Raw genomic sequence first — 72,089 nt, forward strand, 5'->3', positions numbered from 1 at the left:
ATAACTTCAATTGCTAAACATTTGGGCTATACAGTATATCATTAAGGATGATGCAGTGTATCACTAAGGACAATGGTAACAAGTTTTATTTCATTGTTAGTCAAACTGGAGTGAACCACTTACTACCAAATTGACACTATACAGTCAAGGATAAAACGAAACAATGTTTTTCCTTGAAGTCATTGACGATGTACCCCAACAATAACAACCTGTTCTTGAGGAGGTACCCCTAAACCCTGAATTTTATTTTCAATTTTTGAAATACATTGCGGCATTTTAGTCAAGATTTTGAACTGGATAAATTCAAATCAAAGAAATATTTTGGAAGGTCTTATCTTATTTGATTTTTTTTTAGTTTTATTCATAAATGAATATTAATTTATTGTATTTTTTATTTATTATATATTTATTAATATAGATATAACAAAAAAAATATAATAAAAAGCATGGCGTTCTGGAACGGGCCGTTCTGAATTCAAAACGGCCCGTTCTAAAAGCAGAACGGCTCGTTCTAAAAGTAGCACGGCCCATTCTAAAAGAAGAACGGCCCATTCTGGTGTCAGGTTTTTTTTTCCAGAATTTTGGCGTCCATGTGCGCATCCACGTGGCATCCACGTAGATGCCACGTGACTAACAGTTAACTCCGTCTAAATCATTTGGACGGAAGTCCCAAATTGCACTAATTAAGTTATTGGGAACCAAATTGAGACCAAAAATTAAAGTGGGACTAAATTGAAACAAAAAAACATTGTAAGGGACCAAAAAAGGTATTTAACCATCTTTTTATGAACAATTTCTTTGGAGGAATACTTTACTTCTCACCATTCCAATCAATTTAATGATTATTTTAACAACCCTAAATATACAATTAAGCTTAAAATAATTATTACATTAATTTATAGACATATGCTTCTTGCAAGAACAACAAATAACCATATTTTGAAGAAATAGGAAGTATCTTGATGGCAAAGGAAGGAGAAGTGAATGATGAACTACTCCTTATCTTCACCAAAGCTTGGACCTCTTCAATGGAGAATGAAACCGAATGGATGAACACTTGAAATGGAGGAGATTCTCGGATTAGAATAGCCTAGACTAAGGAAGGAAGTACCCTAGCTTAAGGCTCAAAGGATTGCTCACTTCAAAAGGTAGGAACTAGGTAAGTTTCCTAGGGTTTTTGAAGGCAATGTCTCGGTGACTTTTGGAAGAAACTTGGCAGAAGATTTGCTCTCAAATTTCATATATCAAAAGTGAGTACAATGTGTGAGGAGGGAGTCTTTTATATTTCCAGAACTAGGTTACACTTGGCGCCACATGTGAGGCCTCCACATTGGCGCCAAGATTTGAATTCAAATTTTGAATTTGAATTCAAATCTTATCACACATGTGTATGACCGGTCCCTTGAGTGCTAGGTGTATTTAGGTTTGATTTAGTGTGCATTTAGGGTTGAATTTGAGTCACACATGTTCAACCAAGGTGGCGCCATCCATGTGACTCAAAATGCAACTTAAATGCATACTAAATTAAACCTAGTTTTTCCTAATTCACTTAAACTAGAAATCCTCCTTAAGTCCTAATCTAATGACCTAAATATAATGGTCAATGAAATACAATGAATAGGAAAAATTACAAGAAAGAGAATGAACCCAATATTGGGTATCAAAAGCCCAAAAGCTCATGAAGCCCAATTACAAGCCCAAAGTTCACAAACCCTAAACTATGGTCAAAATACAAGACCAAAAACAAAGTAACTTCCTATTCTATGAATGTGCAATAAAACATGGTGTCAAGCAAGTAAAGCCCAAGTGAGAAGCACCCTCTAGGCCCACCAAGCCCATTGGGCCCACTAAGCTCTGAAATAGACAAGTCTTCAAGTAATCTCCTGGCCATAGCTAGGCATGGCAATCTAACTCGTCCCCGTGGGTACCCGCCCGAACCCGCCCCGATTTGAACGGGGAAAACCCGTGTTTATCGAGTTCGGGTTCGGGTTTTCCCCGATTGATAAAATCGGGGGCGGGGGCGGGGGCGGGGATGTTAATACCCACCCCGCCCCCGCCCCCATACCCGCCCCTGCCCCGCTTAATAATATAATTAAAAAATTATTTTTATATATATAAATTGTGGAAGAATGTATGTAAAGGATTTTGATGATGCCAAAGAAATTGTAGAAAACAAGAGGTCAAGTTAAAGCAAGGTGATCAAGAAACAAAAATCTCAAAGTATTTTAGATAAGTCTTGTCAACCTAGCTTTATATGTAAAAAGAAATCTTTAGAAATATTGCATAAGATTCTTGGCCATTTAAAATAAAGAATTTCAAGAAAACTCAAATTTAATCTTTTATATTAATAAGGTTTTGAAAATAAAGGTTTTCTATATTTTAAGTTTTAATAAGGTAATTATTGTTTTTAAGAGTCTGGTAATCGATTACCAGTACATGTAATCGATTAACAGAAGATGAAACTCATATTCAAAATTTACTTATTAAAACGTGCTTTGGTAATCGATTACCCATTCCCTGTAATCGATTACCAGAAGATAAAAATTTCGAAATTTGAATTTAAATTTTACAACGTTCGGAGCATTTTAAAATTAAATCGTTGTAATCGATTACCAAGTCTTGTAATCGATTACTAGAGCCTATTTTCTGGAAAAATATTAGAAAGTCACAACTCTTCATGAAAAGTCATGACCTATGAAACAATCATCTATAAATACCAATAATTTTTCAGAAAAAGGTTACGAACTCAATTGTGAAAAATTATCTTTACAATCACTTGGCCAAAATCATTTGCAAATATTATCTAAAGAGTTCTACTAGATCAACAAAGTGTAAAATCCACTCTTCAAAGAGAGTTGTTCTACTTCATTCATCTCATCTATTGATTTGTAAAGGAGAAAGTGTTGTTCTCCTTGGTTGTCTGTGATTCTCAACACGAGGAAAGGGAATTCCTAGGTGTTGGAGAATTTGAGTCTTGTAAAAGTTACAAGCATAGTGAAAAATCTCAAGTGGGAGACTTGAGGACTGGATGTAGGCAAGGTTGGCCGAACCAATATAAAATCAAGTTTGCAATTCTCTTTCCTATACTTTTAATTTTGTTGTGAAGTTTTTGCATCATTACATACAATTTGTTTATGATATTGATTTTATAAGAAAGAAATTAGAAAAACTTATAAAGAGAAGAAAAATTAGATAACTTAATTCACCCCCCCTCTTAAGTTACACGAGGCTACTTGACTAACATAAACCAAAATAAAAAATATTTATATGTAAAAATTTATATTATTTTTCTTTTCTTTTATTTTTTTTAAAATTATTCATATTTATTTAAAAAAAAAAGAAAAAAAAAAGGAGCGGGGGCGGGGAAACTCGAACCCCGCCGGGGACAGGAATGGGGACCTAGATTTTACTTCCGATCCCCGGCAGGTATCGGGAGCGAGAGCAGGTTTAAATTTACAGGGGCGGGGACAGGGACAGGAAACGTAAAACCCGCCCCGCCTTGCCCCGTTGCCATGCCTAGCCATAACTCTAATGATTGGACCCTTGATCCATGCTCTCCCATCATATTTGAGGAGCCATCTCCACGTGAATCAAAACCATAGTTAAGAATGCATATAGAGTATATTTTCTTTGTTTAGTTGTCGGCAAAATGCTTATTTATGTTTGTTGCCATAAATCCACACTCAGTCATTTCCGTTCTCCATTCTTTCTTTTCTCAACAAGACTCCTTTTTTTTAACTGAATGGCAGCGCAAGTTTCCGACCACCTAGAACCGTGGCACACGCTCGCCGGAAAAGTCGTGATGGTCACCGGCGCATCCTCCGGCCTCGGCTGCGACTTCTGTCTCGACCTTGCCCGCGCCGGCTGCAAGCTCATCGCGGCGGCCCGCCGGGTCGACCGCCTGGAATCCCTCTGCCGCGAAATTAACGGGATGGTTCAGGCGGCCGACGACGGTGACCGGAGCCGCCGCGCCGTCGCCGTGGAACTGGACGTCGCCGAGGATGGCCACGTCATTGACAAGTGCGTGCAGAAGGCGTGGGACGCGTTTGGACACATTGATGCGCTGATCAACAACGCTGGTATCCGAGGTAATTGGAATTCTTTTTTTTTTTTTTTTTTTTTGCTTTTGCTTTTGTTTTATGTCTATCGAATTGAAACAGACATGTCTCCATTTGGCATTTGACGAGCACCGCCCAACTCTTCAATGAGTAAATTTCAGAGTTTTTTTAAAAAAGAAAAATTTTCATAAAAATAAATATAAGGAAGAGAGAATTCAAGAATTTCTTTTTAAAACAAATCTTGGTAAAATCATAAATAAGGAAGGAAATTGTTCTTATTTTTCAAATCAGAATCTTAAAATCGAAACTAACCAAAAGATTTGTTTGTTGTAGACTATGATGCTTTTTAGTATTTTTTTTAGACTTAAATATGTTTTTAGTCCCTTAAATTTAAGGTAAATATGTTTATAGTTTTTCAAATTTAAAATTATTATTTTTAGTCCCAGTAATTTTAAAAAAAATTATTTTATTTCTTATATTCAAATTTTGTTAAAAAATTTACCAAATATTATTATATAAAATTTATCTATTAATGTCCCTATTAGTAAAAATATCATATTAAATTTGCTTGATATTGCATAACAGTCTTAATTAATTACTTTCAGATATGTTATTGGTGATCGAAGAACTAAAACAAGATTTTTGAAAATTACATAAACTAAAAATGACAATTTTAAATTTGAGGGATCAAAAATATATTTAAACATTTTTTTATTAAATCTTGATACCAAGCATAAAAAATTAAATGAAATATGAATTAAATAAAAATTATTTTAAAGAAGATATTATTAGATAGAATAAAATTATTTAAAATTTACATATATTTTTTTCCATGGAAATTTACATATATTCCCTCATACATATGAAATAAAACCAATTATTTTGCGCAAGAATATTTTTAAGTATTTTTTTATTGAAATAATTTTTAGGAATTTTTTAACTCCTTATTTATTTTAATTTTTATTTGCAATATTTATTTATAAATAAAATTTAAAAATAAATTATCGATGACTAAAAATTGTGTCAAAATATAAATTATTCATCATAAATCTAAAATATAATTTATATGTTTAAAAATATTTATTTATATAAATTTTAAATATAATTTATATAAATTTATATGTTTAACTCCATGGATAACTCTTTCTAATATGTTTGTTTGATTTTAAAATCAATGGTTGTCTCAACAAACCAATTCAAGATCTTTTTGTGTGTTTTATTCTTACTTACACATTTTTTTAGAAAACTTCCTAGTAACTCACCTCGACTAAATTTCTTTTAGTTAAACAAGCTTGACTACGTAGTTGTTAAGTTATGAATTACCAAAATATAGATATATTTTATTGATATAGATAGTACTAATTAATTTCTTTAAATCATCCTCAACTATACAAATCTTTTGATCTCTCTTATATTTAGTGTGTTAAGATTGATACACACTTAACTTATGCATTACACATGCTAAAATACTACTTTAACAAAAATTCACATTTAACAAATAAAAAATGTAAGAATCAATTTGCAAGACTCGACAATGATTTTGAGAAATTGACGGCATCTGTGAACCATTGTATTCTAATTCTATAAAAAAAATTGTTATTTTGATATTTGCCATGGATTTAAATTTGAATTATTTTTGTTCATGAGTAAATTTACAATTTAGTAGTGTATAAGTTGAGATCTTTTAAAATATACGTGTATCTAATTAAAACTTTCAAATAATAAAAATGTTTTTTTACATAAATAATAAAAATAAGTTATGTGATATTCATTATAAGAACTATCAACAATTTTTTAAAAATGGTGTACAAAAAATCATATGTAGGATATTTTTTATCTCTTAAAAAAAGTCTTGCTATTGAAAAGTATATAATTTCAAAGATTTATTTTATAAGGTGATTTTATGTGACCTTTTATAGAATTTATTTATACCACATTCTTCTGTTAATTTTGATTTAATTTAATTTTCTCTTTTTATTTTTTTTCCCTTTCTTCTATCTCTTGTTCTATTGCTCTTTTTTCTTTATCCTTTTTTTTTCTCCCTTTATTCTCTCTCTACTCTTTGGATTTGACTCCATTAAAGTGAAAATATTTCACTTTAGATAATAAAATATAATAATAACTATTGATTTTATGATAGATATTATAATTAATTTTAAATTTTATTATACATGTATTTGATTTTATCAAAATTTTCCATTGTTAATTTTTTAATCAATGATTATTATTACATTTTATCTTCTAAAATGCACCATTCATTTTAGAAGAGTCTAATCCCTAATCCTTTTCTTGTTTTTCTAATATCTATATCATTTTTGTCTTCTTTCGCCTATATTTCTTCTCTTCTTGATATTATTGTAAATCTTATCAATATTTATATTTTGAAATTATTAAATATTTAATTATTTTCAAATTATTAAATATTTTTATTTATTGTTAAAATTATTTTTTAATTATTGAATATATAAAACTTAATAATGACTTAATTTTAACACTAAATTGTCAAAATTTTACACATGTATCTAAAAATAAATTTATCATATGATGAAAATTAATTGTCTTGTACTAAATTAAATATTTAAAATTTTAAAAATCTGAATTAATTTATCAAAAAAAAATTTAAAATGAGGGAAATTTAAATTAAAGTAATTCAAATTTCAAATTTATTTATTTAAATTTAACATTCTTTGTCCAAACACAATCTAAGAGAAATTTTTAAATTATTTACAAAATTAACATGTGAAATGTATCGAAGAAAGAAAAAAAGTATAAAACTTTTTAATGTAATCAATATAGTGAAGAAAGTGAAAGTTTCATTCTAAGTTACACGCAATGTCATTTTGTAAACAATTTAAATTATTTTTATATTTCCAACAAAATTTATGAATAAATGCAACTTTGTGTAAATATTTTGAAAGTTATACACGAATGAATACCTTAAATTTAACAATGTTGTGAATACCTTAAATTTAACAATGTTTTCAATGTTTTAGTTGTGCACTTAAAATTGAAGTTTGTTGCAAATTCAACATGCTCCTTATCCTAATTATGTGACTGTTTTTTCATTCTCCAATACAAGTATGGTTTCATATTTATTTGTTAAGGAGAAATTAAAGGATTAGCTTTTAAAGAAATTGTATTAGTTTAACTTTTCTTTGTCAAAATTTTATCATTTTTCATTATATTTTTCCATTAACTCTTATAACTTTAAAATGTTTGCCAAAAATCTATAGTATTTTATTTCGTAACTTAATAAATTTATAAAATCCTTTTAATTTTATGAATTTTCAGAGTATAAATTCGTTGACATTTTAACAATAAAATTAATATAAAAGTATTTTAAACTTTTTTTACAAATAATCATTATATTTTAATATAATCTTTTAAAATTTATGAGGTTATTATTATTTATTTTTTTAAAACTAGACTTATAAAATTTCAATTCAATACAATTGTTTAATAATTTGAATGTTAAAGGACTAGAAACGTGGCACACCCTTCTTTTGAATTTATAATACTTAAACCTGAAAATTTGTGGAAAGAGTCCGACCTGCATGAGCATAATCACCATAAAAATCTTACATATTAAATTAAGGGTGTAAGCGAGTATGAGTAACCATAAATTTGAATCGACCCAAATCAACCCAATATATAAGTTCGGATTCGATTTTTCAGTGTTCGAATTAGACTCAACTCAACTCAATCAAAATTCGATAATATATAGGTTGGGTAACGAGTTTTGTGTTTTCAACCCGTTACCAACCCAACATAATCCAGTCATATATAATAATAATAATAATAATAATAATAATAATAATAATAATAATAATAATAACAACAACGTTTGAATGATCATTTGTTTATAATAATACTCATTGTCACTATTACTTAGTAACAAGTTTTGTGTTTTAGTTTGATAGCATTGTAATAATATAATATATTTATTTTAAATTTTATTTTGTATTAATTAATGTTGATTAATTGAGTTGATAATAATGTAATAAATTAATAAATTTATTTTAGAATTTAATTTGCATCATTGTTTGCTTTATAGGTTGATAAAATAGAATTTGCAATAATGTATCAAATGATTTACATCTATTTTGAAATATTTAAATTTTTATAAATAAATAAATAAATATAATTATATTGATCCGATTAATCCAATTCAACCCGTTAAATTTTGATCGGGTCGGGTAACGAGTTTATCCAAACCCGATCTAACCCAACCCGCTTACATCCCTAATATAAATCTATTTTACATATACACATAATTTTAGTATCAATTTTGAATAAAATTTAATGACATATATTATGAATAGGACCGATCCAAACTAGAGGTGAACAAAACTTTTGCTTTAGATCCCTTAAAAAAAATATTTTACATTATATTCATATAATTCTTTCAAGATCCATAATTTAAAAATCACTTTTTTGTATTTTTAAAAATTCATTCTAAAATGTCTATTTCTAAAAATTATACAAATTTAATTATTTTTTTTTTGCAAGGTCTATCTCTAAAACATTATTATTTTTTTAAAATAAAAAATATTATTATTAATTTTAAAAAAGTCTCACTTTAATATTTATTTTTAGGCTTAACAATGTGTTGGACGAATCTTAATTGTGTATATTATACCTTATAGTTACAATTTTAAATAGTTATTAAAATATAATTATTAATAAATAAATGTAGTTACACCCAGTGACGGATCTAGAAATTTTAGGTAGTGGGGGCAATACTTACTCATATATTTTTAGTATTAAAAATTTCACATATAACTTTTAAAAGTATAAATATATATCATAATTATTTTTACAATTTTTTATATCTATAATTATGATTAAGGATGGAAATAAATCAGGTAAGACTAGATTATATTATAATTTAATAGATTTGAACCTAACTTTCTTTAAAATTGCATGTCTTTAATATGACTTATTTATCTGTCATAGATATTTTTTAAATATGTTAAATTTTATAATAAAAAAAAAACAAGTTTAGTTTATTTATGATATAAAATGTTTTTAATATTTGATATAAATTTTTAGATGATAATTTATTTTAAAATATATTTTATAATAAAAATTCAAAATAGAATACAAATCTTCCAACCTTTCCTATTTTGATTTTTTTAATCAACATATACAATCTTACAATCTTTATTATTTTGATCTTTTTAATCAACGTATACAATAAATAGAAAGTACAAAAGGTAAACATGCATAGTACAAATTTTATTTTATCAAAAAATAATTTTTTTAATATATTACTTTATATAAGTGAAAATTAATATATATATATATATAATTAAACTTTTTTAAAAAAAATAATTCATTATTAATGGGTATTCTTTATCACATATGAGAACTAATCTCCTTCAAAAATTTAAAAAATATTAAATAAATGAACACCTCCTTCAAATCTATATTTTATACCTATGATAATTTATATATATATATATATATATATATTATTAGAATATAAATTTTATTTTTTAAAATATATTATTTTTTAAATAAAAAAAATATGTATAAAATGGTAGTGGGGGCAAGTGCCCCCACTATCTCCTATGTAGATCCGTCCCTGGTTACACCTATTATATTATTATAGAGTGTTACTATAAAAAAAAAAAAAAAAATTAAGTGAATTTAAGAATTGTTTTGCACGTACACTTGAATGTGCCATACCATATTATTACCTTTATGGGTTGCTATGGTCATTCTTGATTAAACTAATGGTTTTCAGAATGACAATTGAATTTGAATGCTATAAGGGTTTGTGACGTTTCATGCTTCTTGTGGCGAATAGGAAGTGTCAAAACAAGTTTGGAATTGTCTGAGGAGGAATGGAACCATACGTTCAGAACAAACCTAACAGGGACCTGGTTGGTTTCAAAATATGTATCCAAACGCATGCGTGATGCACAGAGGAAAGGATCAATCATCAATATTTCTTCCGTTGTTGGTTTGAAACGTGGTCAATTGCCAGGAGGTGTTGCATATTCATCATCCAAAGCAGGCCTCAATATGCTCACAAAGGTAAACTATCACTACTTGGCATCTTATTTATCTCAATTAATTAAGCCTTGTGTTCTGAAAACAAGCCATATAATTTTTTTTAGTCTTTATAGTTTAAAATATTTTTTTTAATTTATACACTTATCTTTTCCAAGACACTGAACCAGTCAATTCAACTGGTGTACATAAGGATTATCATAATTTCTTAATATGATTTGGGCTTATGGCTTTGTTCTCTAGTTTTATATGCTTCTATGATATTCACAAAATTACATGTTTAGTACAATTCACTGATAATTGTTCACAATGAATACACAAAGACATATATATTGATATCATTTATTTTTGTGAACTGGTGTAATGCTATTTGACAGGTCATGGCACTGGAATTGGGGGTACACAAAATTAGAGTGAATTCCATATCACCGGGAATTTTCAAATCTGAAATCACTGAAAAGTTAATGCAAAAACCTTGGTTGAATAATGTGACAATGAAAACAGTACCTTTGAGAACATTGGGCACTTCTGATCCAGCATTAACATCACTAGCTCGTTATTTAATTCATGATTCTTCTGCATATGTGTCTGGCAACATATTTATTGTAGATGCTGGAGCCACTTTACCTGGTGTGCCCATTTATTCATCCCTATAAACAAATTAAGGATAAGTTCAGCACTAGCCAAAGTCAGATGTTTGGATTAAATTTAAATACATTTTTTCATAAATAAAATATGACAGTGTAATCAATATTATTATTATTGTGTATGTAAAAATTAAAGTGAAATTATTTCAACTCACTACAATAAGTGTTATATATAATGACATATAAAAAGTGTCACTATAGATACAATATATATAAGTATATATCTATTTGACATATAGTTACATACAATTTTAATGTTGATTTTGAATGAGACTTAACAACATATTTTATGTGTTAGTATAATCTATATTCACATTTTTTAATAATATACTAACATATATTATATTTATTGTGTAAGTAAAAATAATTTTTAATGACATATATCACTATAAGATGTGTATCACAATTCTCTTGTAGTGACTTGATTAATGGTGTCACAAGTATTAAGTATATAGTTGATTTATATACTTAGAGAAAATTTTATATATCACTTCCAAAAGTCCTTTTGACTTGAACAAATTATCTTATGCAAAAGATACTTGTGATTTAAAAAACAAAAATATAATCAATGTTTAATATAGCATTTGTATTATTACAAACATTAAAACTCCTTGGTCAATATTTTCTTTCATTTGAGTTTGGATGATTCTTTTAAGACTTGTTGGCCATCATAAATTTAAAAAAATAATAAAAATAATTACAAAATAATTATTTTAAGAAATATTTATTCGAATAAATTATTACAAAAAAGCAATAACGTAAAACACATGGGATATGGGGTGTTATTTATGAGGATAAAAAGTTAAAAAAAAAAAACAAAACAAAAAAAAAACCACATTGGGGGAGGAAGGCACCAATTGGTGTGCATGCAACCTAAAACAATAGCTATAGGTGCCTCCCAATGTGTGCCATTTATTGTTTGAAAAATTAAAAGAAAACGTTGGAGATTGACCTTTTTTCCGATACAACATAAAAGATTTTTAGTAATATTTAAAAAATATTATTTAATTATGTATAAATATTATTAATTTCTTTTTTCAACATATTGTCAAATGATATATTTTTTATCATTCTAATGATATCGTTAAGTTTTATTAACTTTATAAAATAATAATTAATTTTAATTTAGATGTTGTTATCAATAATTATACTTTATGCTTCTTAAAATTTTAAGAATATTTTAAGAGAAGGTAGAAGACATTCTTAATTAATCGTCACTAATTATATATCAAATATCAAAGTTCATTTATTTTAAGCATAACTATATGATTATATATACTCTTTATAGATCATTCCATTTATTCGGTGTGAGATTAAAATTATGAAAAATAATTAGAGATGAGAGAAATATAATTTTTTTTACTCAATATTGAGAAGTAATTTGACTTGTGTCACAACCGAGATCGCGACGGGACGGCGAAAAATAAAATTGAAAATTGAGGGAGTCGCCACCAATGTTATTTTTTACGGAAAAACATTGAAAAAACCATAAACTAGAAAATAGTCTATGAAAACCAAATTTTTGACTTCGGGAGTCGATTACGTGTAAGGAAGGTATTAGCACCTCACAACGTTCGTCCTAAGATGATTACCTTTTAATTAATTAAACTAATTATTCATAATTTATAAAATATTTATCTCACTAAAATGATCAAATATATTTTATTTAACTAATTTCAATTATGCATTAAAAAAGGTTAAAATTATTATTGTTACATAAAAGGAGGATAATATATTTTTTATTTTTTTTGGCTCGACAAGATTTAGTTCTTGCTCCTACGTATCTTCATGTGTAATGAAGAATCAGAGTCACGTAGTTCTTTGTAGAAAATATTTGTGTGTTGATTTTTTTAATTAAATTTTATTTTTTGTTAAATATAGGATTCTTGAACTGTCTTAGCTCATTCACCCTAAAAATATAAAATTGACTAAGGTGTACACCAAAGTCAATTAAATAAAATTTTAATTATAATTATTGCTATAAACATTATTATCTTAAAATATTTTTGGTTCGACATTTATGTTTTTTGGAGAAAAAATTTAAAGATATCAAGTCGTTAGAACTTGTATTTTAAATTCAAAGGTTAAAAAGATGTAACATCTAATTAACCATTCCTCCAATAAAAATTTTATACAAATACTTCAAATATTTATATTGAATATTACAATACTATATTTTGATTTTTGACCATATTTTGAATTAATTGTTTTCTTTTTAAATATAAAATAATAATGATAATAAGTTGTCACAACTTACATCCTTAAGTTTTAGGATTAAAGGAATGTCACATTCAAATAATCTTTTTTTATATATATAATTTATACTAATATTAATAATAGAATATTACAGTAATTATTATTATTATTGTTGTGATTTTTATAAATATCTAGCACCTTTATAGAAAATAACTTAATCAAATAAAATTAATTAGACTAATTTTGTTAAAACGAGAAATAGATATCATCATCTAAGATTAAGGAGATACCACATAGAAATAATCTCCCTTTTTAAAGAAGATAGATATTATAAAAAAAATAAATCATTATTACTATTATTATTATTATTATTATTATTATTATTATTATTATTATTATTATTATTATTATTATTATTATTATAATAGTAACTATTTCTATTATTACTATTATTATTTCAAACACTGTATTATCATTTTCAGCCGTAGTGATACTAAAATATTAATTAAATGTCAAACCCAAATTTTTATATCATTTTGATCCAGCTAAAAAAAATTCGAAAAAACTAAACTCCTTAACAATGGTATATGCTGGAGGCCTCATTGCTAGTTGACTATTAAAATGCATTTGGTTGAATGACGTTGGCATCAGGATTTCCACCATCAACCGAAATTTGTTTGCAAATAAAAAATCTCATTAGGCACCTTACATTAGAGCCGTCAAAATGGGCCGTGGCCCATGGGCCAACTCGGCCCACCTTGAAAACGAGCCGGGCTGGGCCAAAATAAATAGCAGTTTTATGTTAAGTGGGTAAATTCAAACCCGGGCCACTTTTACCCGGCTCATTTGGGCTGAACCCGTAGTGGGCCGGGCAGCCCACCAGCCCACTTATTTTTTTTTTATTGAAACCGAACAGCCAGGAGCCAGCCCAGTCCAATAGACAAGTTTCACTGCTTCAATTAAAAAACAGTCAAAAAATTAAAACCCTATTCTAACAAGCAAACGGGAGTACGGGACCACGTCCACGCTGCAGTGCTTCACGAAGGCTGTGTTTCAACTTTCACTGCTTCAGTTCGGGACTACGCACAGTGCTTCACAAAGACTTGTTTCACACTTTCACTGTTTCAATTTGACTAAGGCTTCACACGAAGGTGCTCCTCTATATAAATGTTAATCTTTATTGATCTTTCTAGCATTTCAGTGGCCCCTTCATATCATTTTCAAACCGACAAAATTATTATATCTTTTTGGTTCCAACAAGCTAGAGATATGTGGATCGAAATTTGAACACCTATAATTCATTCATGTTTATTAATTAAAAAATATATTTTTTAATATGCCATACCAATTTTATATGATGAGTTATGATTTATGACTATTAATAATGTTAATTTTATGATTATTATGTTACTTTAAATTTTAAATTTTGTTTTTTTTTTTGTGGGTTGGTGGGCTGGCCCATTTGACCCACTAATCCGTGGTGGGCTGGGCCGGGCCATAAAAATTATGAAAAAATAAAAAGTGAGCCGGATTGGGTTAGCCTGTTTTTAACGTGGGCCAAAGTGGGCCGGCCCATGGGCCGGGCTGCCCGTGTTGATAGCTCTACCTTACATCCACTTACACACGTCAAATCCATGTGGGAAATCACTGCCAATGCAAAGAGAAATATCTCGAAGCAATCCAATCACAGTCCACTCAAAAGGTAAAAGAAAGAAAGGAGAAAAAAAACACAAAAAAAGAATCCGAAGCACTCAATTTAAAAATCCAAACAAACTACTATGTACTAACAAACAAACAATAAGCGCACGAAAATAGCACATCCCAATTTCACTAAATTCCTGATTCACAAAAGGAAGAAGCCTAAAAATCGCATAAACAGTGCAAGGCACGTTGAAGGGGGAAAGCGACATAATCATACCACGTCGCACGAAAGATGGGTCTCTTCTTCTGGGCTAAACGACCATTGTGGTACACTTTTAGAAATAATATATTAAAATGGGACTGTTTTGAAACATTTTACATCTTTGAGGCTGTTTTATTGGGTGTCGCTATGGACCATAGCAACTAGGGATGGCAAATAAACCCGTACCCGTGGGTAATACCCGAACCCGTCCCGACTTTGACGGGGAATACCCGCTTTGACCGGGTACGGGTACGGGTACGGGTAAAACCCGATAAATTAAATCGGGTACGGGTACGGGTACGGGTATATACTTACCCGCCCCGTCCCCGTCCCCGTCCCCATCCCCGTCCCCAGTTAAATACCCGTCCCCGGTTTAATTATTTAAAAAAAATTAAAATTTTAAAAATAATGTCTCTAGTCTAAAGTGACTCACTCCAGCAACACGATTATAGCAAGTTTAGCAACACGAATCACACGATTACACTCCAGCCTCCACGAGTTAGGGTTTCACACTGCGCACTCCAGCCTCCGACGGACGAGCCACTCCAGCCTCCGACGGACCAGCCACTCCAGCCTCCGACGGACCAGCCACTCCAGCCTACATTTTCTCCCTCCGAGCGGCTCCCTCACCACACTGGTACGTCTCTCTCTCGCTCAATCTCTCTAGGATCTCCTTTCGCACAAGCACTCCGTAGTTGGTATCTTGAGCCTTCCGACTCAAGTATATAATCTGATTATCTGGGTTTCTCTCTGTTTAAATAGGGGAACTGGAAAGAAGTGTACTTTTGTTTCCCTCTCTTTCTTCAGTTTGTCTTGCCCTTTCATGTGAACTATTAAGTGATATAACCTGTTTCACAATTTCTCACTTGGACAGTGAGAAGGATATGGTTCCAGTTTGGTTTGGTTAAAATGAAATATCAAATTCGAACTAAACTGACCTTTGTAGTTTGGTTTGGATTGGTTATCTCGGTGTTTTGAATTTTTAAATATATTTTATATGACTTTTAATTTTTTAAATAACTAAGGAAATAAATTGACACAATGCTGAATCTAATAAACACATGAAAGTTTTAGTTTGCTGAATCACGGCCGTGACTGAGAATCACGACCGTGATCTTCTCTGGAGCACATCTATGAAGGGTCAGTGGCGTTCACGGGTGTGATTGGGAGTCACGGCCGTGATTTTCTCTGGTGAATCACGGGCGTGATTTAGAATCGCGGCCGTGATTTTCCCTGTAGCTCAGCATTTCCTCTTTAATTCTTAAATCTTGATCCTGCTCAGAGAAAACACAACACATACCAAGAAAAGCATAAAATAGGAAAATGATATAAAAATTTATTAAAAACATGAAAGATATGCATGATTATGCTATGAATTCTTGTGAATTAAAGTGCTAAAATACGAGTAAAATTCACAACATCAGTCCCTGAATATGTTGTAAGTGGATTTCAATTTCATTAGTCCAATCTAATTTTTCAATTCTAATTTTTAAAATTTTCATTCATAACTCAATTCTAATTTTTTATAAATTGTCTTATGATAGGTGGATTGAAGCTTAATGACACTCAACATTTTCCACTTGCAAGATGAATTTTAATTTTTATTTGAGAAATTTCAATTTATTTTGTTATTTGAACTCAACATTGTGGTTGTTTATTTGTGACAATACTCAACATTTGTGGTTGTTTAATTTATAAGATTTTAATTATGTGTAGTTATTTATTATGATGTGAAATATTTGTAGTTGTTTAATTATTAAGAAGTCTCTTGATTAAAATATGAGATAGACAAACAACCCAATTATCATTGTAATATAACATAAAAATAAGTTAAAAAAATTTTTGTAAAAAAAAATTATTTTTTTTACGGGTACGGGTACGGGTACGGGTATACCCGATACCCGACGGGGACGGGGATGGGACAAAAATCCCATACCCGACGGGTATGGGGACGGGGACGGGTATGGGTTTTAGTCGCGGGGACGGGGACGGGTATCATCAAACTCGTACCCGCCCCGCCCCGTTGCCATGCCTAATAGCAACATCCATGACACGTGACTTTTTTTTTTGGCTTGATTGGGCTGGATCAGTGTCGCCATAGGCTGACCCACCATAGCTGACAGGCTTAAAAAAATTATGTAGCCCATAGCGACACTAAGTAAAGAAAAAAATAAAAAAAATGAAAATAATAATAATGTAAAATAAACATAATAAACTGAACTCTTTATTATATAATTATAAAAAGAAAATTAAGTTTTATAAAAATGTAATTTTAAAATAAATAATATTTATTTTTTTAAAACTGGCGCTATGGGTCATAGCGCCGGAGTGGAGCTCTGGGCCATAGCGCCCCAATTTTTATTTTATTTTTTTCGTTTTTAAATTATTTTTTACATTATATTACTTATATTTTTAAATTTACAATTTTTTCTTATTTCAATCCTTTTTTACCCTTTTAACCGTTATTTTTTTATAATTTCTAAACAAATGTTATATTTAAAAAATATTAGATATATTTTTAAAACTGGCGCTATGGGCCATAGCGCCGGAGTGGAGCTATGGGCCATAGTGCCCCAATTTTTATTTTTATTTTTTCGTTTTTAAATTATTTTTTACATTATATTAATTATTTTTTAAAATTTACAATTTTTTTTTATTTCAATCCTTTTTTTCCCTTTTATCCGTTATTTTTTTAATAAATTTCTAAACAAATATTATATTTAAAAAATATTAGATATATTTTTTAAACTGGTGCTATGGGCCATAGCGCCTGAGTGGAGCAATGGGCCATAGCGCCCCAATTTTTATTTTTATTTTTTTTCGTTTTTAAATTATTTTTTACATTATATTACTTATTTTTTTAAATTTACAATTTTTTCTTATTTCAATCCTTTTTTTCCCTTTTATCCGTTATTTTTTTATAAATTTCTAAACAAATTTTATATTTATAAAATAATACATATATTTTTAAAACTGGTACTATGGCCCATAGCGACTTCAATTTTTTTAAATTTTTATTAAATAATTTATGTAGATGTCGCTATAGGTGATGTAGACTCTTGCAGTATATATACCCCCTCTCCGTTCTGCTAAATCACATCGATATCTCTACTTCATTTGTTGTTTTTGTTACTGTATTTGTTATTTATCCACTAAATCAGTCTGGTTGGTTCTTTGCTCCTGTTAAGTTGAGTTTTAAATTCTTATTTATGATTGAAATTTTTTGTAGTTTAAATAAGTTGTATGTATTTGTACTAATATTTAAATTTTTCTGCAGATATTATGGATCAAATTATAGCTTATATTTACACTGGAAGGATGTATGAAAGTCCAGAAGGTGTAACATTTGAGGGACCAAAAAAAGGGATGTATATTAAGCGAGGTTTAACTTTGGATATATTAAAGAGAAGAATTCACAACAAATTTCATCTTAAGTTAAATCAAGTTATATTATCTGTAACTTACAGATTTGTTGTTTCACAGCATGATGAGAACAGATATTCTTCATTGGAATTGAGTGACGATGATGATGTACAATGCATGATAGAAGGTTTTATGAGTCAGAATGTGATGCCAATAATGGAATTACATGCTGAAATAGGTAACTTAGAATTTTCAACAATTTCATTAGAAAATTTGTCAATTGAACGATCACCGGTGATGACAAGAGACGAAGATGAAGATGACGAAGATGATGAAGACTATCATGTTTCATTGTCATATGAAAGCATTGATGAATCAAATGAAGAAGAAATCGATAATTGTGAAGCATCTGATAGTGACGTGGAGTCAGATGCTATTGTTCAAAGTCCAATGGTTGAACTAATTTCAATGTATCCATCTACTGAAGGTAACATTTGAAAATTAAATTAGTCAATAATTTGTGTTATTCTTTTCAAAAATTTTGTTTAAATTTACATTATTGAATTTAAAATATTTACTATGATTAAATTAGGTGGAAGTCAATTTTGGGGTAATTTACCTCACTACACTAATATCAATTGGAGTCATCCAGATGAAGAAGAAATCCCAGGCATGGATGTGGCTAATAATTGGTCTATTGGCGAAGATTTATATGTTGGATTGGAGTTTGAGAATAAAGATGCAGTAAAAATGCAGTAAAGCAAAATGCAATGAGAATGTATCAGACTTTTTATGTGGTTGAATCGAAAACGACAAAGTGGGTTGTTAGATGTCGAAATGCGCATGATGGATGTGGATGGTACATGAGAGCTATTGAGTCAAAGAAATCTGACAAGTGGAAAGTGACTCAATGGGGTGGACGTCATACATGTTTGAACATGTCTTTGTCACAAGATCATAATAAGTTAGATTCTGAGCTAATTGCATCATTTATACAAGGTAAGTTCTGCAACTGCAACTTATAATATTATATTAATAATAATTTATATCACTGATTTTGAATATTTAATATGTAGGAATGGTTAACCAAGATCCAGCAATCAAGATTAGCCTTATCCAAGAGAGAATAACATCTCAAACTGGGTTTAAGATATCTTATAGGAAGGCTTGGATGGCTAAACAAAAAGCAATTGTTAAAATATTTGGTGATTGGGAAGAATCTTATGCTTTTTTACCCCGGTGGCTTAAATACATGAAGGAAATTGCGCCAGGATCGTTTTATGATTTGTGTCATGATGAGTTTTTCGTTGGTAATCGTTGTGATCATGGTTACCATCAGTTTCACAGGTTATTTTGGACATTCAAGTTGTGTTGTGATGCATTTGATTATTGTAAACCCCTGATACAAGTTGATGGCACTCATCTGTATGGCAAGTATCGAGGCACATTGCTCATTGCCACAACACAGGATGGTAATAACAATGTTCTTCCTCTGGCATTTGCTGTGCTGGAAGGAGAAACATGACTTGCGTGGTTGTGGTTTTTGGCTCATTTGCGGCTACATGTTACAAATAAACAAGGAATATGCTTAATTTCTTATCGACATCGTAGCATTAAATCGGCCATTGACAACGAGGCACTTGGTTGGAGACCGCCAAATGCATATCACAAGTACTGCATTAGGCACATTGCAAGTAATTTTAATACTCGATTCAAGGATGCCAAACTAAAACAACAACTTGTGAAGTTAGGTAAGGAAAATTATTTTCAAATTATTCGTAATTTCATTATTTTAATTGTGCATCATTCATAATTTGTATGCAGGGTATACACCATGTAAACACATTTTTGATCGTAATCTGGAAAAGTTTTGTCAATCTAGCCCTGATGTTCAAAGGTGGATAGGAGGAGTATCAAAAGAAAAATGGAGCATGGCATACGATGCAGATGGTTGGAGATACGGTCACATGACAACAAATTTGTCTGAATGTGTTAATAAAGTTTTAAAGGACTGTAGAAATCTGCCTATCACTGCATTAGTGCGATCGACTTATACTAGGTGCGCTGAGTATTTCAGTACTCGTGGTAGTCGTGCTTTATCTGAAGTTTCATCAGGGAAAGTTTTTGTTTCTAAATTGGTTGAGGCTTTGCAAAAAAATCAAGAAGAGGCTTGTTCCCACCAAGTTTGTAGATATGACATTCAAGCTTCAAAATTTGAGGTTGAAGAGGCATTTAATCCAGTAAGACAAACAGGGGGAAAGAAATGGGTAGTTAATCTAAACGAACGATACTGTCAATGCGGAAAGTTTACAGCATTTCATTATCCTTGTTCTCATATTATAGCTGCATGTGGTGTCGTTAGCATTGATTACTACTAGTTTATAGATCCAGTTTATACAACTGATTATGTTTTAAGAGCCTATTCTGGTCTTTGGGAACCAATCGGAAATGAAGACTTAATCCCTCCAAGTGATGAGGACTGGATACTTGTCCCAGATCCAACATCTGTGCGTGGAAAAGGCCGACCAAAATCAACCAGAATTAGAAACGAAATGGACTGGGTTGAAAGCTCAACGCGACGACAAAAATGTGGTATATGTAAACAAGAAGGTCACAATAGGCGCAATTGTCCGAGAATATGTAACCGTGATGATTAATGTATAAATTTTTTTTCATCATTACAATTTCTTTAAAGTTAATGAAATAGTTCACAAATATACAATGTCTAATCCTCATCCTCCTCATCCTCCTCATCCTCCTCATCCTCCTCATCATGATGACCTACACCTCTAACAGTACCAGGAGTGAGAATGCATCGTCGTCGTCTCTCTCTTGCCGCCCTTTGAGGATTTCGACGAACATGTACTTGTTGTGGCTCCCATGGTGGATGACTAGCCTCCACTGAAAACTATGGTCGCAAATCAACCCTGTAACATCAAATTTAAAAGATAAATTTACATTATTAATAATAAATAAAATAAGAAAATAATGGACAAATTAATTAAATATTATATTACCTGATGTATAAGCATGACTGATATAAGCATCATCATATGGAATATGATAAGGGGCTTGCTGACTCTGCTGTGTGTCATCCTATGGTGCACTTGGTTGTGGAGTTGCAAAAGGAGAATGTCCAAATATGTCCATCATCTCTGACGAGATGAAGGGCTCGGGTGATGCTGCGGGCATATCCTCTAAACCAAGTGACTGACAAATATCTGTCGTCGTCATCGGAACCGATGTCTCAAAACTTGGTGGGCGTGGTGGATGGTACCAATATGTAGTCTGAGATAGGGAAGGATAAGTCAGATCCTGTGAAGGAACATAATACATCCCTTCCGGTCTGTCTGGCACTATAGGGTATGTGTGCTCCATAGCCTCAACTGGCGTTCTTCGTCGTCCTAACCCTGCAGCCTCCCTAGAGTATGGAGGAACATTGAATGTCCCCATCTCATATGCCCCAGAAGGAGGGGGTGCTTCCTCAGCTGGCTCAACGACACGTGCTAGGTAGTCATCAAATATCGATAATAATCAATTAGTTTGCTCTGTGACTGCCTCCACCGAAAACTGGTCTCTGCCAGCAGAGGAAGTCACGTATGCCAGACACTCAGCTACATATCCCTACATATACAATACAACAAATGTCATAAATAATTAAGAACTTTATATTTAGACAAAATAGTGTATTAGAATATAATTACTAAAGTGCACATACCATAACTGACTCTTTAAGTTCATCTGGATCAATGTGCAGCTTCCCTTTCCTCCGGTACCATCTCATGTATTCTGAATTCGGACCTAATAGTCCGACCTGTGGAGGAGTAGGTGTGAAGTGATAATTATATCGATGACCCCAATGCTCTAATGCTGGACTTAATATTGTAGCCTAGTCATCTTCAACCTTACCGCGTAAGGTCAATGCATGGACATTTGCAGGAGTCATTGGAGGATTTGGAATTGGTTGTTGGCAACCAAATTGCCTCATCACCCTATCCGGCTGATGCCATTCACAAATACAGAGACAAAGTAAGGGGATTACAGAACCCCAAATATGCATCCCCTGTGTGCAGTCACCGGGCATCTGTTCAACAGAGGGATATGGTTGCCAAATAATCTGTAAAATATAAATTTTAATTCGTAAATATTAAAATACAAAAAATCTACATAAATTTTTGTTAAAACTACAAAACGTTAATTACTTACAGATTTCCTAGTAGTACGATCAAAGTATTTGCGATAAAATTTTATATCATCGCTCATACTTATTTTGGTCGCAGTGTTTGACCACCTGAAAAAACAAATTATAAACAATTAAATAATGTTTAATTAACTGATTAATTGTCAAAATGTCAAGTTTGAAATTTGCTCGTACCTTAAACCAATTGGACTGCCTGGAGGAATAGGTGGCAATGGTGAAGACAGAATGGTTGGGAATCGTTCCCATGCCCATAACTGTAATAAAAGGGTAAATCCACCGCAGGTTGGGGTTTTGTAATCGGTGGAGGTGCATAAATTCCGATACAAATATCCAAGCACAGCTGCACCCCATGCGTAAGTCCTAATAATATCAAAGTCGTGCAAAAACACCAACCACCGTAAGGACACATACGCCGAAGATCTATCGGGAACAAGCACTCCTCCTAGATAACGTAATATCCAGGCTCTAGCATAACGAACCAAGACATGTACATCATCTATGTCATCAGCAATGTCCCCAAAGTTTGCTGCCAACCAAGATAGCCTAACGCGATGTCCTTTAATTTCAGACTGCGGTGGAACAACCCTAACAACTCCTCAGCTGCATAAAATCAAACAAAAAATTTAACTATTATTAATATAAACAATATACTATAAATTTACAAATAATTTAAAGTCAAGTTATAATTACCCAATCCCAATATATTTGGACTGCCACGAGATAATACCGGTTCACCGTCAACCGGAAGACCAACAAGCATGCCAACGTCTTGAAGAGTAATTGTACACTCTCCGAATGGCATGTGAAATGTATGTGTCTCTGGTCTCCATCGCTCTACCAAAGCCGTTAGCACATCAGGACTAACTTTAATATAATTCAGACGCGCTATCCATCCGAAACCAGCTTGATCCAGTAACGGAATTATTTGTTCTGGAACTCCTGCAATTCCAGTGCGCGTCGGAGCAGCACGTCGTGCTATTAGTCTCCTGTCTTCTTCTCTGTTCCAAACATGCTGTGACACATGTATATTTTGCAACGATAATAAATCATCGTCGACGGGTCCACATGTGACACGCATACCCCTAGAAGATGATGATGATGCCATCTATAAACAGATAAATAAATTATTTTTTCACTACAAACAGATAAATAAATAACTAAATATAATCAGAATCCAAATAAATAACACAGAATCCAAATAAATAATTTATATATAAATTAAATTTATTAATTCAAATTAACTAATTATAATCAGAAAAAATTACACAGAATCAAAATAAATAATTCTAAATAACAATTATAACAGTTATAAATAACTTAAATTAAATTTTATATTTAATTAAATTTTCCATACAAATTTAATAAAATTAATTTCATAATTCAAATAAACCAATTATAATAAGAAAAAATTAATTGAATTATCAGTTATAAAATAAATATGATTAATAAATAAAATTAAATGGCTGACTTTATAAAATTATTTTACGAATAATTGTATTTTTTTTTCAAATTATTTACTTTATAAACAATATTTTTTCACTACAAATTAATTTGCAATTAACTCGGAATATTTATAATATTAATTTACATGTATTTTTTTACTTTTTTATTTATAAAAATAACTAACATAACAGATAAATAAATTAATTTAAAAATAATTAAAATTTAAAAATTAAATAACATAACAGATAAATAAAATAATTTAACACGTAATTAATATTGCATAAATAATACAGAATCCAAATAAATAATTTTAATATAAAATATATTTATTAATTCAAATAAACCTATTATAATCACAAAAAATAAATAAATTATCAGTTAAAACCTACTTAAAACAAATATGATTAAACAGAAACAAAATAAAGAATTAAAATTTAAATAACAATTATTAAGTAGATAAAATATTCAAGTTTAAATACCCTATAGCGACTTTTAAATATTAAAAAAAAATAATAACCTCAAAATAAAATTTACCTCAAACGAAGAAACTCACGAGCACCAGCAATCCAAATAAATAATTACCTAATTAAAAAGTATAAATTATTATTAACCAAAATGTCAAATAAATAAAACATATTTAATAAGATAAATTTATAAAAATTAAAAAATAAATAAGTGAAACGAAACTTACCCGAAGAGGAGGAGAAAACGAAAGTGAAAGTGGGGGAGGGGGGGGGGGACCATCTCCATTTTATAACTGTAAAAAATTATTTTTTTACCCTTAGTGACACATGTTAGCGTGTCATTGGTCACGCCTGCGGTGAAACTGACACGTGGCACCCAGCAGATGGTGAATTACTGAGACGCCATGGGAGGATAGCGCCCCAGTTTTATATTTTTTTTTTCATTTTTAATTTTATTTCACAATATATTACCTCATTTTTAAAATTTAATTTTTTAAAAATTTCAATTCTTTTTTGCTTTTTTATCAAACATTTTTTTAAAAATTATTTATCATATTTTATATTTATAAAATATTAAATATACTTTTACACAGGCGCTATGGGCCATAGCGCCAAACTTCCGCTATGGGCCATAGCGCCCCCGTTTTTTAATTTTTTTTTTCGTTTTTTAATTTATTTCACATTATATTAGTTAATTTTTTAAATTTATATTTTTTAAAATTTCCATTCTTTTTTTCTTTTTTATCAGACATTTTTTTATAAATTATTTTTCATACTTTATATTTATAAAATATTAAATATAGTTTTACACAGGCGCTATGGGCCATAGCGCCTCACTTCCGCTATGGGCCATAGCGCCCCAGTTTTTTAATTTAATTATTATTTTATACTTTAATTATTATTTGTTAACAAAATTTATTTTTTGTTTTTCTTATATTACGTTATCTTTATTCCTTTTTTCTTCACATAATCTTTTGTATTTTTAAATTTATAATAATATATTTTTTATATTATTTATATAAGTGTGCTGTTACAGGTTATAGCGACCTCATTTTTAGCCGAATTGAGTCGCTATAGCCTATAGCGACTCCTTGAAGGTCTCCACCAGCTACAGCGACTCTACTAATATGGCGTTCATGGCTTATATTCAGACCCAAAATTGCCACGTGTCACGGGTGTCGCTATGGGCCATAGCGACACCCTATAAAATAGCCCCAAAGGTGTAAAATGTTTCAAAACAAACCCAGTTTGGTATATAGTTTGTAAAACTACTCTACAATGGTCGTTTAGCCCTTCTTCTAGGTTCCCTGCTTAATGGTCTCTTCCCCGCTACCAGTCTTTTTCTTTTCTCCCGCTACCGGTTCCCTCTCCTTTTCCTTCCTCCCCCTTTTAAAAGACGAACCATGGGTTGTCTATATGGTCCGCCCCCATGAAGTTCCCCTTTTTATCGCTTTTCCTCCTGTCCCGATAAAATTTTTTGTCAATCAGAAGAAGGAGAATAATCCCCCTTGAAAGAGCGTGAGGTTCCTTGCTTGTCTATTGTGGTTGGAGTATTGCAAGTAGGCAACACAGGTAGCCTAGACAGCCTTTTCAGCTGCAGAACAAGGTTTGCACCACTTTGTATGAGAATGAGAGTAGTGCAGGGACACAAGAGAAAGGCCTTGGCTCCTAAACTCAAAATGGTGCCTTCTGGATTCTTACTTGGTTTTGTTTTCTATCTCATTTGTGCATTCCTTGACTTTATCATTTCTTTCCGTTTTTGTTATTTTATTTTGTATTATATTTTGGAGGGAAAAAGCTATAATTAATCACTTTATACATATATTGTTCATTTATTTTTGAATAATTGATTTAGAGATTTTTTTGTAAAAGAGATTATTAGGAAAATTGATGGAACAAAATTGGTGTTTACAACTTGAACAAATTATCTTATGTAATAAATACTTGTGATTTAAAAAGAAAAATATAATCAATGTTTAATATTACATTTGTATTATTACAAACATTAAAACTCATTGGTCAATATTGTCTTTCATTTGAGTTTGGATGATTCTTTTAAGACTTGATGGCCATCATAAATTTAAAAAAATAATAAAAATAATTACAAAATAATTATTTTAAGAAATATTTATTCGAATAAATTATTACAAAAAACAATAACGTAAAACACATGGGATATGGGGTGTTATTTATGAGGATAAAAAATAATAAAAAATAAAAAAATAAAAATAAAAATAAAACCACATTGGGGTATGAAGGCACCAATTCGTGTGCATGCAACCTAAAACAATAGCTATAGGTGCCTCCCAATGTGTGCCATTTATTGTTTGAAAAATTAAAAGAAAACTTGGGGATTGACCTTTTTTCCGATACAACATAAAAGATTTTTAGTAATATTTGAAAAATATTATTTAATTATATATAAATATTATTAATTTATTTTCTCAATATATTGTCAAATGATGTATTTTTGTATCATTCTAATGATATCGTTAAGTTTTATTAATTTTATAAAATAATAATTAATTTTAATTTAGATATTGTTATCAATAATTATATTTTATGCTTCTTAAATTCTGAAGAATATTTTAAGAGAAGGTAAGAGATATTCTTAATTAATCGCCACTGATTATATATCAAATATTAAAGTTTATTTATTTTAAACATAACTATATGATTATATATATTTTTTATAGATCATTTCATTTATTCGGTGTGAGATTAAAATTATGAAAAACAATTAGAGATGAGAGAAATATAATTTTTTTTTACTCAATATAAGACATTGATTTTAGAAATAATGAAAAAGAATAATATTGAGATAATAAAATGTTACTTATCTGAAGTAACATTTAAAAAAAATGTTACAAAATAACTTGTATGATATTTTTTTTATTCGATATGAGATTTGATTTTGAAAATAATCGAAAAGAATAATATTAATTTAAAAATATTATTATATTTATAATAATATTTTTAAAAATATATTATAAAATAATTTATTTATTCAATATCTAATAATATTTTAATAAATTTAAAAACAATGTTGCTAAAAAAATTAAAATGCAGTAGTTTTCGTTCACCTAGCAGGTACCTCTAAAAAAACAATTAAAACCCTATTGTTTTTGCATAGACTCCTCTCCGAAACAAATTATGGTCAATATTGTTACGTATACTAGTTTTTTTTTTTTTTCTTATAATGTGTATATATTTTTGAATAAATTTGAAACGGTGATTCACTTTGCTGGCCTAAAGCAGTAGCGAAAATTTTGATTTAATTTGGTTGGCATTATTAGGGATGGCAATGGACCCTCGCCCCGCTAGATAAAAATTAGTTTTATACTCATCTCATATCCACACAGGTACTCACTAAGTGGATATTCATGAATTTCTTGAATATCTACGTTTTTCAATAGATATTTATAAATTTTTTAAGAAATTAAAAAATTATATTACAAATAATTTTAAGTTTATATTTAATATTATTGAAATATTAAAAATAAAAATTTAATGTTAATTTTGAACTTGTATTTAACGTTAATTTTGTTGAAATAATAATAAAAATGTAAGATAATCAATAACTTAAAATACATCAATGTCACAAGTGAAAGTCTCATATGACAAATGAGAGAGTGTACTTTTAGGGTTATGTAATACAAGGATAATTAGGATATTTAAGAAATATTATTAAACGGGTAGTGCGGCTACGGATATCATCATACCCACCCCCGCCCCATTTATAAAAGAATAAAAAATTATCTATTCCCATTATCTGCAGGTACCCATTGACCTATCCATTTATTATTCATAGCGCATTTTACCCGCAAATACCTGCGGGTGCGAGTATTTTTGCCATCACTAGCAGGTACCATCAATCTCAATGACAGTGGCGGATCTTAAGTATGAGGGGAGAGTCAGGCTCCCCCAAACTTTTCCAAATTTTCTTTTATATATATATATATATATTAATATTATATTTATATATTATTATATTATTAATTATAATAAAATTAAAAAAATTAAGTAAAAAAAGAGATTTTATTATTTTTTTAATTAATAAAAAATTTAATTTATAATTTTATATATAAAAAATAATTAGACACTTTTAAATTTTTTATTCAAATTCCGCTACTGTTCAATGAGGTTATGACAAAGTATAATAATAAAAAGGTTTGCCTCTCACTAATATGACAATTTTTTTAGTGCATGCTCTAATTTTAGCACAAATTACTTCAATTGTAAACCTATGATTTGTTAAGAGAATTAGCTTCAGTATTTAAAGTAACGAAAATTACATGACCATGGTTTATGTATTCGTCTTTGACTTTCATTTCATTTTCTTATATTAGTTTGTACTTTACGTTGTGTTCCAAGGAAGGAAACACCATCATATTCTCACTTTTTTCTTTTTTCTCTTTTGATAGCATAGAATAAGTATTTTAGTTAACATGTGTTTTTCGTGTTTTTGCACAACTATCATCAATGTGACATCCTTTATCCTATATTTATATATATATATATATATATATATATATATATATATATTATTTATTTAAAATTCATAATAAGTATATAGAAACCTCCAAATCTATATATAAATAATCAAAGCGAAATTTATAACATAATATATTTTTAAACAAACTTTATACAAAAGCAAAAATATTGAACTAAACATAAATCCTATCATAATAATTAATAAAGAACATTCTTACTAAGCCATGATATCACATGTTTTATCAAAGCACTTCCAAGATAAAGATTAAGCCTCGTCATCAGCATTATCAATATCTTGATGAGCCTCACCTATGTCAACATTCATAACAACAATAGGGAACAAGGGGAGTGAGAAAAATTCTCACTCTAGCTCATGGCATGAAACAAGAGATAAATCACCAAATACACTTAATACATCTTTATAGCAATAACATCAATATTAAATGTATAATTAGCACTATCAGAAACAATAACTCATTTATAATACATTAAATCATTAATCTCCAGATACAATTCAGTCACATGCGGATATATATATGAGATGCAATTAGGCATGGCAATCTAACCCGCCCCCGTGGGTACCCGCCCGAACCCGCCCCGATTTGGATGGAAAAACCCGTGTTTATCGGGTTCGGGTTCGGGTTTTCCTCGATTGATAAAATCGGGGGCGGGGGCGGGGGCGAGGATGTTAATACCCACCCCGCCCCCACCCCGCTTAATAATATAATTAAAATTTTTATATATATATAAAAACCAAAATTATAAATATTTATATGTAAAAATTTATATTATTTTACTTTTCTTTTATTTTTTTTTAAATTGTTAATATTTATTTAAAAGAAAAAAGAAAAAAAATAGGAGCGGGGGCGGGGCGAGGAAACCCAAACCTCGCCGGAGACGGGGATGGGGACCCAGATTTTATCCCCGGCGAGTATCGAGGGCGGGGGCGGGGGCGGTTTAAATTCCCGTTGCCATGCCTAGATGCAATGGCTACAAACTCTCGATTTGCATGCACATGGTACCAATCACAAGATATGCACAATGCATATTTAACGATTTGTCAATTTGCGTACATATGATACATGTCATATAAACTTTCTATCATATCATGAATCACTACACATACTCACCGATTTATCATACATACGATTTGTCATGCTTACAATTGTTATTCACAATAATTTGCCATACATACTATTTAATAAACACAATTCAAGTATCTTATTATTCAATCAATACACAACATAAAATCAAAATAAGGTATAAACCACTTATCTAAACAAACTTCCAACATGAAAACATAAAATGTCATAAAGTAAAATCATATTTATCAATAACTAAGAAAAACATAGAAACTATCAACACCCTGATGTCACATTATCAAAACAAAGAACCCAAAAACCAATGTTTGTTGGTTGATTGGTGTTGTGATTGATTCTCAAACCTCAATGTCCCAAGTTTGAGTTTTGTGTTTGATAAAAAAAATGATGCTTGTTGGGATAGTCTTAATGAAGTCAAGATCTCGAGGATCCTAGTTTTTGATGAAGCTGGTATATACTCCTGTCAATACCATTATAAAAAAAACAAAAAACCCAAACATAGAAAATTAAACATTAGGTTTCTCCTCCATTATACGCATTCCTCCTTTACCTGATTTTCTCCTACAATAGTGATTTGTCAAAAAAAAAACACAACAACAACAACAACAAAAGGAAAAGAGTGAGAATATGTCTCATCCATGTATAATATTTATCAACATAAAACGTTGATCACTCTATGTACATCCATCATCAACAATAACCATACATTTAATCTAATAAATATCAATTATAATTAAATATTCATGCAATGCATGCTCTTAACTAATCATGCATCTAGTACCAATCCAATCATCACCAATTACAAAGCAGCCTAGAAGTCATGGACATCACCACACATTAGGTGACCCTCTTAATCCATTCTCAACTATGAGATATCTAATATGATCCATTCAAAGTGTTGTAGTCAGGTGTGGTTACCTCACACCCCATTAGAGGCTTCTTACCATAGCACCCCCTAGGTCTAAGTAGTTAACCATATATAGACCTTGCATAGATTCACACCACCTCACCAAAAAAATGTATGCAATGCATGAACTTTATACACACATCAACCAATGCAATGATTAACTTGGTGGATTTTCCAAATCTTAGAGTCTAGACTTTTCCACAATACACCAAGCCTTATTTGGATTTCATCATTGACAACCGCAGCCTGAACTTACACTTTTCATCAACATAACCATACATCATCATCAGTCACGCTCTAAGTACTTTTATCGTTGTTCCATCATTAACTCAGGATAGCGAGACACACCATCAAGAAATTTTTTGACATAAGGGATTCCATGTCTAAATCCACTTGCCAAACTAGAAGCTTTGCTACTACTTATTATGCACCGAGGGTTTAGGCACACACATACATTCTCCACATTAGTATGACATTGTCTACTTTGGACATAAACCTCCATGATTTTACTTTTGGTCATCACCCAAAAGATCTCTCATCAATAAAGACAATTGTGAGTATATAAATCATTGTTCATTCTCTTGTTCAAATGATGTAAGATTTTGATTGTATCCCAACAAACATTTAATTGACATAGTAAGTGCATTCTATGCCAAGTGGAGAGGCACCCAACATATTAAAGTTAATGAAAATGGCATTAAGGTTCAACATTCTATTTTGGGAGCAACTTCACTCAACATAGAATGTCCTTTCTATGTCCGATTATAAGTATGTCCTACATAAAAAGGTATTGACAAATATTTCAAAATTGTCACTACACTACATCCCAACCTAAAAACACTATTTTGCATTAGTGAGAGTACATGTGCTAACATGAGAACAAATATGATACAAACATTTATCTAGTGAAATAGATAATGTGGAATTACTATCTATACTGACTCAACCTGATGATATGAACCCTGTACGATCAAAATTCTAGCATCTCAATACATGAAATTTTTTAGACAATTAATATAAGAAAATAAATAAAATGAATTGAGGTAAAAAAAAATGGAAGAACACCACAATTCCTAAAAATTGATAAGTTAAGGAAGATTCGTCACTTTGAATTTAAGAAATTCAAGGATAAAAATCAAAAATAGTTCTAAGAACCTAGAGAGAGAAAAAAAAACCCTTGATTGAAGCAATATCCAAATTCTAATTTATTAAATTCTCTTTGCTAAAATATTAGAAAAGGTTCTTATTTATAAGTTCAAATGGACAAAAAGACATACATTTTCAATAAGACTCCACTTAGAAATAAATTCCCACTAACACTTAATTTTTACTAGAATTGACTCTCCATTATTTCACTAACTATCATTATGATTTGCGAAGCCTAAAGATACTAAAAATTGATTTAAAAAATACAAAAAGACATCTGAATTATTTAAATAAAAAATACAAAAATTATATTAATAATTAACAAAATGGATTTAAGCAACTATTTAGTCCAAAAATTAACTAAATTTCAACTCATCAATGTTTCTTATTGATCATGTGCATTTTTGTCGTGTTATCTTCAAATTGGATTCAAATCTTTATCAATATGTACAAAATATCACTAGATGATATATCTCCATGTGCCTTGTTATTCAAAAATGGCACCAACATACCATTTTTCTATCTTCTTATTTCTCAAATTATTCCAATTGCAATCTTTGGTGGATTTCATCATAATCTCACCCAACTCTACCCCATTCGTTGACATCCTTAATAATAAATATAAGTGTAATTATCATTATTTTAGTTATAATATGATTCTTTTATAGTATATATATTAACATTATTGAAATTGGTTTAGTCATTGTTTTAAGAAAACTAAATATATGATTAAGCTTAATATTAATTATTAGATTTGACTTCTTTAAAATGAGGATATTTCACTTTAGAGAATAAAATATAACAATAATTACTAATTAAAAATCAACAATAAATATTATAATTCATTTTAAATTTTATTATATATATATATATATATAATTTTATCATAATTGTCAATTATTAATTTTAAAACAAAGATTATTATTACATTTTAGACTTAAATATGTTTTTAGTCGCTCAAATTTAGGGTAAATTTGTTTTTGGTCCCTCAAATTTAAAATTAATGTTTTTAGTCCTGTAATTTCAAAAAATCTTATTTTAGTCCTTATATTCAAATTTTGTTAAGAAATTTATAAAATATTATTGTATAAAATCTACCTATTGATATTCTTGTTAATGAAAATATCACATTAAATCCAATTGATATTGTATAATCGTCTTAATTTGTTACTTTCATATATTTTATTGGTGATCTGAAAGACTAAAATAAGAATTTTGAAAATTACAAAGACTAAAAACAAAAATTTTAAATTTAAAAGACCAAAAATAAATTTATTATAAATTTGAGGGACTAAAAACATATTTAAACTTACATTTTTATTCACTAAAACGGAGATTTTGACTTTTAGAAATAATCAAATGCTTAATTATTAAACGAATTTGGAGAGATGCTTTTAAGGGCGACAGAACAAAAATAAACAAATGCATCAACAGAACATCTTCTTTCTTTAATCGCCGCCAAAATGCTCATTTATGTTTGTTTGTTGCCATCCACCAAGACTCACTCCTTATTTCCGATTCTCCATTCTCACCAATTCATTACAACCACTCAGTCAATGGCGACGCAACTTTCCCACCTCCTGGAGCCGTGGTACACCCTCGCCGGAAAATAAATTTTTTGAAAATTACAATACTAAAAAAATAGTTTTAAATTTGAGAGAATAAAAATAAATTTATAATAAATTTAAAAAACTAAAAACATATTTAAATCTTGATTAGTTTATGTCATCGATAAAGATTAAAATAATTTTTTTTTTAAAATTACATTACTAAAAAAATAGTTTTAAATTCATGGAAAAAAATTTATTTTAAATTTTAGAGACTAAAAATATATTTAAATCTATTAATTTATTTTTAAATATTAAAATTATTTTAATTTAATATTTTTAATTTTAAATGTTCTTTTTGAATATTGATATATAGAAAGACATTTGTAATTTAATTTTGTTGAAGAATATTGATAATTTATTTTGATGTCATAATAAAAAGGGTCTCTATAACACTATTTTACTTAGAGTAAATTATATCTATATTTATGAAATTTTATGAATTACACAAATATTTTTTACATTTTTTATTTTAATATTAATTTTTCTTAATTATTTTAAAATATTATATTAATACTTTTTGAAGCATACATTTTAATTATTTTAAAAATATTGTATTAAGATTTCTTTAAGAGAAATTGTTATAAACATTAAGGGAAAAAAAAATAAGAGTGTCAGTCCAATTACAAAAGTAACAATGTAATTTACTATTTTTCTTATTTGAATAAGAGGGAAATTAACAATTATTTTGGACATTTGAAATGTCACCCAGTATATATAGGGTCACTATCGCAACATGCTACGAGATCAGTAAACTTGGTCACTGTCCACGATGATTTAGAGAAATTGATGTCATTTTTTTACCTATTTTATTCTATTTCTGCATATATTATTATTATTATTTTATTTGTCATCGATTTAAATTTGAAATTTTTATAATTTATAATTCAATTTTGATAATTTAGATACAAGTTTAAAAATATTTTTAAGAATTTCTTTATCGAAAAAACTCTTTATTTTTAATAAAAAAATATTCAAAAAATATTTTTAGCTTGTATTCAAACAAGTTCAATAACTTTTAGACCCACCTGACTGTCATAGAGTTGTCCTCTCATTCTATTTCTAGATCCTAAGGATTTAGTCAGACGTTTTACAATCGATTTAAGTAGAGATTTACAAAAAGAATGAAATGAAAATTTGTAATTGTTTTTCTTTATTCTTTTTTAGTCTTCAACCTTTTTTTAATATAGGTGTTTCTTGAAGATATTATAATAAATCCTTGAGTTTTTCTCACAAGTTTGCTTTGTCTTTCTTCGCTTTCCTTCCTTATTGAGAAAAGTGTCTATTGATTCATTACATGCAAGCATTAAATGCATTTCATAAAATTATCATTTTTTATCTAATCAAGGAAGTTACTTATCACCTTTAAGATATAAAATGGAAAGAATTGATGTCTGTGTTAGTTGAAAATAACTTTATTTTGCACACTTTGAGATATTTGCTTATGCTTTCTCTTATGAAAAACATATCTCAGTTCCCTTGTGAAGTTCAAGTATCAAAGAAGATTTTGTTCTTTTGATTAGTCAAGGAATAACATAGATAAAGATGATTTGGTTATTAGATATCATAAATTATATATATTTAATGCATTTTTCTTAGACAAACAAAGTGATTCATCTGATAGACTACACGTTATTATAATCGATCGCCTATTTAAGTTCGTCTTTCTATGTGATATGAAGAACATTTCTTTAACAAAAACATTCAAGTTTGTTGGCATTAAAACTTATGTTCTAAGAGACTCAAGGTTGTTTTTTAATCTAACAATCTCCCTCTTTTGATGGTGACAAACACATTTTTAAAAATAATAAATTTTTAAATATTTCAAAATCTAGTTAATTACGACTCTAAGATGAATAATAAATAACCCAAGATATTTTAATTAACACATATGCTTGTTATTTATAATGTAGCAACATGTCAAGTATTACTTTCTTCCTTTTATCAGAGTATATGTAATCAATCAAAGCTAAATAAGATCATGACATGCCAACACAATCAACAATCAGATTAAAAATAAAGCATAAATATATATCAATGCATAACTATTTTACTTAGAGCAAAATTATCAAAGAATGAGTATAGTAAGATTATCAGAGCACAAGTAAATTAAAATTATCAAAGCATGAATTCACGCGTTTTGTATACTCCCCTTGAGATGCACCAAAAATTTTAATATATATATATATATATATATTCAAAAACTTAATATTACTACTCCTTCTTTTGGAACCAGCAAAAGCGAGGGCCAAAGTAACAAATTCATGATATTTAATATTTTATATTATATTAATTTGAGATTTTTCTATCTTAAATGTAAAATTGATATATATTGTTATATTTTATTAAAATTTAAAACTTAAATATTATATTTAAACTTTTACATGCACTTTAAAAATAAAAATATATAAAATAATGTCTATTTTAATTTATTAATATAAAATTATGATATTATATTTATGCAATATTATTTTATGTATTATTTAAATATTATTATTATTTTAATAATATGAATTTAACCACAATTAAACTAAACTAGTCCAGTTTAACCAACTATTAATTTCCTGAAATTTCTTAGTAGTGTGGTGAATAGAGTTTACTGGTCATTTGGTGATTCTAGTACGGTATTATTACAGTGTAACTGTAGCCTAAGCAAAGCATTTGGGGTAGCAACTGCTAGCGGCAAAAGAGGATTCAATCATTTTTTTTTGTTTATTTTTCTTTTTTCTATTTATTTTAGTTTAATTTTTCGATATGTATTTGTTTTAATATGTATTCATATGACGTTTGTTGTTAAATGAGTTCAAGAAACCTAATGGAAAAATGTAGGAAAAAAAAACTATACTATTATCTAATTTATTTAGATTTTATGAAGAAGAAATTAGTGAAATAGGGGGAAAAGGATAATTAAATAATAATAATAATAATAATAATAATAATTATTATTATTATTATTATTATTTTAGAAAAATTAGGTGTTTACAAATAGTTGCCTTTCTATAATGTTCTAAGAACGGATGATGGATTCCATCTTCAAGAGAAAAAGAAATAAGTACAAGTAAAAAAGTATGAAGCTTTCTTATTCAAGACTAAGAATAGCAACAAACTCAGTTCCATCAATCATGCTCAGTTTGCCTTTTTCTATTGATGGAGGGATTAGAGTAGAAAGCGACTAAGAAAGAATTAAGAAATTCCTTAGAGGGAGGATATGAAAGAGTGAGCAAATAATGGGTACTATTTGACTTATAAAGACAGGGAATAAGCTTTGTCAAATTGGGTTTTCTTGATAAAAATCACTATTTGAAATTTAAAATAAGATAAAATAAAAATTTCCAAAACTTAAGGAAAATCCTCGATCATTTGATTTTTAGGGAATATATATAAAAATATTCTTTACTTGCCAAAATCATCATTTATAAGCGTGAAAATTTCTTTATGATAAGAATTGGTGGGAGCTACATCTAATGTAGAGTTTCTTTTATAAAATCATGTGAAAGAAGTTACGTTAAAGTTGAAGAATAATCAAGGAAATATTTTTAAAAGTTACTTTTTTTTGTTCTCTATTATAAAAAAAAAAATACATTTTTTGTTCTTAAATATAAATAAATTTAACTACTTTTGCATATGTAATGACTCGTCATGATCGTCACACTATGGAACAATACAACACACTATTGAAATATATACTAAAATAGTATAATAAAAATATTTACAACACAAATTGTTAAGCAAACAACCAACAAACAGTCAACTATATACAACAAAATATGCTACTATAAGGTAGCCTATAAAAGAAACATCCACTTCAGGCACCTCCTATGGTCTCTAGTAATTATCTCCCAGCTTATCACTGCCCTGCTCACATACATCGTATGATCATCACAGTCCAAACTACATGGAAACATGCAAGGGTAAGCTAGAGAAAATAAACGACTCATAATAATTAAATATGCAGCACAACAACTATATAATCATTTTCACATCCTACACAGAGGACTAACAACACATATACTACACATCTTAACATCATTTTAACTTAATTCAACACATCAACACTGATCAACACAGTATCAACACCTCAACACAAACTACTATACAACTCATCATAATAGTTACCATATTCAACACAACCACAAACAACACATGTATTACACATCGCTCAACAACACATATTTAAAAGCAACTTACAACACAGGTAATCTAGCAACGCTAGCATCATTATCAACTTGTTCAACATACAATGCACAACACTTTAATAACACACATCTCAACAACACCTTCACAACACATCAACACATACAACTTGTAACACCCCGAATTTTCTACTAATACAATGTTGAATATTATTATTTTTATATAGTTATTTTTGTTAATTAAAGGAGCTTTATAGAGGTTTGTATTAATTTAAAATTATTTATGAAATTTTTATAAATTCTATTTTTTTAGGCTAGAACGGGCTGTTCCAAAAGTGGAACGGGTCGTTCCAGATAATGAAAATAAGTTGTTTTTGAGGGACCAGAACGGGCCGTTCCAAAAGTGGAACGGGCCGTTCCAAAGAAGAAAAGGACCCATTTTTGTTTTCCTAGAACGGGCCGTTCCCAAAAGGAAATGGGCCGTTCCAAGGTTATGAAATTGCCTATAGACCTTAGTTGGAAACGGGCCGTTCCAACCTTGGTCAATCAGTGTTAACGTGAACTTCAGAACGGGCCGTTTTGCTTTTTGAAACGGGTCGTTCTACTTTTTGAAACGGGCCGTTCCAATTGCTAAATTTGCCTATGTTCGAAGGATCCGGAACGGCCGTTCTGAATCCAATACGGGCCGTTCCGGGGACCCCAGGATGCCTATAAATAGGGGTAAGGGGGTGAAAATTTTATACTGAGTGAGAAGGTGAAATCTTAGAGAGAGAAAGAGGAGAGAGAGAGAGAGAGAAAGAAAGAAAGAAAGAAAGAAAGAGAGGGAAAGAAAGAGGGAATCCAGAGGAGGAGGTCCTGCCCAAGTTTCAACTCCGCTTGTCCAGGTAAGGGGGGAGTGAGAAACCTCGCTCAGGGGTGTGGGGATAATTGTTGGATAGTTTGTTTGTCGGATTGGCCCCCAATCCCTTGCTGTTGTTCTGTCTGATTTTCTATTTACTTTACTTTGTTCTTTGTTGAAGGTGCCGTTATTCTGTTTGATTTTCTATTTACTCTACTTTTCTTTTTGTTGAAGGTATCGTTGTTCTGTTTGATTTTCTATTTACTCTACTTTGTTCTTTGTTGAAAAGTAATAAATGAATATGAAATTAATGTTAATAATAAATGAGTTTTAATATGAACAAGAATGCTCACTGGATCTCTGTGAATTCCTGTGCGGACCTTATGAGGAGTATTTATGACATGACCATGTGAAATATGGACAAATGACATGAGACCTAAGAATGGACTATTAAGACAAACTATGATTATGAGACTATGACAAATAATGACATGATGTACTAAATGAAATTATGTAATAAGTTAAATGTTGAGTCAATGAGATTATAAATGTATGACATGCATCATATGCATATATTACTCCAAGTGTGCCGCTGAGGCCGCATACCCACGACTAACAAGGTGTACCTTATAGTCACCCACGACTAACAAGGTGTACTTTATGGTCACCCACGACTAACAAGGTGTACCTTAGGGTCACCCACGATGTAACATGCTAACAAGGTGTACCTTAGGGTCACCAGTGATGATATGTGAAACTTCTTTATGGCGCCACATGCATGCATTTATGAGTTGAGTCCATGACATCATAGCATGATAAATGAATATATATGTGATATTGATTATTTATGTATGTTATTTACATGTGACTTATATTTGTTGTGTGTGTGTGGGCTATTTAACCTTTATTTCTGCACCTGAAACTGAGTGAGATGTTTCTCACTCCCTTGTTGTTTTTGTATATGTTTAAATTATGATGCAGGTGATCAGCATCATGAGGATGTTGGTGATGAGGCTTAAGGCTTCAGTTGGGCATGCTCTGATAGGATGTGGCATCGGGGCATAGTTAGCTTAGTTTAATATGTTATTGTTTTAATAACTTTAGTTTCTCTTCTTTTGTAATTTCTAACGAAGAGATAACGTAGATAAAATTTATAATCCAAGGAAAATGTATGTTAAGAATTGTAATTTGAACGTTCTTGATTAAAGACCAAAATGTACATTTTTGTTATATTTTTATTACATGATTTGGAAAATATAAATTAATTCCTAACCAGGAGGCACTGCCACCTTTACTGGAGTTAATTTATATTTCCTGTATTATTATTTATATATATATATATATGATTTCTTGTTTTCACTAAATTGTATTGAAAATCTTAACTTCTTTTCTTTTGTAATTTTTACATTGGAGTGGTGATTTATGAGTTATGAATGTGAATCTTCTACCTTGTGATATTTAAGACATTTGTCAACTACGAAAGATTTTATTTACTCAAAAAAAAATTTGTTTACATTTATTGTGTATTTATGTTGGGGTAGAAGGGTGTCACACAACTCATATTATCACAATATTAACTCATCAACACATATGCATCGTCATGCATTTCAACTTGAAGATCTCCTAACAACATGAGCAGTCTAAGTGATTTTCACCCTACCGAACCAACCCAATCATTTTCACGCCCGAAGCGCCGGCTCGATCACAACAAAATGGGATACTAATCCCTCCTCTAATTTCTCAGGTCTCATCACTTACACTAGGAAAGTTCGGTTCCACCGTTAGGAGTAGTACAACTGGGTATAGGCTTACCACGACCTTGGCATGCATTACCAAGTCACATATGAAATTTGCCTACTGATTATCCTCAAGGAACCACACAACCTTTCCAGGTACTTGGTTAAGGGTAATATCCCTCGACCTCCTACTTACTCAACCACTAACTAAGGGTTTGGAGGAGACTTAACACACCTCAAACCCTACTTCAAGAGACACAACTACTCAATGAGGATTTTCCAAATAATGGCCTACCCGAGCACCACTCCAAGATACCCTATGTGGGATCTTCAATTTTCAAAATAATTTTCTCTCCTTAAATCCTAAGTTAGCCATCATGCTATAATGTCACACCGCATTCTCAGCATCCACACCGTACCATACATCTACTATATACATTACATCCAGTCAATGTGCATAGAGATTAATACCATCAATCATGTGCAGCATACCAACGCTTAACAGCTTAACCAAGAACAACATACCAATGCCTAACATTTTATACAATGATAGCATATTAATGCTTAACATCTCAACCAAGAACAACATACCAATACTTAAAAATTTATACAATAATAGCATATCAATGCTTAACAATTAATTCAACATAACATATCAAACATACAATGCTCTCACCATTTCAAGTACACAAGGATAACATTCCAATACTTATTATCATCATCCTATAACATACAACATGCAATAGACACAATCATTCTATTCATGTTCACCAATTTCACCCATCATATAACATGTATCACATGTAATTTATCAAAATCACATATTTTTACACTGACAACCTTCACCTAAAACAACCCACAGGGAGTTCTACTACTCCAATCATTCACATCCTTATCTCATATGAAATATAAGAAAATTCCCTACAACTCTCATGAAGACACCAAGTCCTAATTCCATAATCTACTTTGTTAAAAATTGTAAAAACCGCAATCGTTTTCCTAAATGTTGACAACTTGACCTTTGCTCACTAAAAAGGTCATAACTAGAGCTCTAGACCTCCTTTTTGGGTGATTCTAACGTCATTGAAAAGCTAACATCCAAGGCTACAACTTTTAGCACTAGATTTCTGTCAACTTAGTTTCCTTTCCACGACCATGGCTGCAATTTTCTGCCACTTCATTTTTCCCCCACGGCCATGGTTGTGAATCCACGGCCAGATTGTGAGTTTCAGTCACTTCATTTTTCTCCCACGGCCATGGCTGTGAATTTCATAATTTTATGAAAATGCATGGGTTTCACCTTCGATTTTCACTCAAAATCCATCAATCTTTACCCCTAAACATGATCCACCTTTATAATTTTTACTCATTTTGTTTATACAACTCAGAAACCTCAAGAAACACCACATGCATGGACTAAGATTTAAAAAGATCATTAAGAACAACCATAAGGTTTCAACTTTCAACATGCAACCAACCTTAAATCCACCCCCAAAAACTCAAACTTTCCAAGAATCCAACTAATATTATGTTTCAATTCAAACAACAACTCAAGATTCTAGCTTTCCTTACCTCAAAACAGAGTGAACGATGAACTCCGAGCTATTCTGAGATTGAAGAAGAAGAAGAAGAAGAAGAAAAGAAATGGTGATGCGAACCAACTCCGAGCTTCAAGCTTTTCTACCTTCTCTACTATCCAGCACCTATGTGAATTCTTGAACTTGAGGTTCCACAACTGAAAAGAATGAGTGGAAAGGGAAATAGAGAAGAAAAAGGAAAATGAGAGGGGAGAGAAGAAAAGTGTACGGGTCTAACAACATTATTTAGTAATATTTTTTCCAAAATATCCCTCATTTAATGTATAATTTTTCAGTTATACTACTCTTAACATTTATAACGAAGATAATTTAGAAATAATCTATTAAAAATAACAATTTTTTGTAAATAATTAATTTTTAAATATGCATAGAAATAATTGTTTTTATTATAATTAAGAACAAAGGAAGTATGCTATTAAAAAAAATGCTTGCTCTTACAAATTTCGAAACATGTTTTTTAGGATGCATTTGTTATATGTGATTTTTCAACTTACTCAAAGAAAAAGGATTGAAATTTTGTTAATCAAAGAAAATGAAGAAAGGAGATTTTAGATGCTTGAAGTGACAAGTTAATGTAGGAAAGTATATTTTTTTTAATTGCATAAACATTGTAATCTCTTTCTTTAAATACTCAAATAAAAAATTATCAATGGATATAAATATGTTTATTTTCAACAATGATTTTTAGTTTCGAAAAATTTATGTGCGCTTTTTTAAACAATTTTTCTTTTCTTATAATAGAGTATAATTCTACTTTTATTTCTTTTTAGTTTTTCATGATATGATCATTTCGATTGAAGCATGTGTTGTAAAATTCATCAATATTTAAACGTGACGTTAGGGTTCATAACTCTTTTACCCAAATTGTTCTTTCAGCATATTAAATATATCTTCCTAACCTAGTCCTGAAGTCGGCGTGAGAAAAAGAAAATGGTCTTTTGAAGTTTCGACTCTAACTCCCCAATTGTTTGTAATCCAATCTCCTTCGTGAACCTCGGAAAATTAATGTTTTATAACTGCACAAGTCTTAATAAGTTATTATTATATAAAATTAATACATATTATTATATTTTATTAAAGAGGAGGTTCAAAAGACATTTATTATAATTTTATATTAAATATAAATTTTATAAATTTAATTATTAAATTATAATTTCATATTATTTTATATATTTATATTATATTTTATTATATTTTAAAATGTTATACAAAATATAAAATATTCTTTACCTGCCAAAAATATGTTTAATTTTATCAATGATTTTTAGTTCTAAAATTTTGTATGCCTTTTTTACCCATTTTTTCTTTTCTTACAATAGAATATAATTCTACTTTTATTTCTTTTTCGTTTTATTTTTAATTTTTCATGATGTGATGTTTTCGATTAAAATATGTGTTGTAAAATTTATCAATATTAAAACGTGTCGTTTGGGTCCATGTTTCTTTTACTCAAATTGTTCTTTCAGCGTATTAAATATAGCTTCCTAACCTATTATACATATTATTATATTTTATTCAAGAGGAGGTTAAAAAATACATTTTATAATTTTTACTAAATATTATATTACTCAATAATTTTAAATTAAATATAAATTTTATAAATTTAATCATTAAATTATAATTTATATCACTTTTATATCAAATATTTATATTTTATTATATTTTAAATATATATATTATATTAATTTTATTTTATAAAAATAAAATATCAAATTATTTTAGATTAATATAAAATTATATATATATAATCTAAGAACAAAATATTTTTAGTTAAATTTATAAAATTTACATTTAATATAAAATTATTGAACAGTATAATACTTAATAAAAATTAAATTAATATTATTTAAACTCTCACTTTTATTAAAATTTAAACTTTTACATGCACTTTACAAAATAAATAAATAAATAAATATAATAATAATATTTATTTTATATACTATTTAAATATTATTAATATGAATTTAGAACCAGAATTAAAACAAACATTTAAAAGAAGCATTTATTAAATAGGTGAAATTTCTTAGCACTAACCTGTTCCACGTGAGTAAAAACACGAGTCCACGCATCTTCTGCAAACTTCTTCAATTAAACTTCCATGTAATGCGTATTAATGTTCGTTGCCACCAACCATCCCATGTCTTCATTCCTTCTTTTTTTCTCTATAAAAACCCTTTCTCTAAATTCCCACTTCGCACCTTCACTACACCCAATGGCGCCGCAACTTTCCGACCACCACGAGCCGTGGCACTCGCTCGCCGGAAAAGTCGTCATGGTCACCGGCGCTTCCTCCGGCCTCGGCCGCGACTTCTGCCTTGACCTCGCCCGCGCCGGCTGCCGCCTCGTCGCGGCCGCCCGCCGCGTCGACCTCCTCGAGTCGCTCTGCCGAGAGATTGACCGGATGGCGCCGCCGGAGGAGTCTGCCGGCCGCCGCGCCGTCGCCGTGGAACTCGACGTGGCCGCCGATGGCGCCGCCATCGAGCGGTACGTGCAGAAGGCTTGGGACGCGTTTGGCCACGTTGATGCGCTGATTAACAACGCTGGTGTGAGAGGTAATTGACTTAAATGCTTGAATATGTTAATGTGGATTCTCTATAGTATGTTTGGTATAGTATGTTTGGACTGAAAATTTAAAAGAAATAATTTAGTTATTTAAATAATTTTAAAATTTTTAAAGTTATATATTTTATTTGGATGAAAAATTTATAAAAAATTTGAAATTTAAGTATTTGTGAAAGTTTTTAAAATAATAAAATTTTAAATTTTTTTAAATGAATAAGAATTTAAAATTTTTTTTATTTTTTTTATTTATATATTTTATCTTATTTTTTATTTTTTTTATTTTTTTAATTATTAAATATTTAAAAATATATTTTAAATTATTTAATATTATTTAATATTAAAATTTAAAATTATTAAATATTTAAAAATTAGTTAATATTTATTTTTATAAAATTTAATTTAAAAGTTTTAACATATAAATATATTTTTAAAATTAATTTTACCATAAAATTAAATTATCGTATTAAACCTAAAATTTTAAATTGATTTATTTAAATAAAATATTTTAAAAATAATAAAAATTAAAATTAAAATAATTTAAATATTACAAATTTAAAATTTTGAATTTATAAAATTTCTCGTGCAAACGTAACATATTCATTCGATCGTTCACGTTTGAGAAATTGACGTGGTTTGTGAGAAGTGGGAACAATTGCGCGCATTTTTGAGTTTTCGTTACGATGGAACTGAATTTTTGTTTAATTTCAGCAACATATATATCAGCATGTGAATTATCTGATATGAATTTGTTGTGTTAGTTTTTGTAATTTGTAATTAGCTTGTATCGTAATTCCATTTTGAGAATTTTTAATTCGTGTGTAAGTTTTGGTTTAATTTCAATTTAAATATGTTTTTCATTTTCGTAAGTTTATGATTTTAGTATCTATAATTTGTTACTATTTATCAGTAATGTGAAATTATTTATTTAAAAAATCAAAATAGAGATTCTAAAATTATATTTTAGATTTATGATAAATAATTTGTATAATAATATAAGATATTTTTTTATTTATTGATACTCTGATTTAAATATTAAAATTTGATTTATAAATAATTATAATAATAAAAATTGAAAAAGATCAAAGAATATTTCTTAAAAATATTTTTGTGTAATTTCTTATATACAGAAGTTAATAAGATATTGAAAAAAGAACTAAACTTATAAAATAAAATTTTATAAAGAGCAAAACAGATAAATTTTTTTATAGGAATTAAAAATATAAATCATAATAAAAAAAATATTACTTAAACTTTAATATTATTTAAAAAAGATTAATAATTTATTTTAAAGTGATAATAAAAAGTATCAAAACTTTTAAAAGATAAGAAGAATTTTGTGACTTTTTTTATCAATAAATATTAATTATTAATTTTTAAAATAGTGAGAAATTAAAATTCAAACTCTCCTTATTACTTCATTCTTAAGTCTTCTTCAAACCACTGAACGAACCTTATAACTCCTGGGTTCTCTCTGTACACTATATTACTTCAGTGTTTGATGGGAATACGAATAATATTTGGTTTGGTCACGTGAAAATGTCCCCCACTATAAGAATCATTGATGCAACATGCTGCAAGAGTACACTTGATTGCTGTGCACAATAATGATTTTGAGAATTTGATGTCATTTTTGAACAACTGCATTCGAATTCTGTTAACAGTGCTATTTATTTTTCATGGATTTAAATGTGAATATTATTTTTTTCAATAATTTATAATTTAATTTCGTTGTGAAAGGTTGATACTTTGTTCTGAAGTTTTAATAAATGGCCTTTAACTAATTTGGTCTCTGTGAATTGAATGGCGAGTAGATGACTTCATCTATTCTAGTGGGGTAACAGGGTTGTTGGTGGTGTTTTAATAAAGGAAAATGCTTAATCCTCTGAAAGTGATGGTCTGAAAAATCCTTTGAACACTAAAAATTATATTTCTGTAGATTGATTTAACATAAAAGAAAATTATTTTAATTTAATATTATGATTAGTTTAAATGTCAGAGGATAATTCGACATATACAATTTGGACGGTGTAGCACTTCTCTTTAATAAAAGGTCTCGAAACTTTAAGTTTAACCCGAAAAGGTTATCTTTGAGAAAGAGTCCAACCATTATGTATGGCTCTATGTAACTTTTAATTTTGATAGCATGTTTGTATTATTAAATGAGAAAGTTATGTGAGATAACTCTTCCAGAACTTTGGAATTCGGAATGGCCTTTAAAGTTTAAACAAATATATTCTAAGCATGCCATGCAATACAAGTCCATTAGCCTTATATTGTTGTGTTATTTCTTAATGAAAATACTAACCAGTGACTTTTTCTTTATTTTTTAATTGGTTAAGGAATTATAAGTATATATATATATATATATATTGAAAAGTATATATGTATATTTTCCCGAATAAATTTAATTTAACTTTTAACAAAAAAATTTATACATGTAAATTCTGTAATCATTGTCCTAAAGCAAAAATTCATTTCTTAAATTATTGGTTTTCAAATTGATAATGAATTGCTATAAAAGTAGTGATGCTTCATGGTTCCTTGTGGTGTAGGAAGTGTGAAATCATGCTTGGAATTGTCTGAGAAGGAATGGAACGACGAGCTCAGAACGAATCTAACAGGGACCTGGTTGGTTTCAAAATATATATGCAAACGTATGCGTGATTCACAGAGAAAAGGATCAATCATCAACATTGCTTCAATTGGTGGTTTGAATCGTGGTCAATTGCCAGGAGGTGTTGCATATTCATCTTCAAAAGCAGGCGTCAATATGCTCACAAGGGTAAACTATTATTACTATTGACATGTCATTTATCTTAATTAAATCAATCGACAAAAAACAGACAACCTTTTTTAAACTACAGTTTTTGAGTCTCTTGATTTTCTTCTTTATCACTTTGGATTCCTTGACAACTTGACTTATTTTTTGACGGGGTTGTGGTTGTTGTTGACTTGTTCAATTGGGATATATTCATTTAGAACTTAAAAGTAAGAAAGTGTTTCTTATGAGAGAAACGAGTGCATAAAAGATTTCTAATTTAGCCCTAAATTTAATGACATTTTACATAAATGAGAAATTAAATTGATCTAAGAAATAATTTAGAAAAAGCTAAAGCGATGACTTTTTTACATTATTTACAGATTACACTTTTAAAAAAATAAATGCTATAAATATTTTAAAGACCAAAATGATAACCTCGTGTATTAATTTGAACCAGGAAAATAAGGGTTTTGTAATTTAAAACCTTTGAAAGTACAAAATGACAAAATAGTAGTCAAAAAAATGATAACCTGTGTTTATTCTGCTAAATCTGCCTTGAAGGAGATTTGAGAAGGAACAGATGAACTGCATGTGAATAAATTTTATGGTCTTTCTAGGCTATTGGGAAAAAATCCAAGTCCCACATCGACTAGAGATTAGGCAATTGAATAGTATATAAGTGGAAAGCAACCCTCATCTTACAAGCCAGTTTTGTAGGGTTGAGTTAGGCTTAATCCACTAATCTAACATGGTATCAGAGCCATTTAGATCCACTTTAAAAATGGGCCACACACCATTGATGCATGTCTCATAGGCATGAGGGGGTGTATTGGGAAAAACCCAAGTCCCACATCGACTAGAGATTAGGCAATTGAATAGTATATAAGTGGAAAGTAACCCTCATCTTGTAGGGTTGAGTTAGGCTTAATCCATTGAATAGTCTTTACAACTTCAAATTCTACTTTTTAGACAAAGATACAAAACAAAAAACAAGCTCACATGTAAAACCATTGATATGAGAACATGTCTCTAATTTTTTATTGGCTTTTTACTTGCTTGTATAGAAGGATGGATTGTCTTAATTTTCTAATCTGGCTTGGCATATATGACTTTGTGCTCTAATTCCTCTGTCGAGAGACTCTGATATTCACAAAATTATAGTTCACTGTGGTTAAACAGAGGTACATTTACTGATATAATTTATTTCGTAATTTTGTAGGGTTGAGTTAGGCTTAATCCACTATTCTAACATAGCCGTAATTCCATTGAATAGTCTTTACAACTTCAAATTCTACTTTTTAGACAAAGATACAAAACAAAAAACAAGCTCACATGTAAAACCATTGATATGAGAACATGTCTCTAATTTTTTATTGGCTTTTTACTTGCTTGTATAGAAGGATGGATTGTCTTAATTTTCTAATCTGGCTTGGCATATATGACTTTGTGCTCTAATTCCTCGGTCGAGAGACTCTGATATTCACAAAATTATAGTTCACTGTGGTTAAACAGAGGTACATTTACTGATATAATTTATTTCGTAATTTTGTATATTGATATTTGACAGGTGATGGCGTTGGAAATGGGGGTACACAAAATCAGAGTGAATTCCATATCACCTGGACTTTTCAAATCTGGAATCACTGAAAGATTAATGGAGAAAGATTGGTTGAACAATGTAGCCTTAAAAACAGTACCTTTGAAATCATTTGGCACTTCTGATCCAGCATTAACATCGCTAGCTCGTTATTTAATTCATGATTCTTCTGAATATGTGTCCGGAAACAATTTTATTGTGGATGCTGGAGCCACCTTACCTGGTGTGCCTATTTATTCCTCCCTATGAACAAAGGATAAGTTCTGCTATGACCCAAAATAAGATGACTGGATTAGATTAAAACATTTTTTTTTCTAGAACATTAGTGTAAGTAAAATATGCCACTGTAATCTCAATACAAGGGGTATTGTTTGCTGTAAACTTAGTTTATGGATTTTTTTTATTCGAACTAATAGTTTTCAATTTAGGTACATGTCATGAACGCGATGAAAATTAGACAAGAGGATTACATAGTACTATATTAGCATGGGATTCAAATAGTTCATACTCTTAACCGGTAATAAATCTTTAGAGCTGAGTCGCATATATATAAAACACAAAGGACACATGGAATCATATACAATATTAGTCGATGTCTATTTTATGTGAATTAATATGCAAAAATTTCAAGGAGTTCATCAATAGTTACCACAAAACAAGTTTCGTGCATATAGACATTAAGATGGATTGAATGAACGGTACATATATTAATTACAGAAATCATATCCTTTATTTTTAACAATGGTAGAATTCCAATGTATAAGGATTATGATGAGTAACTGAAATATTAAAACTAAACTAGACCTATTCTAAAAAGAAAGAAGAAAAATGGTCAAGAAACCAACAATCTCGTACATAGGAGCCATATGCGCGAACAGAGTGTTGTGAGATTTCGTAAATACAATATTTCCGACCCCCTAAAATGACAATGTGTTGCCTATTTATAGAGGATAAGTGAGAGTGGTTAATTTTGTATGAGTTTGACGTGATATGTATAATCACTTCTCATTAGGCAACATGAGTAGCCTCTCTTAATCGTTTTTAACTTCTGGCAACTACTTGCTACACTTATCGATCCTTGAATACTCCTTTTGAGGTTCTCACTTTTATTTTCGAGAAACAATTAATATACATAAACTCCTTAAGATATATAATTGCTCCGATGTTCGCGTATTTGTGAGTAATCTCCTTGAACTATTCATAACTGCTCCCCTTTCGACTTATTGACTCATAATTGCTTACCTTTTGACTTATAAAAAAATAAATTGAAGATACTTCAATTTATTTAACGATTTTTCTCAATTGTCCCAACAGGGATACATATTGCCGATTTTGAAATTATCTAAATTTATGGCATACCTTGGATATCAATGTAGTTCCCAATTCAAAGGCAGTGTAGATTATAATAGCAATTCTAGTGATTAAGAAAACATTTGAGAGAGCTCAAAAAGATTGGATTTTGATAATCTAGAAAAAAAAATCATTTTCTTGGACGTTCTATTGGAGACTAAAAACAGAAAAAGTATAATGATGAAAGTATTATTAAATGAGTAAGAAAGATTACAAGCTAACTCTAGAGCCTAACTTCCTGCAAAGAGTGCAAGGCACTGGAAAGAGAAATCTATTTATATTGGGAGAACTTCTCATCTTCCTGCCAAATTTTCACTGTTAGATTATGTTATTAATCTTTAAACGGATGTGAAAGAGGTTGATCGTGACAGAAAATGACAGAATAGAAGTATATCAGAAAAGAGAGAATGAGTGCAGAATGGGAATACTTTTCTCAAATGTTTTCCTCCCCTTTTCACTACAATATCGTGCTATATATGCACTTGGTAACAACCTTGCAGTAACTAAGCATTTGCAAAAATAATAAAAACAGAAATACTAGGAATAATATCAATTATTGCTTCCTAACGGTTTTCCCCTTTTTACGGGAGGACGTGACCACAAAGTCCTCGAGGTAACGTGGCTGGCGTGGAACCCTTTTGGTGCTCTCCTCATAGTCCTCATCTGATGCAACTGTTTGGTTATGGTCTACAGTGTGACTTGTATGAGAAGTGGTCATTGAGCCTGTAGATGAATAAAGTAATATGGGCCCTGCAGTCCTTACATCCCCTCCCTGATCAAGAAGCACCTTGTCCCCAAGGTGAAATTGTTGTTTGACCTGAGACCAAGATTCCCAAGTTGCTGCTTCCAGTGGCAAGCCCTTCCATTGGATCAGTACCTGACTGTCGGATGTGGGGGAAGTAGTATCGCTCTTCCAATCCACAATTGCAACTGGTTCCAGAAGTGGTTGGTGATCCTTAATATCAGGTGGGAGGGATAGAGGAGGTGATGGTAATGGCCCCTTGTGAGGACGGAGGAGGCTCACATGGAAGACATTGTGTATTTTAGCAGAAGGTGGTAGGTCCACTTCATATGCAACTTCACCAATCTTCTTTGTAACTTGGAAGGGACCAAAAAAAAGTTTCATAAGCTTCCCAGTGGCTGCCCCGGTAACTGTTGATTGCCGACGAGGCCGTAGGCGAAGATACACCCAATCACCTACGTCAAAGTCTAATTCCCGGCGATGTTTATCTGCCCAAATCTTCATAGCTGCCTGGGCTTTCTTGAGGTTAGCCGCTAGTTTCTGAAGTATTACAGTGCGAGTGGAAAGCTCGGATTGAGCAGCTGCGTTGTTTGTGTCTTCAGAAAGCAAAGAAGGAATTATAGGAGGTTTTCGACCGAACGTCACTTCAAAAGGAGTGAAACCGGTAGAAGCATTGACGGATGTATTGAAACTCCATTCAGCCCATGAGAGAAATTTGCCCCAAAGAGAAGGCTTGTGATGCACAAATGAGCGAAGATACTGTTGTAGTACCTTGTTAGTCACCTCTGTCTGCCCATCGGATTGAGGGTGGTATGCTGTGGACATTCGAAGCTTGGTGCCACTGAGTCGGAAAAGATCTCGCCAAAATTGACTCAAGAATATCGGGTCACGGTCGGAGATAAGGCTGCGAGGTAACCCATGATGTTTACAGACAATGTCAACAAATAATTGGGCTATGTTCGTAGCAGTGAAAGACTTGGGAAGCATTCCAAAGTGGGCGCCTTTTGAAAATCGATCCACCACCACGAGAATCGTAGTGAAACCCTTATAAGGAGGAAGTCCAATGATAAAGTCCAGTGACAAATCCTCCCAACAGTGTGAGGGAGGAGGAATCGGTTGTAACAACCCGGCGGGGGGTTGTGTCGGTAACTTTGTCTGTTGACAAACTGTGCATTGGTCGACAAATTGCTTGACATCTTTGCGAATGTCGTGCCAATAAAAAGAGGAGAGTATCTTGCTCAATGTACGGGAGATGCCCGTGTGGCCTGCGAAAGGAGTGCAATGAAATTCATGGAGGAGCAAGGGTATGTAGGAGCAGGTGGATGGCAGCCAAATCTTATCCTTGAATAGGATGAGGCCGTCCTGGATCGAATAATGAGGATAGTCATGTGGGGCAGTAACGATCTTGTCTTTGAGAGAGACAAAGGCAGGGTTGTGTTGTAAGGAGGACTTGAGGTCTTGCAAGAAGTCCAGTTTTGGAATTGTCAATACAAGAAGGGATGTGGAATGAGGTGGATCAGGGTCCTCAATGCGGCATAGAGCATCAGCTGCAGTGTTAGTCTTGCCTGGTCGATACTGTATCTCAAAGTCGAAACCCAACAACTTGAATAGGTAATTCTGTTGTGCAGGTGTTATAACTGTTTGAGATAAAAGCTCCTTGATCGACCGTTGATCAGTTTGTATCACAAAACGGCGCCCTAAGAGGTATTGACGCCACTTCTGAATAGCAGAAGTAATGGCGCACAATTCCCGAATGTATGTTGAAGAGTTGCGTAGCTTAGGACAAAATTGCTTACTGAAATAAGCAATTGGATGGCCATTTTGCGAAAGAACTGCCCCCATTCCGATACCCGAAGCATCTGTTTGAACAGTGAACACGGAGTCAAATTTAGGAATAGCCAAGATAGGTGAAGCCAGTAACCTGTTTTTGAGGGTGGTGAAAGTAGCTTGGGCATTATCGTTCCACAGAAAATTGTCTTTCTTGAGGAGTTCGGTGAGAGGTTGTGCAATGTCAGCGTAACCTGCAACGAATTTTCGGTAGAATCCTGTTAATCCCAAAAAACCTCGGAGGGCCTTGACTGTAGTGGGGGTGGGCCAATTGCTGACTGCAGCCAATTTATCAGGGTCTGGTTGAACGCCTCTGTCGGAGACCACGTGACCAAGGTACTGAATAGACTGAGTGCCGATGGTGCATTTGCTACCTTTCAAACGAAAACAATTGGAGAGAAGCAGTTTGAAGGTGGTTTCCAAGTGATGAACATGATCTGTCAGTTTGGAGCTATAGACCAAGATGTCATCAAAAAAGACAATGATGAAGCGCCGTAAATGGGGTCTAAACAGATCATTCATGGTAGCTTGGAAGGTAGAAGGGGCATTGCACAGCCTGAATGGCATGACTCGAAATTCAAAATGGCCATTGTGGGTCCGAAATGCAGTTTTCTCTGTGTTAGCAAGGACCATGAGGATTTGGTGAAAGCCTGAAAAGAGGTCAAGTTTGGAGAACCACGAGGCATGACCAAGTTTGTCCAAAAGCTCATCAACAGTAGGGATGGGGAACTTATCCTTGATGGTGGCAGCATTGAGGGCCCTATAGTAAACACAAAATCGTCACGTGTCATCTTTCTTTTTGACGAGAAGCACAGGGGAAGAGTAAGGGCTATTGCTTGGCTTAATGAATCCCGAGTCAAGCATCTTCTGTACCTGGGTTTCGATTTCTTGTTTTTGGAAATATGGGTATCTGTAGGGTCGTACAGTTATGGGCGGAGTGTTGGGGGCTAAGGTGATGGCGTGGTCGGTGGTGCGTGGTAGGGGAAGGGCAATAGGGGTGAAGAAGATGGTTGAATATTCGGAGATAAGGGATTGAAGAAGTGGGTCGGTGGTGGAAGGTATGATGTTAGGTTGGGATGTAATCTCTGTAAGTGAGGTGGCAGGAAAAGGATTTTGATCAAGTGTTAACTGAAATAGTGCTTCAACCCGGTTGGTGTTTTGAAGGCGACGGAGCTGATGGGCTGATATAGGGGAGGGGTTTGGATCAGAATCCCCGTGTAACTCAACGAGCTTCTCATGCCAAGTAAACCGCATAAATGGGCCATTGTAATCCATAATAAAGGGACTGATCATTGAAAGACAGTGAACACCCAAGACAATATCGGTGCCCGAGAGGTCCAGTGGGTACAAGTCAATGGAAAAATCATGACTATCCAAGGTGAGAGTTATATTAGGACAAAATGAAGAACAAGGTAAGAAAGCACCATTACCTACCATCACCCGTAATGGGCTTGGTGTGGGCGAGTTGGCAAATGAAGGAATTGGGCCACCTTGTTCTGAATAAAATTGTGTGTGGCTCCACTATCAATCAAAATGCGCACGGCATGACCCTGAATGGACCCCGTAACCCGAAATGTTCGTGGAGACCATTGACCCGAGAATGCATGGAGGCTGATAAGGCCTGCCTCTTGAGGGGCCCCCTCTGAATGAGTAATGTCCTCCGTGGGCTCACCCTCATCATCGTCCTCCGCGTCAAATGTCGTAAGCAACAGAAATTGTGGTTTGCAACGATGACCCCTGGTATAGCGTTCATCACAATTGTAACAAAGATTCTTTTCTCTACGAACTTGCATTTCGGCTTCAGTGAGCCTTTTAATTGGGAGCTTGGTTGGAGGTGTGGGAAGGAGCGGTGGAAGTGATTTGGCAGGAGAAGGTGAGGTGGGTGGAGGTGGGAAGGATGGCGGTGGACGACCAAAGCGGTGAAAGGGTAAGGGTGATGAGCGGACTTTGTCGTCGTGGAGCTTGGCTAAGGCAATGGCTTGAGGGAGATCAGGTGGTTGTAAGAAACAACTAAGGTAAAAACTCGGTGGGTAACCGGAAATGCGGTTGGCCAAGGTTTCAAATTCCGAAAGGTAACCAGGAAGGGTGGTGGTTTGTGTGAGCTTACAAAGGGAAGCAATGGGGTCATCGAACTTGGAAGGGGCGAATCGCAGTTCCAATGCGCGGAGGTAGGAGTCCCAAGATGACAACAAACCATTGTTGAACATCCACTGGAACCAAGCAAGGGCTTGGCCTTCAAGGTAGAAGGAAGAAATCTGGATGCGCTAATCAATAGGGGTCTGATGATAATCAAAGAATTGATTGACCTTGAAGATCCAGCCAAGAGCATCAGAGCCATCAAAGGTGGGGAGGTCAAATTTGAGTGGTCGGGACGGGGGGTGTGGATGGGTAGGCGGCTGAGATTCTAGGACGGTTGTGCGGATGGCTATATCATGGAAGGTGTTGGATAGGTTGGCATGGGAAAGGAGTAATTGTTCAAGTTTGACGTTAAGTTTGGTGAGCTCATCATAAGGAGATTCGGCCATGGAGTAAGGGTCAATGAAAGTTCCAAATGAAAGAGGTTGATCGTGACAGAAAATGACATAATAGAAGAATATCAGAAAAGAGAGAATGAGTGCAGAATGGGAATACTTTTCTCAAATGTTTTCCTCCCCTTTTCACTACAATACCGTGCTATATATGCACTTGGTAACAACCTTGCAGTAACTAAGCATTTGCAAAAATAATAAAAACAGAAATACTAGGAATAATATCAATTATTGCTTCCTAACGGTTTTCCCCTTTTTACGGGAGGACGTGACCACAAAGTCCTCGAGGTAACGTGGCTGGCGTGGAACCCTTTTGGTGCTCTCCTCATAGTCCTCATCTGATGCAACTGTTTGGTTCTGGCCTACAGTGTGACTTGTATGAGAAGTGGTCATTGAGCCTGTAGATGAATCAAGTAATATGGGCCCTGCAGTCCTTACAGGATGGATGAAACTTTTTCATTTTTCGTTTCTCTTTTCTGAATTGTCTCAAAATCCTAACCCCCACCTTACCTGATTTTTTTTTTTGTACACTCCAGTTTTTAGAAACACCCGCTAAAAGACCAAAAATGAATTATTAAATTATTTAATTAATTAAAACAGAAATAAGAAAGAGAAATTTTACATTTTGGCACCTTCTCTGTCACTGGCTCACTGCCCACTCCTTCTCTAACCCCTCCTCAGAAAAGTATATCTCTCGATAGATTATGGATTATTTTTCATTTGACTTGAATGTCATGATCAGGGATTATTTTTCATTTGACCTGAATGTCACGATCAGGGATTATTTTTCATTTGTATACTGTGTTATTTCATGGTTGTACATATGCAAAACAAATTCCTACGTAATAGGAAATTATAAATTTGTTTCGAACATTTTATTCAGAGTTCTGCTATAATATTATTGTTAAATTCGTGGTCAACCCTTTACATTTCATATTAATTTTCTAATGCATGATAGAATGTTCTTTATTTGTTGAAGTAGTGCGATACTCCTCACTTTGCACGAGTGACTCGACTATTTTTGCACATGTTATAACTTATAAGTAAATAAACAATATAATACATATTTAATTTATTGAGATAATTGTTTTTTTATTAATTTATAAAATAATCAATGTGTAGAGCAAATATGTAATAAATTAGTATATTAAAAGTGCTTTTTAGTAAGATATTTGATGAACTTATAAGTTTCTTTAATTATAAGTGTAACGATCTGTCATGATCATTACACTACAAAGCAATACCACACACCACTAGAATATATATACTAAGTAGTATAATAAGTAAATATACACATCTATCCAACCATAAAGGTTCAATAGGCCAAATAAATATATACATTGCCAACAAAATGCTACTCCAAGATAGGCTACAAAAAGATTATCTATTCCAGCTCCTACCACCAAGTGGCCTCCAACCGCTCACAATAGCCAATCCCTGCCCTGCTCTTATACATTGTATGATCATCGCAGTCCACTCCATATGAAAACTGTAAGGGTAAGCTAATGAAAAGAATCAACATATATATATATAAGCAACTTACAACACAACAACATTATCATCATCCTAACAAGTCAACATACAACACATAATAACACACAACTCAACCATAACTTCACAACACAACATATATACAACTTACATCAACACAAAATCAACTCATCAACAACTTATGTGTCGTCACGCATTACAATTCGGAGATAAGTAGATTCTTAAATATATAAATTATTATTTAAACTTTTAAATTTATAATAAATAATTTAAATTGTATCATAATATTAATTTTAAATAGAAATAAGTAGATTCTTAATTATAAAAGTAAGTATATATATAAATAAAGATTAATTAAATATAATATAATTATTATTGGTAATATAATTATTATATATATTATTATATTTTTATAATAGTCCGAACACACTAGAATGAGAGGGATTCAGAGATAGTACAAGTATGAGATTGTATAGTTGAAGATGACTTACATGAATTAATTTGTTATACCTACACTAACAACATGCATCTATTTTTCGGTAGCTTATCTCATCAGAACTCCACAGTTATGCGTCCTTGACTTAGAGTAATATAGGGATGGGTGACCTTTTGGGAAGTTTCTTAAAAATTGTGCAAGTAAGAATAAAAACACACTGAAAAGTGAAGTGTCGAGAAATAGAATACTTAAGAGACCAAATATAAGGGGTGTTATATTAATAAATTTATTAAATTAAACAAAAATTTTCCGACAGATTTATTCGTTGGAATCACATAAAGATTTTCAAAAAAATTTCGACGGATTAAATTTTTTTTGACATTTTTTTTCCCGACAAATTATATATGTTCGTCGAAAATTCCCTTTTACCGACGAATTATGTCTGTCAAAAATTTGCATTTTTCTTGTAGTACCAAATGCAATATCCACCACCCATCTTAGATCTCGATCCTCGGATGGAGTAATAAGACGAATAGGTGGAACCCATCAAAGATAAACAATTATGGTGTGTGGGATCAATTCGATTTCAGGTTACTTATATAGGGACCAATTTTTCCAAGGAAGATAGGACCACTATAAGTAGCGTGATCATAAAAAATAGGGGCTTGTTTGCGTGGTGTCCCTCCAAAATGCCTGGAATTGACCCCAACTTTCTTTGCCATAGGCTTATGATTTGTAAAGAAGCTAAATCGATTGCCTAGAGAAAATGAAAGATGGGAAATGAGAGAGAATCGACCATTGAAGCCAAAGTCCCCAAGCTCCTAGATTCTCGATTTATTTGAGGGGTCCATTACACCACTGGCTAACAATCATGGTCATGGTTAAGAAACCAAATGGGAAGTGGCAAATGTGTATAGATTATTCTAACTTAAACAAGGCATGCCCCAAGGATGCATAGAGCTGCCAACTATAAAATGTTGACATTCCTTGATGCGTACTTCGGATATAATCTGATACAAATGCATCCGTAAGATGAAGACAAAACTGCTTCGTCACAAATTCTACAAATTACTGTTACCAGGTGATGTCATTTAGACTGAAAAACACTAGCGTTATGTTTCAAAGACTTATGGATAAAAATTTTAAGAATCAAATAGTGAAAAATATGGAGGTGTATGTGGATGACATGGTCGTAAAATCTGACGACATTCTTACACACATTGCTGACCTAACAAAAGTGTTTCGAGAACTTCAAAGACACCACATAAGGCTTAACCCAGAAAAATGTTTTTAGTGTATTGGGTAGAAAATTTTTGGGTTTCATGCTCTCAACACATGGGATTGAAGCAAACCCAGAAAATGCCAAGCTATCCTAGATATGAAGAGCCCGAAGAACATCAAAGAAATTCAAAGGTTAGTTGGTCAGCTGATGTCCTTATCACGTTTTCTCCCATGCATGGTCGAAACTGGTAAACCCATCATTGGTTTGTTGAGAAAGGCGAGTAGGTTTCACTGGTCTAAAGATTGCGAGAAGGCCTTTCAACTGCTTAAAGAACGACTTGGTACTCCACCAATCCTTTCCAAACCAAATCCAAAGCTCGAGAGAATTGATTAATTTAAACAAAATCCTTACCAATTGATAAGGTTCAAAAAAATTATTTCAAACTAAACTACTAGAAAACTAAATTGAACTAGATTATAAAAAATATTTAACTAATTTTTATAAAAAATAAATTGAACTTAAGTTTGGTTTTAAAAACTAAAATACTATCAAAATTTGTTTCGTTCAATTCAAATCATAAGAAAAAGTTTGATTTAGAGTACAAAAATAGTTTAATTTAATACAAAATATAATTCAAGGAGATGGAACATTGATTAGTGGTTCCATAGTTACTTCTTTAAGTGAAATTGAACTATTTTACCTTAGTTTTTATAAGTAGCTTTTGGAAAACAATTTTGGTTTTAGTTTTTCCAAATTAAACTATATTGTACACAATTTAATTTATTAGTATAAGTTTGAGAATAAGATTTAATTTGAAATAAAAAGTATTTTCTATATTGTAGCTTAGTTAAATTTATAATTAAAAAAATTTAGTTTAATTTAAATTATAATGTAGTTTAAACTATTAGAACTATAGTTTACTAAATTAGAAAATAATTTTTCTGAACTATTTTATAATTTAGTTCAATTTAGATGAACTACTTTTATAATTTAGTATATTTAACATGTAGTTTAGTTTAGTTTAACATCCCCTAGTCAAAAGTAGAAATAACAAAATGGATCAATCTATCCTGTTCAATGTTGACATGTCATTAGCCTGTCAAAAATGGGTCAAACTAGGCTAATTTATAAAAAAAAAACAAGTCATAAATCTTGGCATGTCTTGACTAAAGCTGGACTAACAAAAAGAAGAAAAAATGTTTATATATTTATCTTGAGTTATTCTTCCGATATGTATTTTTTTCAATATCTAAAAGACTTATATAAATTGATGTAATTAAATAATAAAAAAATCAAATTAAATATAATAAAATAAATCAAATATATATATATAAAAAAAAATTTATTATATAATAAATCACAGATTATATATAAAATAAATATAAATTAATTTAATTAATATTACATTAAAAATAATAAATAAAATAAATAAAATAAATAAAAAATAAAAAAGGATTAGCGAGCGAGTGCATCCTAATCGATTTGGTCTAATAGGCTCACGAGCTAGACGAGCACACCCTAATCCATTTGGCCTAATAGGGTCGCGAGCTAGACGAACAGGCCAAAGGAGATTGAGAAATCAAAATATTAAAAAGTTAACATCATGTGTATTTTTCCTTCCAAGGGAGAGAGGGAGTAACACGTTGACTACACTTCGGAAGGAGCAATAAAGAGAGAGATTCGCGAGTCTGGAAACAAATGAGCGTGAGGGGAGAGGAAAAAGCGCTGGAGCCATGGCAGAACCTAAACGACAAAGTCGTTTTGGTGACGGGTGCTTCCGCGGGGCTCGGCCGAGACTTTTGCATCGACCTCGCCAAGGCCGGCTGCTACGTCGTCGCCGCCGCTCGCCGCCGTCATCGCCTCACTTCGCTCTGCCAACAAATCAACCGACTCTGGCCCTCGCCCGCCGGAAACTGCCGCGCGGTCGCCGTGGAGATCGACGTCGCCGCCGATGGCCCCGCCATCGATGAGGCTGTGCAGAAGGCCTGGGACGCCTTTGGACGCATTGATTGCTTGATTAACAACGCTGGTGTCAGAGGTGATTAATTCCACTCCAATTTTTTCTACTTTTATACGGTTCCCGTAATGTAATATATGCCATTTTTTAATTTAGTTCTGTTAAATTAGGCTTATGTTATTGTAACAATAAGAAATTAGGCTTATTTTACTTTTGGTCTGTATAGTTTGATATATATTTTTTTAATTGTTTCACTGTGTAAGACTATTCTTCACAACCATTGAATCCTTGTTAAAAACGCTCTATATAAGTTGCTATACATGTTTTTTTTTAGTCCCTGTTGTTTTACTGAAAAGTAAATTCTATACAATTATAGAGGGTAAAAAAATGGTTTGTGTAAGAGTAAAATAAAATATTTTTGTAAAACTGTTAAGACTTAAATTACCGTGTGATATTCGATTATTTTTAGTTATTTATTTTTGGCTAAAATATTTTTGGTCCTTTCTCTTGCTATAGAAATTTTTTGTTGTTTTATCTTTTAAAAGATGTATTTTGTTCTTTTAATTTAGAGTTGAAATAATGTTGCCCTGCTGAAATAGTAACCTTTTTCGATTTTGGGAATCAGTTCTGAATCCTTTTTCACATATTGAAGATATGAAATTTATTTCATTATATCTACTTGCTTATGAAAATTATGGAATCCAATTAACCAAAAATACCCACAAACATTTGAAGAGTGAGTCTTACAAGCAATTAAAAAAGAACTCTATATTAGATTTTTCCGTTTTTCTATTGCTCGAATTCACTTTTCATGTTATTTTCACTGTGTTTATAACTTATTTGAATTCAATTATTAATTTAGTTCCATAGTTTTCTTATAGATGAATATAATCAAACAAGTTTCATGTTTTGAATCAATTAAAATAATATTAATATAAACTCTTGTTTTGGGCAAAGGAAAGTCTCCCACTAAGTTAAGAAATTAGAGTTGGTATTTAGTATAAACTAATAATGCAGGATTAATGAACATAGTTAACTTTTAATTTTGTAATCAAAAGAGAAAAAGATACTCTGTCTAGAAGAGTACTCCTCTGTCTAGAACAAAAAATCCCCAAATTGTAACTGTAATATTGTAATAAGAAGAAATGATTTTGTTTATTTCTAACATTGAGGACGTAGTATAATTGCCTATCTGAATGGTTTGAAAGATTGATACTCTTGGTTGCTTCCTAAAAATTGTACTAATGTTTCCTATTTTTTTTTATTGTGTAGGGAGTGTTAAATCACCCTTGAAGTTGTCCGAGGAGGATTGGGATCATGTTTTCAAGACTAACCTAACTGGTTGTTGGTTGGTGTCAAAATATGTATGTAAACGCATGTGTGATGCCCAGATTAAAGGATCAATTATTAATATTTCTTCAGTTGCTGGTTTAAATCGGGGGCAATTGCCTGGAGCTGCTGCTTATGCATCTTCAAAGGCAGGAGTCAACATGCTGACTAAGGTAAATATTATTTGACATGATTTTTATTAAAACCAAACCCCCTTTTAAATGCCATCTTAGATTTTCTTTGGGTTTCTTAATAATTTGACTTGATCAATGAAATATAACGAAAAGTATAAGAATCAAGATTATGATAGGCAAAACAGAGAAAGGTGAGTACGTTCTACAGAGAACATATGCAGTCTTTTTTTGTTTAGAACAGGCTGACTATCCAATCAAACATGGGAAGTAATCTGTGTGCACTACCAAAATCAAGGCGAGTTTATGTGAGTGTTACCAGCAAAACTGTAATCTGATGACACTGTTGCATTTGTTGGTCTCAATAAAATAAGCACTAGTATTAGAATTGAAGTAGTGACAAAGTTGCTGAAATAAGTGGAGGACTGAAAACAGACATTTTCATGGTTCTCAGTGACAACATTGGAGTTATTAGGGCTCAAATGCTGGCATTTAATTGTTACTTGTTGAAAACCCTGAAGTTATGAAGCAAGTGGAAAAGGGCTCTAGCAGACATTCAAACATTGTTGGTGTTGGAAATATGATATGCTGAAACCCCACACTATGGACATCAATACGATATTTGGTGAAGCTAGGTAGCAAGCCCCTATGGACATCCATGTGATTAAAGTTTTGACTCTGGGGCTACTACTATCATTGAAGAGCGGGAACTGTGGAAAAGTGTAGAAAATATTGATGATGATGTTGTCAAATTTATCCTATGACTCTGTCAAATTCTTACTACAAAAGAATGGTTGCTGGAAAAGGTTAAGGTTGTGTCTAACTTGTTGATGAATTACATAGCGATCTTGATGCACATGATGATTCATCCATATCAATCAGCTAACAATAATCTGAAAACAGAATGGAATATGCTAATGAAAAATATCAATGGGTTATTTATTGTACCATAGATAGAATGCTTCCCAAACATAAATAATAAAGCTATTAACATTTTGACTTATAAGTAAAACATTTAAACCTACAGTTTGTCAGAATTTATGTATTAGAAAAGGGAGGTTAAGGTTTTCATTTGTTGTGGGAATGTTTGTTGAAGAACAACGAAGTGTCAACATACATTCTTGATGGAATGGTTGGGGAACTAGATAGAAAAACTTTGACTATGCTATTGAGGAAGACGGGTTCCTACTGAAGAAGTAAACCTAGGGAAACAACAGGAATATCTAAAGTTATGAAAAAATTGATCTCGTTAAATTTCAGTTAGAAGGGTTGACCTTATGATGGAATTGAGATGTTGTTCCACTTCGGTTTATTATGAAAAATGCCTGGTCCATGTCTTGAGTCAGTCTAGCGTTTGAATGTCAGATATTGACCAACTAAACAGCCAGCTTGGTTTGTACTAGAAGTGGTTCTTAAAGTTAAAGGAGAAATATACAGGCTTTTAGAAATCATGCTTATATGAACTACTAGATATGTAAACTAGATGTCGAACATTGTACTTGTGGAAGATTGACCAACCTTGAGAATGCATATATTTTATGAATTTTAATACAAAAATACCAAAAGATGAATATCAAATTCTTGTCACTGATATCTTAGTCAATGCTGCTTCATGTTGTCAAATGTTGTCTGAATAGACATTCCAGCTGTAATAAAAAATATGCCATGGAAGATGTTGTGAAAACAATATTCGGATGTCCATGTACCAGTCCTTTTAGGTTGACAAATGAAGGAGTAACACACAAAACAACAATTGATACCATCATTCATGACATGACAGTGAAATTTGTGCAAGTCTTCATTGTTGAATTTAAAGGAGAAGAATATAGGGGGAAAGAGAGAACTTAAAGAATGATAAAAATCTTGGGAGAACCTCACCACAAAAGCTAGCAGTTGTAGTTGGAGAGTCCAAGTTCCTATAAACCCCACATTAGAATCGCATACTTTCAATTCTCATACCTTGCAATTAGAGCCTCCTAAAAAAGTGGATTTTGGTTCAACTCAACTCTTTAAAACTGATTTGTAACCCCGACACTCATGTGGACATGTTGTTCACTAGCGCTTTCACAAGTCCCAGGTGAACACTGCAATGAGAGATATGGTGGAAGATTGTGATACAAATTGGCAAGAACTTTGAGAGAACTATGCCACAAAAACTAACTATTGTAGTTAGAGAATCCAAGGTATTATATATAAATCCTACTTAAGAATCCCATAATTTCAATGTGGGTTGCAGTTGAATCCTAACAGAGAATAAAAAGCTTTTTTTTTAAATTCAGTAGAATGTAGTAGTACAAATGTTCTGCATATTATTCATATAAAGTCTTTTAATAGACTCAGTGGCGACTATTTTCCTGGATAATATTAATTGAATGCAACTTCCTAATACCCATGAGTACTAAATACATTAACGAATACTGTTTCCAGCATTCCCCCTCCAGCGAAAGCTTACAAATCTTTAAGCTTGTTACAAATAAATCTTCTCCCTTTTTTATAATATAATATCCACTAAACACAACTGAAAAGGCAACATAGGGCATGATTAGACCAACCATTAACTGCAAATAGATATTGACATAGCTAAAAATGGACGAACTGGGAATTGACAATTGAAAATGGAAGCAGCTAAAATTGATGAAATTGGAAATTGGAAATTGACACAGCTGATGAAGCTGGATGTTAAATTGTTGATGCAAAGGGAAATTGCTAGAGTTCATTGGAAAGTCTCGAAAGAATACTCAACAACTGCTTCAATTCACTGAAAAATTGTCTGCAAAGTTGATGGCAGTTGTAGATCGCTGGAAGGTGATGGAAAATCACGAGAGTCGTCGCTGAAGGTTGCTGGAAAGAGGGTCTGGAAAGTGACAAGTAGCCTGCAGTGACAGCTAGCTGGAAAAGGGTGTCAAAAAGTTGCTGAATTTTTTTCTGGTGGCAGGGGACAGCAGCAATGATGGTTGAACTGAAGTAATGACTGAATGTGCCACTAGAGACAACACAGCAGAGACATAAAATATTAACAAAGAAAAAACTTGGGAGAGATAGAATGGATGTAATTTGTGTTTTATAATGTTTGAAAACACGGTGAGGAAATCAGTAGAGAGAAAATACATGAAAATAAATGAGTCTCAAATTTAAAGGGAACTTGTTAATGGTGGAAATGTGGCAGGACAAGTCATAGTGGATGGTGCCACTCTGATACCAAGTTGAATTTAGAGAGAACTTAGAGAATAAAAAGCTTTCTTTCATTCAGTACAATGTAGTGATACAATGATTCTGCATATCACTAATTTAAGTAGTCTTTTAATAGACTTCGTGGACAAAATATCCTAGGATAATATTTTGAATACAACTTCCTAGACACTAATACCCTTAAGTTCTAAATGCATTTCATCATGTGATACAAGAGAATACAATTTCCAACATTCGTCAATGGCGCAGTGGTAATTTTGTTTTCTTTCTGTGAGTAAAAAATAGGATTCAGGTTGACAAAAATAAAGATAAGTCAATCATGTTTTCACCACCGTGAAATGAAAAAGAAATGCTGTCAATACTAGGGAAAATTAATATCCTCTGTCTGTTCATGTATAATCTGCTTAGAAGATCAAATATCTACTCCTATCCTCCAACTATTGTAACTTAACAAAGATAAGTCACACTGCATCTCTGAAATATTAGTATAAGAAACTTGCATTAGAAATTTTAGTTAGCTTTTCATCCACCTGCATGGAGGATTACTCGTTTGCATTAGAGGTAAGGTACTGAAATCAAACTTCATTTATTGTTGCCCTTAATATTCCAGTGAGAAAAAGGTACATAGTAAACCTTCCCAGTACGTCTAAACTATCTTTGGATTCTCACAATTGGATATAAAGTTACTTATGGCATTGTGCTCTAGATATGCTATACTCAACAAAATGTTCAATATGATAGGGTCATGCACAAATTCGAAGCAGGTTAAGATTTTGTTAATTATGTTCATATTGATTAAACAACAGCATATTGATATCATTAACTTGTGTAATGGTATTTTCACAGGTCATGGCTTTGGAATTGGGGAAGCACAAAATTAGAGTGAATTCCATATCACCTGGAATTTTCAAATCTGAAATCACTGAAAATTTAATGCAAAAAGATTGGCTGAATGACGTGGTCAAGAAAATAATACCTTTGAGAAAACTAGGTACTTCGGATCCAGCATTAACATCGCTTGCTCGTTATCTAATTCATGATTCTTCAGAGTATGTCACAGGCAACAATTTCATTGTCGATTTTGGAGCCACCTTACCAGGTGTCCCTATTTTTTCTTCTCTATGAATAATGTGTTCATCGTCAACACCAAAAGAAATACTAATAAACAATTCTATTAGATATCTTCAAATTATATGATGTGGAGTTCTGAAGTCTATGTATATGGAGAAATATGTGGAGTGGCTATACCCTTGATCTTGGTCTGCAAATGATTTGGAGATATCTGTACAAATTGTGTTACATAACTACGTTGTTTTGCCACTGTAAATTTGATAATTTAGCAGTAATGTCATATGATACAAATTGTTGTCAGATGAATGGAGTTATTACGAATATTTTCTTCCATTTAGAATGCAATGACGCAATTCAATACATAAAAGTGTGATTATGATTATAGAAAGGATTAACGTCTCGTTGGTAATTCTAACTTTCAAGACGATGAAATGAACTTTTAATCCCCCTTTGTAGGTACAAGGCCTTATGAATTGAGAAAATTTTACATGCATCGAGAATTTATACATATTAAACTCTTACGAATTTATTCACCTCTTTTTTTTTTTTTTTATCTTAATATTCATGTAAAAATGTTTTTGTTTAATTGTGAGAATTTTTCCCGTCTAGCACAATAGCAATACAGGTAAAATCTAATCATAATAGCCTAATGTGTTGGGAGGAGTTTAATTTATTGTCATTTAAATCTAGTATTGATACTTACCTTTTTTTTTAAGGTAAATGGAGATAGAAAAAATATCGTAACATTAGAAATGTCATTCGATTTGTATTAGAGCAACTATAATAAGAGTTGCTTGTAAATAATTCTCATTTATTTTAAACAGGTCTTACTGTGCCACGTCACTTATAAGTAACTTATATTATATTTTTATAATTTTTGATTCAATAAGAATTACTTATAAGCACCTCCACTTTTTACAACTCATACTATACCTTTTAACAACTCACACTAAATTTTTTGATAATTTTTTTAAAAAATTAATTATTATGAATAATATATAAATATAAATAAAAAAAATTACATAATAAAAAAATACAATAAGAAAAAAAAATACATAATAAAAAGAAGGTTAAATACTTCTTTTGGTCCCTTATAATATTTTTTTGTTTCAATTTAGTCTCACTTTAATTTTATGTCTCAATTTGGTCCCCAATAATTTAAATCGTTCCAATTTGGGACTTCCGTCTAAATGATTTAAACGAAGTTAACTGGTGGTCACGTGGATGCCAGGTGGATGCCACGTAGGTGGATCAAAAAATACTTGAATACACCTGGAACTAGAACGGGCCGTTCTGGTAAAAAATTTCGTGCGCAAAAAACTAAAATACAAAGCATTTCAAACACTAGATTTGGTAATATTGTTAATGAGGATTAATAACTTCAATTGCTAAAAATTTGGGCTATACAGTATATCATTAACGATGATGCAGTGTATCACTAAGGACAATGGTAACAAGTTTTATTTCATTGTTAGTCAAACTGGAGTGAACCACTTATTACCAAATTGACACTATACAATCAAGGATAAAACGAAACAGTGTTTTTCCTTGAAGTCATTGACGATGTACCCCAACAATAACAACTTGTTCTTGAGGAGGTACCCCTAAACCCTGAATTTTATTTTCAATTTTTGAAATACATTGCGGCATTTTAGTCAAGATTTTGAACTTGATAAATTCAAATTAAAAAAATATTTTGGAAGGTCTTATCTTATTTGATTTTTTTTATAGTTTTATTCACAAATGAATATTAATTTATTTTATTTTTTATTTATTATATATTTATTAATATAGATATAATAAAAAAAATACAATAAAAATCATGGCGTTCTGGAACGGGCCGTTCTGAATTCAGAACGGTCCGTTCTAAAAGCAGAACGACCCGTTCTAAAAGCAGAACGACCCGTTCTAAAAGCAGAACGACCCGTTCTAAAAGCAGAACGACCCGTTCTAAAAGTAGAACGGACCGTTCTAAAATCAGAACGGGCCGTTCTAGTTTCAGGTTTTTTTCATAATTTTGGTGTCCACGTGGCATCCACGTAGATGCCACGTGGCCAACAGTTAACTCCGTCTAAATCATTTGGACGGAAATCCCAAATTGTACTAATTTAAATTATTAGAGACCAAATTAAGACCAAAAATTAAAGTGGGACTAAATTGAAATAAAAAAACATTGTAAGGGACCAAAAGAGGTATTTAACCTAAAAAAGAATCATAAAAAATTACAATAAAATTAAATATAAAGATTAAAAAATTGCATAATACTATAATTTTGTCCTCTCTTTCTCTCATTCTCTCTTGTTCCTTCTTTCTCACTCAACGTCTCTCTTTTGTTTCGTCTCTCTCGTTCTCCGGCTTTTTCACTGTTCCAATAGGCAAAATTTGGATTTTTCCGGGGGCTTTTTCTCGATTATTCTTCAATTTCAAAACCCTCAAGGGATAAGCGTTTCCTCGTTACAATGCCTTTTGTTTCTGACCTGGTTTTGGTAGGTTTCCCTCTTCTTCTTGTAACTGTTGCTTGCGGAAAGAACGGAGCTAAAAAAATTTAAACTTTTCTTGCCACATCACATTACTCTAATAACAAATTCTTGTAAACTCTGCTACTTATTTTTAATTTTAAGATACATCTAAGCACTCCCAAGGTGCTCTTAGGTAGAAGTTGGTGGTTCAAAATAACCAAGAACTTCTGACTCGAGTTGTGCAGCACCACAATTCCAACTCATCTTTGCTTAAAAAAATTACTATATACATTACCTTCTGTAAGAGCAAGTCTATAAATAATATTTTAAGTTTGTCTATCAACTCCTTAATACTACTAACAAGAACTGCATACCTATGTTAAATCGAAAAAGATTGATACATAAAAAATAATATGTACTTTGAGTCATAGTAATAAATCATTGATAATAATCTCCTTTTCTAAGCTATTTTCAAATCCTAGAACGTAACTAACAACTTTGTTTGGGTATTATACGTCCACCTGTATCCCCATAGAAGCCTAAGATCCACTTGTCACCTGAATCTCAAATAATTCCGCCAATTCCAACTAGGTCTAATTGACTTGCCTTTCTTAAGGATTTATGAACACTTGGAATGCAAAAATCAATTTTTTACACAACAATAAAATATATTGGGGTTTAACATCATCAAATTATTTTCTTATGCTTATAAATAAACTTTAATCTAATTATAAGTTCATAAATTATCATTCAATTCACAAAAATACTCAACCATAACTCCTTATAAGTTAGAGTATAAATTTTTTGACTAGGTTATCAATTCCTTGCATAAGTTAACCACGATATCAACTTTAAAAACAAGAGCTTATGAATGACCAATAATATTTACTCCATTCATAAAGGTAAACACCATTAATGAGCTACTCTACTTCAATTTAAAGATTCACAAGCATTTCTAATCACTTTAAACCCACAAAATCAAGTTAAGGGAGATTAAATCATAACAAACATTAAGAAAAGAAAAGAGCAATAATATTGAATAATAAGTAGGAATAATAACTTAGAATGTGAACATGAGAATGAGTATGTTTACATCAAACTCCAACAAAGATGAACTTAACTACACATAGACATGGAGCACAACAAAAATGATGAAGAAATTTGATCTTAAAGTCATAAAAACCCTTCTAGCCGCCACACACACTCCAAGAAGTATTCCTCAATTATATGTCTTCGAATCCCTTAATTTTAGGTCATAAATCATTTTGTTTATTCTCGTTAATGACATGCCAGTATTTGGTACTAAACATGAAAATTTACACTTAGTGTGAGACAAAGAATAACAAAAATTAACCTCTGAAATTGTAGTACTTGGTGTGAAAATCTATGCTTAGCATGACAAAATGAATCAACTTAAACACTTTTAATGTTGGGATTCCATGTGTAACACCAATACTTAACCAAAATTTTTCTTTTCTTTTGATAATTCACCAAACTTTTTACTTGTTTCTTTCAATATTTCTCACTTTTTTCCTATTTATCTACAAAATAATATCAATTTTTTTTGTATATTTCCTAAAAACTTAGTTATAAACTAAAGTTAATTTTCTACAAAATAAGATAAATTTGAATTAAATCAAAGATTTAAGTCAAAGAAAATTAAGATTCACGCTTCGATTATACCACAATATTAAAACAAATATGATAGTTATTATCGTGCAATGTTAGCCAACTTCAACTTCAACTTCAACTACACTTGAGTTACATCACTGCAAGTGAAGAGCATATGAAGCACATCTTCACATTGCACCCCACACTAGGGGCAGAGGTTGCTATTCATCACGTGGTGGTGAACCAGTTCTCCGCCAAAGGTAACTATCCATAGCCAGCTTCAGCTTCAGGATTTAGCATTGTAGCACCCATCATTCTTCTGCTTATTTCTTCTCTCATTTGCAGATTATAAAGATCAATGCAAGGATTAAAAGAAAAATGACATGCATATGAAAAGATACTATCGTGTGGTTTTATTTTACTACATTTTGAACTTAATTTTTGAAAAGAAAAATATTTTGAAAAAAACACATGTATAAGTAAAAATAATATGTATTGGAGATTATTTAAAGACTATTGGCATTTTTGACAAATCCAAAGATATATTCTTTATATTTGGATTATCATGACATACATAGACGATAAAATAAAAATCTCAGTGATTGAATGAAATATTCTTTGCGCTATAAAATAATTCAATATACTAGTATAAAATATTTATTTTACTTATTATTACTATTAAATAAAATGAGAAAGGTTTTGTAGTTTTAAATAAGAGTTAATCACCTATACACTGACAATCAATTATATCTTTTAATTGTGTCATGTCACTGTTAAAAGTAAATGTATTTATAATGACATGACACAATTAAAGAATATAATTTGTTGCCAGTGTAAAAAAACTTTACACTGGTAATGTATAAGTGATTAACTCTTTAAATAATATTTGAAAAATATATCTTAATGATATAATATTCACAATTTTTTTTAATAAACTTTTGGAGAAGCAAATTATTTTTAATTTAATTTTGTATATTGTTATTTATATACTTTTAATCAATTTAATTTTATAATTTTAATCAATTAAAAAATCATTTAAATGTCACTTTTTAAATAATTATTTAAAAAATAATAGATTTATTGTATATAATAATTTGTGAAATGTAATAATTATTTAAAACCTAAAACAAATAGTTCTTAAGTGATGGAATCATTTCAAGGAAGACAAAAGGTCACACATTAAAAGACTCAAGAGAAATGGACTAATCATGAAGACTTTAGGAGGATTGGACCTATTTTTAAGTTAGCGGGTCTTGGCTTGTCTTGGATTATGGGTCACTAACTAAAAGTTCAATATCTCCCATACATATGCTTATATATAGTTTCTTACCATATATTAGGTATCATATTTGTGGCCTTGTATTTTGGGCATAGTAGAGTAGGATTTTTGGATAATAGGTCTTATTGGGCCTATTTTGGACTTAATGGGCCTTAGGTCTTTTGATATCCAATATAGGAATTTTTGCTTCTTTTATTATTTCTAGATATTTAGGATATGTAGGTCATTGTAATTAGGCTATTATATTAGATTTTGAAGAAAAAAGGTTAAATAAGAAAATTAGTTAAAATTAGGTCACATTTAGGTTTAATTTGTAATGTATTTAGTGCACATGTGCTAGCCTATAGTGGACTACACTTGATTCGCACCAAATGACATCCAATCCAACCTAAATGCAACCTAATTTTGTGGTTGCACATGGTGATGCCATTGGCAAGCCAAAATTTGAATTTGAATTCTATTTGGATTCAAATTTTGACGCCAATGCACCTAGTCACTTTGTAACTTCACATTCATCCTTCCCTTGGCCTATAAATCAAGATCTACTCTCTCAATTGTGATTACTTTGAGCTTAATATACAGAGCATTTAGCCTTTTATACAAATCCTCTCCTGCTTGAAGTCATTTTCATCTAGTTTCATAGGGTTCCTAGAATCCTTCTAGGTTAGGCATATTGTGAGCAATCTTTTGCTTCC

General features: G+C 31.2%; 6 protein-coding genes and 1 long non-coding RNA gene across 7 annotated transcripts; 5 read left to right on the forward strand and 2 right to left on the reverse strand.

Annotated features, from left to right (window-relative positions):
* The first annotated feature begins 3,552 nt into the window (after positions 1-3,552).
* On the forward strand, positions 3,553-10,783 carry LOC109809765 (uncharacterized). The gene is made up of 3 exons (XM_020373161.3): positions 3,553-4,088; positions 9,871-10,100; positions 10,454-10,783. Exons 1-3 carry the CDS (start codon positions 3,743-3,745, stop codon positions 10,730-10,732), a joined length of 855 nt encoding a protein of 284 aa, XP_020228750.1. The 5' UTR covers positions 3,553-3,742; the 3' UTR covers positions 10,733-10,783.
* An 8,178-nt stretch (positions 10,784-18,961) lies between these two features.
* LOC145949787 (uncharacterized) lies at positions 18,962-19,710 on the forward strand. Its single transcript, XM_083060670.1, has 2 exons — positions 18,962-19,184; positions 19,262-19,710. The coding sequence occupies exons 1-2, from the start codon at positions 18,962-18,964 to the stop codon at positions 19,708-19,710; spliced, it is 672 nt and encodes a 223-aa protein (XP_082916796.1).
* On the forward strand, positions 19,707-20,563 carry LOC145949788 (uncharacterized). Its single transcript, XM_083060671.1, has 2 exons — positions 19,707-19,749; positions 20,010-20,563. Exons 1-2 carry the CDS (start codon positions 19,707-19,709, stop codon positions 20,561-20,563), a joined length of 597 nt encoding a protein of 198 aa, XP_082916797.1.
* Positions 20,564-21,719: 1,156 nt separating this feature from the next.
* Positions 21,720-23,491, reverse strand: LOC145949789 (serine/threonine-protein phosphatase 7 long form homolog). The gene is made up of 7 exons (XM_083060672.1): positions 23,077-23,491; positions 22,561-22,981; positions 22,392-22,476; positions 22,228-22,302; positions 22,090-22,185; positions 21,904-21,999; positions 21,720-21,809 (listed from the first exon to the last, which is right to left on the reverse strand). The coding sequence occupies exons 1-7, from the start codon at positions 23,489-23,491 to the stop codon at positions 21,720-21,722; spliced, it is 1,278 nt and encodes a 425-aa protein (XP_082916798.1).
* Positions 23,492-37,048: 13,557 nt separating this feature from the next.
* On the reverse strand, positions 37,049-44,028 carry LOC109808785 (uncharacterized). Its single transcript, XR_002240621.3, has 3 exons — positions 43,887-44,028; positions 41,827-41,989; positions 37,049-37,438 (listed from the first exon to the last, which is right to left on the reverse strand). It is a non-coding gene; the product is annotated as an uncharacterized LOC109808785 (long non-coding RNA).
* LOC109808784 (uncharacterized) lies at positions 43,966-49,256 on the forward strand. The gene is made up of 3 exons (XM_083060525.1): positions 43,966-44,404; positions 46,967-47,196; positions 48,743-49,256. Exons 1-3 carry the CDS (start codon positions 43,966-43,968, stop codon positions 49,019-49,021), a joined length of 948 nt encoding a protein of 315 aa, XP_082916651.1. The 3' UTR covers positions 49,022-49,256.
* Positions 49,257-59,870: 10,614 nt separating this feature from the next.
* LOC109809516 (uncharacterized) lies at positions 59,871-66,345 on the forward strand. The gene is made up of 3 exons (XM_020372851.3): positions 59,871-60,406; positions 61,598-61,827; positions 65,821-66,345. The coding sequence occupies exons 1-3, from the start codon at positions 60,067-60,069 to the stop codon at positions 66,097-66,099; spliced, it is 849 nt and encodes a 282-aa protein (XP_020228440.1). The 5' UTR covers positions 59,871-60,066; the 3' UTR covers positions 66,100-66,345.
* The last annotated feature ends 5,744 nt before the right edge of the window (positions 66,346-72,089 follow it).

This window comes from Cajanus cajan, chromosome 7 (assembly GCF_000230855.2).
Source record: "Cajanus cajan strain Asha chromosome 7, NIPB_CcT2T_4, whole genome shotgun sequence".
In the NCBI taxonomy this organism is placed as follows: Eukaryota; Viridiplantae; Streptophyta; class Magnoliopsida; order Fabales; family Fabaceae; genus Cajanus; species Cajanus cajan.

Bases quoted from the DNA above. Each gene is read 5' to 3' on its own strand.
- LOC109809765 (XM_020373161.3), top strand. From the start codon at position 3,743: ATGGCAGCGCAAGTTTCCGACCACCTAGAACCGTGGCACACGCTCGCC. The intron at 4,089-9,870 runs GTAATTGGAATT...TGTGGCGAATAG, and splicing joins CAACAACGCTGGTATCCGAG to GAAGTGTCAAAACAAGTTTG. The intron at 10,101-10,453 runs GTAAACTATCAC...GCTATTTGACAG, and splicing joins GCCTCAATATGCTCACAAAG to GTCATGGCACTGGAATTGGG.
- LOC145949787 (XM_083060670.1), top strand. From the start codon at position 18,962: ATGTATCAGACTTTTTATGTGGTTGAATCGAAAACGACAAAGTGGGTT. The intron at 19,185-19,261 runs GTAAGTTCTGCA...TTTAATATGTAG, and splicing joins AATTGCATCATTTATACAAG to GAATGGTTAACCAAGATCCA.
- LOC145949788 (XM_083060671.1), top strand. From the start codon at position 19,707: ATGACTTGCGTGGTTGTGGTTTTTGGCTCATTTGCGGCTACAT. The intron at 19,750-20,009 runs GTTACAAATAAA...ATTTGTATGCAG, and splicing joins TGGCTCATTTGCGGCTACAT to GGTATACACCATGTAAACAC.
- LOC145949789 (XM_083060672.1), bottom strand. From the start codon at position 23,491: ATGGCATCATCATCATCTTCTAGGGGTATGCGTGTCACATGTGGACCC. The intron at 22,000-22,089 runs GTTGAAGATGAC...ACTCCTCCACAG, and splicing joins CATTGACCTTACGCGGTAAG to GTCGGACTATTAGGTCCGAA. The intron at 21,810-21,903 runs GTATGTGCACTT...TTGTATATGTAG, and splicing joins AACTTAAAGAGTCAGTTATG to GGATATGTAGCTGAGTGTCT.
- LOC109808784 (XM_083060525.1), top strand. From the start codon at position 43,966: ATGTTCGTTGCCACCAACCATCCCATGTCTTCATTCCTTCTTTTTTTC. The intron at 44,405-46,966 runs GTAATTGACTTA...CTTGTGGTGTAG, and splicing joins TAACAACGCTGGTGTGAGAG to GAAGTGTGAAATCATGCTTG. The intron at 47,197-48,742 runs GTAAACTATTAT...GATATTTGACAG, and splicing joins GCGTCAATATGCTCACAAGG to GTGATGGCGTTGGAAATGGG.
- LOC109809516 (XM_020372851.3), top strand. From the start codon at position 60,067: ATGAGCGTGAGGGGAGAGGAAAAAGCGCTGGAGCCATGGCAGAACCTA. The intron at 60,407-61,597 runs GTGATTAATTCC...TTTATTGTGTAG, and splicing joins TAACAACGCTGGTGTCAGAG to GGAGTGTTAAATCACCCTTG. The intron at 61,828-65,820 runs GTAAATATTATT...GTATTTTCACAG, and splicing joins GAGTCAACATGCTGACTAAG to GTCATGGCTTTGGAATTGGG.